The sequence below is a fragment of the Xenopus tropicalis genome, chromosome 1 (assembly GCF_000004195.4).
Source record: "Xenopus tropicalis strain Nigerian chromosome 1, UCB_Xtro_10.0, whole genome shotgun sequence".
Lineage (NCBI taxonomy): Eukaryota > Metazoa > Chordata > Amphibia > Anura > Pipidae > Xenopus > Xenopus tropicalis.
The window spans coordinates 43,964,011-44,030,942 of NC_030677.2; the positions used below are offsets into that span (position 1 = coordinate 43,964,011).

At 39.5% G+C, this 66,932-nt stretch overlaps 1 long non-coding RNA gene across 1 annotated transcript; it reads right to left on the reverse strand.

The window, feature by feature from the left end:
• Positions 1-11,588: 11,588 nt before the first annotated feature.
• Positions 11,589-49,188, reverse strand: LOC116408294. The gene is made up of 4 exons (XR_004220852.1): positions 49,089-49,188; positions 48,545-48,666; positions 47,013-47,114; positions 11,589-11,662 (listed from the first exon to the last, which is right to left on the reverse strand). It is a non-coding gene; the product is annotated as an uncharacterized LOC116408294 (long non-coding RNA).
• Between the last annotated feature and the right edge of the window lie 17,744 nt (positions 49,189-66,932).

Consider the following 66,932-nt stretch of genomic DNA (forward strand, 5'->3'; position numbering starts at 1 on the left):
TATATACCCCTTTTCACTGCATTGCCTTCACAAAGCTTGGGCTGAAATGCGCATCAGGCGCTTTTAGCTGTGGGTAAACAGGCAGGGTGTGAGGTATCATGAACTCCATCGTTGTTCATGGGAGACATGGGGGGTGGAAGTTTATGGGAGGGGTGGCTGTGGGTTGGATGTTCTGGATGGCGCCAAACTGATTGATATACTTGAAATAGTGGGCTTAGTATTAGAACAGATAGGATCCTTACTGTGCCCAGTTCTATTTCTCTGATGCCATATGTGGTAGCTGATATTAAGGGTGCCCTGAAAGCCACAATCATCATCATCCATTGCTTCCCCCCCTGAACTACCATAAAGAATTCATTGGTATAGGAACACCAGTACCAATGATCCTGCCCCTACCCTAGAATTGTAATCTTTTCTTTTCTTTCTTTTGACATACGTTATTTTAATTAAGTATTAAAAGTTATGTTTTATTTAGTCATACATCTGACGTGGCAGAAGTGAGTGGAGCAAGTTGTGGATCGCTTGGGGTTTTCCCCACTAGTATAATTTTCTTGTTCAAGAACTCATCCAAGCCCCTCTTAAAGGCATTAACAGAATCTGCCATCACAACATCACTAGGAAGGGCATTCCCCAACCTCACTGCCCTCACCGTGAAAAACCCCCTACGCTGCTTCAAATGGAAGCTCCGTTCCTCTAATCTAAAGGGGGGCCTCTAGTGCACTGATCATTTTTATAAAAAGAAAGATCCCCACACTATCTGTCTATAATACCTTTTAATATACATGTATTGAGCAATCATGTCCCCTCACAAGGATTTTTCCAGAGAAAACAACCCCAACTTTGACAATCTAATCTCATAATTTAAATCTTCCATCCCCTTTACCAGTTTAGTTGCACGTCTCTGCACTCTCTCCAGCTCATTAATATCCTTCTTCAGGACTGGAGCCCAAAACTGGCTGGGGCAAAATTATGTTTTTATTCCTTGAGTCAATGCCCTTCTTTATGCAAGACAGAACTGTATTTGCTTTAAAAGCCACTGAATGACACTGCCTGGATTAAGACAACTTGTTATCTACAAAAAACCCCAGATCCTTCTCAATTAAGGATCCTCCTAATACACTACCATTTAGTGTAACTTGGATTTATATTATTTCTACCAAACTGCATAATTTAGCACTTTTCAACATTGAACCTCATTTTCCATTTTGTTGGCCAGTTTTCATCAAAAAATAGAAACAGTACTGTCTATGCCCACCTCCAGGTCATTAATAAACAAGTTAAAAAGCAAAGGGCCAAGGACTGACCCCTGTGGTACTCATAGTAACATAGTAACATAGTAAGTTGGGTTGAAAAAAGACATACGTCCATCAAGTTCAACCATAATGCCTATATATAACCTGCCTAACTACTAGTTGATCCAGAGGAAGGCAAAAAACCCCATCTGAAGCCTCTCTAATTTGCCACAGAGGGGAAAAAATTCCTTCCTTACTCCAAGATGGCAATCGGACCAGTCCCTGGATCACTCCACTAATAACATTGGCCCAATTAGAAAATGTTCCATTTGCCACCATTCTTTGTAATCTATCCGTCAGCCAGTTTTCTATCCAAGTACAAATATTATGTTCCAGGACAATATTCCTTCATTTAGCCAGCTCCAGATTAGATGTTACTGGAAAGAGTGGCACATCATCTGCAGGAGTCAGCAAATGCAAAGAAAAGGTTATTTAGGGCAGCAGGCAAAAACAGTGATTAAGGTTCCTGCAGAAACCAATCAATGATTATATGTCGTTGGCTCAGCATAGCTTACTTTGTGCCCAGTTGTCAACTTGCACCAGCCATGCTGCTAGGCAACTGCCTCTGCTCCATGTATTTATTATACAGCATTACATAATATAACATAATGTGCATGTCTTTCCTTTTCTGCCTAAAGATGAGTTCATTTTTTAGCAAACTTGGCATTCATAATAACACATTGCAAATCTACCACAGTTCAATAACCCATAACAACCAATTAGCAATTAACTTTCATTAGCCCAGTTAGAATATTGAAGCAAATGTCTGGCTGATGGTCACGGGTTCCCAGCTCTGAGCAAATGTATTAGCACATTACAACTTGAGCCCATTAGTTGTTTATCATATGGCTTGTTAGGTGCTTAATTTGTACTAACTGAAATTGTTGCTTGGTTATCTTTAACTCTAGAAATCCTTTTCATTTATTAAACGAATCAAGTTTCAGTAGTTATGATTCTGATGCAATAGTGTCGGATTGCAGAACATATCTATTTTATTGTAACCAATTCATTTCTTTTTGCCCTATATAACCAATAAGGGTTTTAAAATATTCAAATAATAGAAAGCACATCCCCTTGACACCAATCTGGCAATGGAATTATTTCTAAATTGGTTTACAAAAGTGTTTTTGCTGCACGAGGGGTTTATGTTAAGAGCGTGCTCAATGCCTTATGAAAGGGAGACATCACTGTGATGCCTATGTCAGAATCAATAAAAGGAGAGGAAGCTATAGTTAATGTGCACTTTAATTTGATGTCCTTAGGAGCCAAAGCAAAGAATATGGATAGCTGCTATCCTGCAACTATATTATATATGATAGTTCAATTTCTCCTGGGATGCATGAGTCTCATTGATATACATTTATGCAAGAGGTAAGTGACATTGCCATTCAATGCGCAGGATGGGAAATCTTTTCCATGATTAATATAAAATACAGCTCAGTTCCAAACACTTTCCAAACTAAAAGAAGGTGAGGAAGACTTTAATCAAGAGGAAGAAAGGTAAAATAGCAAGCCATCTCATTCAAAGGAACGTTCAGGAAAGGTTTTGTCACAATGCCAGGAACGGTGGGTACATTTTTGGTTTAGCCACCAATATATGGCTTCCCACGAGAGAGCTTACGTATATTGTTGCAGCTGGTCTCTTTTTGGGGAGGTTATATCTTTATAAACCTTTATTATTCTCCACCTATGCACAATTCCGTCCTACTGGCAAGATGTGACCTTTTAAAATTTTAAGGTTCCCAGGCTACCCAAAGGCTCCATAGACTCCTTTGTAGGATATCAACATTTTATTATAACCTTTTTCATAAATCTGTAGCATTAAGATAATCACCTCTGCTCATGGAAAAGGCTTGACAGATCCTTTCATATGGTAATTAACTGCTTTACTTAAAAGTTGCAAAGAAAAGAGTGTTGTTAGGTTCTGCTTTGTGGGTGATGGGTGTGCATGGCACGTTTGCTCAGATATATTGATTTCTCCTATTCTCTAGTGGTCGCTGTTCCACAGTGTCGCCAAGCCAAAAACGAGTTATCAAAACCACAGATAAAGTCTCCTACACAAGGACCCTATAGGCTGTGCCTTCTACCTGTTTTGGGGGGAGTTGCCTCTTTAATCTCTTTAATGAATGAGCTCATAAAAGAGCTCAAATGAGGTAAGAATTAATACTGACTGGCAGAAACATATGCCATTGTATTGACACAACTAGTCCTCATTTAAGAAGCAAAAAAAAAAAAACAAAACACAGACACGAAGCCTGCCAGTTCAACATCAGGGAACAAAATACTCTCCCTAATATACCTTGAACGATGGGTACATTTTTTTTTTTTGCAGCTGGTCTCTTTTTGGGGAGGTTATATCTTCCTAAGCCTTTATTATTCTCCACCTATGCACAATTCCGTCCTGCTGGCAAGATGTGACCTTTTAAAATATTAAAGTTCCCAGGCTACCCAAAGGAGCAAGTCACAACTAGCAGCGTTCACAAGACTAAAGTTCCACACTGTGCTTTCATTGGCACCTTTATAAGTAGACCAAAAATGTTATGCCATAGTCTAGCAATGTTTACTGTTACAGTATGTGCATCTAGTTCCTGCTTCTTTCCCAAAAGTCAATTGAATTCTCACATTCTATTTTTATTTTGCACAGCCATTGTAATATATTCCTTTCTACTTTACAATGTAGATTGCATGGTTTGTGTTATGGAGTTTTCATTAGCCCTCTTTACAGTCAATAGGGGTCATTTACTCTGACAAGTGAAAGAAGCATAAGAGCACTAAGGGACACATAAGCACAAGAGACAAGAGCCTACATACCTCCCCAGCCGAAATGCAAATTTCCAAAACAGGAGCCAAGGTCTTGGAGGTTACCCCTTATCATTTGTGGCAGACTTACATATTCATAATTAATTTTCCATTCCTTAAGTTTTGTACATTTTATTTGGTTATTTATTACCTTTGATTATTGGGTTAATTACCTGTAATATAACGTAGTTGGTGACCTAGAATCCAAGTACAAAATGCCTACATCTTCAGTGACATTACTGAGCAAAAAGCAATCTTTGAATCCATTAGTTAAATGAGCGTCCAAGGGCTTCTCAACTAACATAACAGTGAGAAAAGTAACAGAGAAAAAGATGAATTAAACTTGAGCCTAGTTCTATCAAAGCGACGTTCCCAGCTATAGCGAGTGCATGAACCAAGAGGCTGTTACTATACAGAATGTATTATTAATGGGAATATAGCCAAGAAACAGAGCATGCATAAAATAAAGTGTTCATACAGGTAAATAAAGCACACTTTGATCCTAAAGCCTTAAATTGTTCAATGTGCCTCGTAATACACACAATACTTTTAATAATTTTTAGATGTTTATATGAGAGCTTGAAAAAAACAGCTCTAATGCCACAAACTAAAAATTCTACCAGTTTGCAGTGATGGATAAATAAGAAGCTTTATAAGACTCCCCTTCAAGTTAAATCCATGCTTTTCTCCAACAATATTATTTCAGAATTTTATCCATAAAAACATGAAACAGAGCCATAACCATTCTAAAAAATGCATCATTGTTTGTGTATTTCTTTCTAATGCCGGTGTAAATAATGCCTAATTATACTTTCTTCAGTTTATTTCAAATACCTTTTATCTACTGTATCAATGGTCAAGAACTTATTGCCGAGCAACACATTTTCAAGTGAAAATAAAAACACGTCAAAGTGTTCAGTTGTGTTTTTGATGTTTGAAAGTCTTCTTGCATGTAAAGAAATGGCATGGCTTCGCATAGTAGTGCTTGCCCTCCAGGGCTTTCTATAAACTCACAGCAGTGCTGCTCACTTCATCACGCTAGAATCACGCCTGTTCTATGAAATCTTCTCAGTCTACTGTAAGCTTCTCACTAGTTTAGGTGTTTCCAATAGATCCCATCAGGCCCACCTTTTCAATAAGCCAACTATATTATGCTCATTTTAGTTTTACCTTCCTATCATTTATACTCCTTCCCCGGCACAGTCTACACAGACACTTCTTATTCACCTTTAAACCAGAGCCACATACATATCCTGTTTAAACCCCCACATCTTATACCTTGGGGCAGTTCTCTAGATTGTAAAGTACCAAGATCTTCTGGATTCCCAAACGGTTTGTTGTTACTAAATATTGATATAATAAATTCTAATAATAATATAGTCTATCACTAATTGACTTCTCTGATCTGTGCCCTATACTGATTCCTCCACTAAAGCACACCAGAATGCATGATTGTTTGAATAAATTAAATATATATATATATAGTATCTTTTTTTGATTAAATTTTTCTGGTGTGCATCAGCATTTTTTACATATTGATATTGTCTTTCTGATTTGCACCCAGGTTGTAATCCCTATAAGTATGTGCCTCAGCCTTTTTCTACATGTGATGTAATTTCTACATGTAAGTGCAAGGTACAGTATTTTCTTTTTCTTTTGTCAGGGCTATTCAGATGGAAGTGCATATATTAAGCTGACACATATGTCTGCAGACATAGAAGTAAAAGTCATGACTATGAAATGTATCAAATTAAAATCAAGCAATGCCACAGAGGGGCATGCAAATAGAAATTAATGTTATTGTGTCACATTTCGTGTCCCATCTGTCTTTTTTTTGCAATTAGTCAAACATATAAAGTGGCAAAAAACACTATGTGCTTGCTCTTTTCAAGAATAACTGTTCTTTATAAGTTGCACCTGTAGTGGGCAGAGACTACAACACCTGGGCTGATACAGTGCATGTAAAGTTGTTCTTTCAACAAAAGGCCAATTCATATTTGTCATGCAAAAATGATGGTCAGCAACAAATCTATTAATAGGTACATATAGCTCTCCAGCCGATATCAGAGGGCTTATTTCCAAACACAGCCAATTATGTGCATCAAGCACCATTGCTCCTGCCCAGTCTATTTGGATGAATCGCAAACAAGTAGAACCCTGGATGCCCACAACGGGCTGCATCAAGAGAAGCAGCAGACATACAATTTTCAAATAGGGCACCGGAAATTACAAACTCCCCACTCCAACATTTTGAGCACTACTGCATTTGATTAATCAAAACGCAAAAGGGCAATTGTGAACATTTTTACGCATCTGATGCAATTGTGCAGAGTGCAAAATCCATGCACCGCTGTGATTACACTGGAATTGCATCCATAACTGCACTTAGTACACTGTACCTGAGTCCTTAGATGTCTAAAAAAATTGTCTAAGGCTAATGCCAGACAAGGCGTAGGGCGGATATTTTCGGCAAGCGGAAAAGCATTTGCTGAAAATACTGCCCTATGCCTCCTACATGTGCCTGCACCCGAATGAATGAGATACGCTCAGGTGCAGGCACTTGTAGCCACAATACACATAAAAACACGAGACTTTGCACTCTCTCACGTTTTTATGCGTATTTCGGCAACATGTGCCTGCACCCAAGCGTATCTCATTCATTCAGGTGCAGGCACATGTAGGAGGTGCAGGGCGGTATTTTCAGAAAGCGGTTTTCCGCTTGCCGAAAATATCCGCCCTACGCCTCATCTGACATCAGCCTAAGAAGAACTAGGTTCAGGTGAAAGAAAATTCCTTCCCCCACTTGCATGACGAGGGCAACTTTTTGTAGTATTAATTATATACTGGGTCATCTATGTCCTGAGGGGCTCATTCATAATACAACTATTTTGCAGCTGAATCAGCTAAGCCGAGTATTTGTTAAGCCTTCTTTTTGTGCTTTAATGTAGAAGGCTCTTTCAATATTAATTCCCACTACATCTTCAATAATTCAAAAATAAATATGAAAGACCAAAATGATTACGAAATTAGCATATTATGGTGTTATATGGAAACATGAATGGTCATGTATTCAAGTTATTAGTTGTTCTCATTGATTTGTTCTATTGGATTTGGAATGTTATTCAATTGAAATAATGCATGTGAGTAGGATATCTAAGGAGCAGCATTAATATTTCTCTATTAAGTATAGGCAATTTACAGTAAATTAAATTAAAAGAAAAAAGCTTATATAAAAGCTTATATAAAATCATTTTTGCCATTTGAAGGCTGCAAGACGATTACATCCTGGAAGTCATAATAATAACTATTGAACAGTTTAACTAGAACAAGTATTAACAAGACTCCTTGAAATCAATGGAGCTAATTAGCAAGACATAAAGCAAGGCATTTATAAAGCTTTAAATACAGCAATTTCATGCACTAACACATAACAAGCACTCAGCTCTTCAACCACTTTCACTCGGGTAGGAAACAGTACATTTGGTTTAAAAAGGAAAGATTCAATAAGGCAATATAAATAAAAGTTTAGCAAGAGTATAGCCCCAAATATGGGGAAAAAAATACATTGACAGTTTTAATGCTTTTATGCTTACCATGCATTCACTGTCATTGAGATCTACAATATATATATATATATATATATATATATACATATATATATTAAGGACACTTGTAATTCAGAGTACCTGGCGTATTAAGAACTTTTCCATCTGAACTGTGACCAATGGCCTCCAGATGATTTTTATGGAAATACGTTTTGGCTCAGTGTGATAACTGTAATGACTTTTTGACCAACTGTGTAGTGCACAGTGCTCATGTGGTGCATATAAAAAAGGAGTTCTCAGCATTTTCAAGAAGGAGAAGGGTGAAAAATGCTAGAAGGCATGGGGATATATGTAAGGTTCAAGCACATAACATGTAGATCAGATACAAGGTTTATTTACAGCTTCATTCTTCTTCATGTGTCTGTTGTACATCATACCATTCAGTCCTATAAAATACTTCAGACGCTATAACACTTCACACTGTTTTTTACATAATTGAATCCAAACTATGTATAATGGAGTCGCAACTTTAAGGGGCCCATTCATTAAAGTCCGAATTTCGGATTGTTCTAAGTACGATTGTAAAAAATTACTACTAACCACGATAATTTCTGATGTTCAAAAATGTTCCGAAAAATGTTTTCTTTGACATAAGAAAAATTGTGGTAGCGATCAGAAATTTTCGTATCTGAACAATTGTAGACGTTCTGACTTTGAAACTTTAATGCATGATTTCGGAAGCCTTCCATAGGACTCAATGGCACTCTGTAGCTCCAACCCGGCCCAAGGAAAGTCTCCCATAGGGCTCAATGGCACTCTGCAGCTCCAACCCGGCCCAAGGAAAGTCTCCCATAGGACTCAATGGCACTCTGCAGCTCCAACCCGGCCCAAGGAAAGTCTCCCATAGGGCTCAATGGCACTCTGCAGCTCCAACCTGGCCCAAGGAAAGCCTCCCATAGGGCTCAATGGCACTCTGCCGCTCCAACCTGGCCCAAGGAAAGTCTCCCATAGGGCTCAATGGCACTCTGCAGCTCCAACCCGGCCCAAGGAAAGTCTCCCATAGGACTCAATGGCACTCTGCAGCTCCAACCCGGCCCAAGGAAAGTCTCCCATAGGGCTCAATGGCACTCTGCAGCTCCAACCCGGCCCAAGGAAAGTCTCCCATAGAACTCAATGGCACTCTGCAGCTTCAACCCGGCCCAAGGAAAGTCTCCCATAGGACTCAATGGCACTCTGCAGCTCCAACCCGGCCCAAGGAAAGTCACCCATAGGACTCAATGGCACTCTGCAGCTCCAACCTGGCCCAAGGAAAGTCTCCCATAGGACTCAATGGCACTCTGCAGCTCCAACCTGGCCCAAGGAAAGTCTCCTATAGGACTCAATGGCACTCTGCAGCTCCAACCTGGCCCAAGGAAAGTCTCCCATAGGACTCAATGGCACTCTGCAGCTCCAACCTGGCCCAAGGAAAGCCTCCCATAGGGCTCAATGGCACTCTGCAGCTCCAACCTGGCCCAAGGAAAGCCTCCCATAGGGCTCAATGGCACTCTGCAGCTCCAACCTGGCCCAAGGAAAGTCTCCCATAGGGCTCAATGGCACTCTGCAGCTCCAACCTGGCCCAAGGAAAGTCTCCCATAGGGCTCAATGGCACTCTGCAGCTCCAACCTGGCCCAAGGAAAGTCTCCCATAGGGCTCAATGGAACTCTGCAGCTCCAACCTGGCCCAAGGAAAGTCTCCCATAGGGCTCAATGGAACTCTGCAGCTCCAACCCGGCCCAAGGAAAGTCTCCCATAGGGCTTAATGGCACTCTGCAGCTCCAACCCGGCCCAAGGAAAGTCTCCCATAGGGCTCAATGGCACTCTGCAGCTCCAACCCGGCCCAAGGAAAGTCTCCCATAGGGCTTAATGGCACTCTGCAGCTCCAACCCGGCCCAAGGAAAGTCTCCCATAGGGCTCAATGGAACTCTGCAGCTCCAACCCGGCCCAAGGAAAGTCTCCCATAGGGCTCAATGGAACTCTGCAGCTCCAACCTGGCCCAAGGAAAGTCTCCCATAGGGCTCAATGGAACTCTGCAGCTCCAACCCGGCCCAAGGAAAGTCTCCCATAGGGCTCAATGGCACTCTGCAGCTCCAACCTAGCCCAAGGAAAGTCTCCCATAGGGCTCAATGGCACTCTGCAGTTCCAACCCGGCCCAAGGAAAGTCTCCCATAGGGCTCAATGGCACTCTGCAGCTCCAACCCGGCCCAAGGAAAGTCTCCCATAGGGCTCAATGGCACTCTGCAGCTCCAACCTGGCCCAAGGAAAGTCTCCCATAGGGCTCAATGGCACTCTGCAGCTCCAACCTGGCTACAATACCAAAGCTTGAATGAATTCCGAAACTTTCGTTATCATAACGCAAAGTATGAAAAGTACTTCTCCACTTTTTCGTGGAATAATGGGTGTAACACAAAAAAGTTTAATTTTTTTTTAACGATATTATCATTAACAGTGAAAACAGTTCTAAAGTTTAGAAAATATGTGAATTTTTTGTAATTATGCCCCCCAAGTGTAACAGCCATAAACTTAAGTAGAATGTTCTGCCAAAAAGAGGAAAAGCTGTTTCAGTGGGGACTGGACTGGTTAGAGATTAATATCTCTAGTCCAGTCCCCAGTGCAGATGCGGCTAGCAGGCGGCATGCTGCCCCCAGATCTTCACCGCCCTTGGCCCGGGCTTTTGTGGCCTGCCCATAAATCCAGGCCTGCGCATTAATACTAATTATTAGTACTTGTGTATAAAATGTATTAGTATTACATATTAATTAATATTTTTTTTTGGTAGTGTTGAATTTCACCCCATTGGCATTTACACCAGTCTGCTTCTTGCTTACTGCGTTTGTGGAATGTGTATGCTGCATATATATATAGAACTACTGAATGCAATGTGAGTGCAGAATACAGTAATATAGTGTTGTATTACAGTAGAGATGTACTGAATCAAAATATATTGGGTCTGGCCTAATACCAAGTAATCCAGCAAAAATTCTGTGAATCAATTAGGATTCAGCTAACAATAAAATGGAGGGGCCCATTTATTACATTCTGATTTAAGGGATTTTAGAGTTTTTTTAAATTAATATTATACAAAAATAATCTATATAAACTAGGCATATTTGCACACTTTTATTGTTTGAATGTATTAATCTTTAAATGGTTGCATTTATTATATTGCCAGTGGATAGGGGCACATTGGGTCTAATAGGACTTGTGTACTGGTGTGTTTGATTGTTTGATTTGTCTTGATAAAGGCTGGTTATCCAACCAAAATATTGATGACTCTTTAAATCCAGTGAGTGTGAATCGTTTGTTGGATATATACGTTAGCCACATACCCCTGACTCAAACTAAAGCACAATTGCTGGAGGTGAATTATATTCAAAGTAAGAAGTGATGAATATGACGGTGCCCATCCAAAGTCCATTCTAACTAATACAACCCAGAGCTAAATGTGCCCATGGTGGAACTTCAGTAGAGTGGCCTGTCTTTGGCATAGGACTCAAAAGGTCATGCGCCTATGAGCAAATTATCTGGAAGTAAGGTAAAAGGGTCGTAATACTGATAAATTATGGGTTAAGAGTCTATTTATCTCATTGTACACATGTTCACATGTGTAACATACTCTGTACCAAAGAGCAACACAGTGATATTTGCTGCTCCTAGCTATGTACATGTTTAATCTTTTAGCTGATCAGCTGTTCATGAGCACTGCAAACTGTTCTTATCTCTAGCTACAGGCACAGCAGTATGCATACACTGTGGTGCAGGCAGGCGTTTATATTTAATATGAACCATAAATATATTATAACTCATATATGGAAAAATGTAGGATCTGTAATTTCAAAATAATTATGACAGTTTCAGCAATTTTCTTCATGGTGCAGATAAGGATTGAGTGGAATGTAAACATTACCTTATATGTAAGCGAAATGTGGAAGGAGATGCAGAGGCACAGCGAATGGGGTGGTAAAGTAACACGGGAATATGCAGAGGAACCCTATAAAATGAGAGAGGCAGGGATATTGCATAAAAAATGGGTTTGGTATAAAAAGGTGAGTTTCCTTTTATAACTAATCCTATATGCATAGCTTTAGTAACTTTAGGGAAACAGTTGCTTTCTCCATGTTTTAAATACATTGTGCCTGCTTCCAACTTCTGGACTGCCCTTCACCTACCAAGCTTAGTTTGTTGGGAATCTCACGTTGCATGCCATTAATGGAACAGTAACATCAAAAAATGAAATTGTTTGAAAGTAAAATATAATGTAGTGTTGCCTTGCACTGGTAAAACTGATCTGTTTGCTCCAGAAAGACTGCAATACTGTGTAAAGTAAACAATCTACTGTGTGTCTGTGAGAAAAGCCATTCAAATGAGAAAAGGCTCAGGTTACATAACAGATAAGCTCTGTAGAATATAATGGTGTTTTACAGTGTTATCTACTATTTAACCTGTGCCATTTATCCCTATTTCAATTGCCTCAATTGCTACACAGCAGTGTTGTTTATATAAGCCAGGGGTCCTCAACCTTTTTTTACCCATGAGCAACATTTAAATATAAAAACAATTGGGGAGCAACACAAGTATGAAAAAAGTTTAGGAGGAGACCACTAAGAGCCTTAATTGTTTTTTTGGTAGCCCAGTTTAAACTGGCAGATTACAGAAGTCTCTGTTTGGCAGTACACATGGTCTTTATGCTTCCAAAACTTGTCTTTTTTTAAGAAATTAAAAAATAGGCACCTGCTCTGAGGCCACTGGGGGCAACATCAAAGAGGGTGGTGAGCAACATGTTGCTTATGAGCCACTGGTTGGGGATCACCGATATAATAATCTGTTGGTGTTACTGTATGTTCCTTTAATCACTATGGGCAATTTCAGCAGCAGAGTAAAGCAGTTTAATTGAAACAAATTACAGCCACAAAAATCAAAAAGGAAGATTACCCAGTCATTGAAGGAATGAATGGGCAAAGTTTTTTACAAGAGGAGCAGTAATGCCCAAGAGACACATTTATGTAAGATATGCAGTTGGCTTGAGTTAATGAAATTTCATTGGTAAATGATTTTACTAGGGGTTTATCTTAGAATGAGGAGTATTGCTGGTTTCCCCTTGCATCACTCTAACTACAGCCATAGCATTAGTAGGAATCACTAATTTAACTTGAAAACTCACTCAGCATTTAAGTGGGAGACTTTGATGTCTTTAAGGGTCAGTAGTGGTTGGAATTGAATTGATAATTTAAATGTCAATGAATGTAAGAAAAACAGTAATAAATTGTGACAATGTGAATGTAGAAACCAATATGAAACAACTGCAGCTGCTACTATTTCCTTTGGCTTCGCTAACCTGCTGAGAAATACAGGTATAGGACCCATTATCCAGAATGCTCGGGACCAAGGGTATTCCGGATAAGGGGTCTTTCTGTAATTTGGATCTCCATACCTTAAGTCTACTAAAAAAACAATAAAACATGAATTAAACCCAATAGGATTGTTTTGCATCCAATAAGGATTAGTTATATCTTAGTTTGGATCAAGTACAAGGTACTGTTTTATTACTAAAGAGAAAAAGGAAATCCGTTTTAAAATTCTAAATTATTTTATTAAAATGGAGTCTATGGGAGATGGACTTTCCGTAATTCGGAGCTTTCTGGATAACGGGTTTCCGGATAAGGGATCCTATACCTGTATATATTTAATATAAGCCTCTAATTAAACCATGAAATATAAGCCCTTAAACAGATAAAATGTCTAAAGTCTATACAAATAATAATTACAATTACTGAACTAAAGTTAGTAGCAATACACTGATATTAATAACAATTTATACATATATCAAAATTGCGCTTTAGTAAATGGGGGCTGCACCCATACAACCACAACTTTGATGTTATATTAGTGTAACTTTCAACGTCCTCTGTCCTGCACCCTGGACTAGGGCAACACTGCAGCTTAAGGGTGAAAACACACTGGGCTACTAGAAGCAGCCACTTTTCAAGGCTACTAAACTCCGGAAAAATACCCTGCCATAGACTATACTGAGAACTGTCTCTGCTATAACACACATAGAGACAGTCATCAGTAAATGATCAGCATTGGGTTTTTTTGTAGCCACGACAAGTAGCTGCTACTAGTAGCTCTGTGTTTCTTCACCCTAAAACAGTACTAAAGAGAATGGGTTTCCCTTGGTTCCCAAGTATGTGCAGCGGATACAATGCAGAGCACATATAGCTGTTGTTTATACAGTGGTGTGAAAAACTATTTGCCCCCTTCCTGATTTCTTATTCTTTTGCATGTTTGTCACACTTAAATGTTTCTGCTCATCAAACACATTTAACTATTAGTCAAAGATAACACAAGTAAACACAAAATTCAGTTTTTAAATGAGGGTTTTTATTATTTAGGGAGAAAAAAAATCCAAACCTACATGGCCCTGTGTGAAAAAGTAATTGCCCCCTGAACCTAATAACTGGTTGGGCCACCCTTAGCAGCAATAACTGCAATCAAGCGTTTGCGATAACTTGCAACGAGTCTTTTACAGCGCTCTGGAGGAATTTTGGCCCACTCATCTTTGCAGAATTGTTGTAATTCAGCTTTATTTGAGGGTTTTCTAGCATGAACCGCCTTTTTAAGGTCATGCCACAACATCTCAATAGGATTCAGGTCAGGACTTTGACTAGGCCACTCCAAAGTCTTCATTTTGTTTTTCTTCAGCCATTCAGAGGTGGATTTGCTGGTGTGTTTTGGGTCATTGTCCTGCTGCAGCACCCAAGATCGCTTCAGCTTGAGTTGACGAACAGATGGCCGGACATTCTCCTTCAGGATTTTTTGGTAGACAGTAGAATTCACGGTTCCATCTATCACAGCAAGCCTTCCAGGTCCTGAAGCAGCAAAACAACCCCAGACCATCACACTACCACCACCATATTTTACTGTTGGTATGATGTTCTTTTTCTGAAATGCTGTGTTACTTTTACGCCAGATGTAACGGGACACGCACCTTCCAAAAAGTTCAACTTTTGTCTCGTCGGTCCACAAGGTATTTTCTCAAAAGTCTTGGCAATCATTGAGATGTTTTTTAGCAAAATTGAGATGAGCCATAATGTTCTTTTTGCTTAAAAGTGGTTTGCGCCTTGGAAATCTGCCATGCAGGCCGTTTTTGCCCAGTCTCTTTCTTATGGTGGAGTCGTGAACACTGACCTTAATTGAGGCAAGTGAGGCCTGCAGTTCTTTAGATGTTGTCCTGGGGTCTTTTGTGGCCTCTCGGATGAGTTGTCTCTGCGCTCTTGGGGTAATTTTGGTCGGCCGGCCACTCCTGGGAAGGTTCACCACTGTTCCATGTTTTTGCCATTTGTGGATAATGGCTCTCACTGTGGTTCGCTGGAGTCCCAAAGCTTTAGAAATGGCTTTATAACCTTTACCAGACTGATAGATCTCAATTACTTTTGTTCTCATTTGTTCCTGAATTTCTTTGGATCTTGGCATGATGTCTAGCTTTTGAGGTGCTTTTGGTCTACTTCTCTGTGTCAGGTAGCTCCTATTTAAGTGATTTCTTGATTGAAACAGGTGTGGCAGTAATCAGGCCTGGGGGTGACTACAGAAATTGATATTGAAATTGAAAATTGAAATTGATAAACCACAGTTAAGTTATTTTTTAACAAGGGGGGGCAATCACTTTTTCACACAGGGCCATGTAGATTTGGAGTTTTTTTTCTCCCTTAATAACATAAACCTTCATTTTAAAACTGCATTTTGTGTTCAATTATGTTATCTTTGACTAATAGTTAACGGTTTTTGATGAGCAGAAACATTTAAGTGTGACAAACATGCAAAAGAATAAGAAATCAGGAAGGGGGCAAATAGTTTTTCACACCACTGTATGTCCACATGCGCAGATTTCACTGGATTATTCTAAGTAGCCTCTTTTTAAATAATGGTATTGAGCCATTTGCAATTGTTTTTTCTTCTCTTCTCTCTCCCTTAGATGTCTGTGATTTTACTCCAATTGTTTGGCTTTTATCCCTAGTTGGTCTAGTGAGTCATTAGATTTAATCCTCCATATATAATAAAAGGCACTACATTTGCCCAGAAGCTGTAACCTATAGCAACCAATAAGGTGTTTGCTTTCAAACAAGTGACCAGTAAATTCTACTTGCTGATTGGTTGCTATGGGTTACTGATGACATAACCCCAAATGTCTGACGAGTTTGGCCCTATATGGAAGTGTTTCTTCACATGATTTTTTTTGAGCAATGTACACACACTATATTATCCGTTTATATTATCTTCCTTGCTTTGGTTTTCTAGAAGCCCAATCGAAGGGGAAAAGTTGAAGGGAGCTGCAATCAATTTGATCAGTTCCCAATCAACTGGGAGGGCCACGTTACAAACACTGATCACTCTATGGGGGTTACATAATAAAAGCCACTAAGTTTGCCCAGGAGCTGTAACTTATAGCAATCAATCAACAGGTAGCAATCAACAGGTTCATATGCTTACAAAAGATTGTTATAATCTGCCTAGGACAGCTTCCATTGGCTTTTACATGACCTCACTAGCTTTAGATGGTATAGCTTTGTATTACAAAAAATTTGTGGTTTTGCGTAATTAGTAAAATATTTGAAGCGCTAAAAAGTACAATTCATGAAAACAACACAAAAAAAAAATATGAACATTAGTAAATCTGGCCATAAGTCTCCTTGCAGGTACTGTACATTCACTGAACCAAATCAGTGAGCTGCACTCCATATACCAGACCATTGTGCTACACTCCCTGACCCAGACCATTAAGCTACACTCATTATGTCCATTATCATTAGTCCATTATGTTACACTTGCTAAGCAAGTCCATTATGTTACACTCGTTGACCAAGATCATCGAGATAAACTAACTGGCCTAAACTATTGGGCGAAATTCATCTGAACCAGAACATTGAGCCAAATTCTTCTTTCCAAGACCATTTATCTACACTCGCTAATCCAGACCAGTGATCTACACACATTGAACAAGACAACATAGCTCTACTTACTGAACCAAACCACTGAGCTGCACTCCATGAACACAAAAAATAAGTTGCACTCCATGAACCAGAATAAGGAGCTACACTCGCTGATCAAAAACAATGAGCTGCACTCGCTGACACAGACCATTGTGCTGCACTCACTGACAGAGACCACTGAGCTACACTCGCTGACCCAGACCATTGAGATACACTCAGTGAACAAGACCCCTGAGTTATTTGTCATAAAGTAGACCATTAAGATGCATTCCATCCAACACACTATTCAGCATCACTTACTGACCCAGAAAGTTTAAATGATTTTAAGCAGACGTAAGTTAGGGATATCAAAATTACGGATAGATCCCTTATCCTGAAAACCCCAGGTCCCAAGAATTCTAGATAGCAGGTCCCATTTCTGTAAATGGTGTGTATGAACTAATGTATTGCACATTAGAGAAGAGAAGAAGAGGCACAGAATTACAGACTGGGGAAGAGAAGATGTACTGAATTAGAAATTAAGGAGACAACTAGTAAATGGGACAGAGCACAGAATGCTAAGCTGTTAACACCCGTTGCATGATGGTAGGAGCACCCTGTATTGTAAAGCCTGACTTTACCACTCAGGAGAGACAGGGATATCAACTCCCATCCATGAGTTTTTTTGCGGAAACCTGTGTAGCCCTGGATCAGCCAAAGCTTCTCCTGGCAACCCATGGTGGGAGAAGTACCCTGTGTGGCAAGGCCAACTTTACCCCTCACATTGCAGCAAGCCTGACTTTACCCCTCAATAGAGCAGTGACACTCCTCAACCCTCATGCTCCGAGTGATCTGGCACTACCGTCTGTCCTCCGTAAAGGGGTATGCCTTCTTCCCCACGTTACAGTCGAGCTGGGCTGCAGACGGGACAAGTAGCGAAAAGCTTAGCTTCTGGCTTGTGGGTGTTAAACAGTAATGAAAGGAATCAGTGTGTATGATGTAGTACAGGTAGGGGATCCCTTATCCGGAAACCCATTATCCAGAAAGTTCAGAATTACGGAATGGCCATCTCACAATAACTCCATTAGAAGCAAATACAAGTATAGGATCCATTATCCAGAATGCTCAGGTCCAAGGGTATTCCGGATAAGGGGTCTTTCCGTAATTTGGATCTCCATACCTTAAGTCTACTAAATAATTGATAAAACATTTATAAAACCCAATAGGATTGTTTTGCATCCAATAAGGATTATTTATATCTTAGTTGGGATCAATTACAAGGTACTGTTTTATTATTACAGAGAAAAAATAAATCAGTTTTTAGATTCTGAAGTATGTGATTAAAATGGAGTCTATGGGAGACCGGCTTTCTGTTATTCGGTGGTTTCTGGATAACGGGTTTCCAGATAAGGGATCCCATACCTCTAATTCTATTTTTTTAAACTGTTTCCCTTTTTCTCTGTAATAATAAAACAGTACCTTGTACTTGATCCCAACTAAGATATAAATAATCTATATTGGAGGCAGAACAGTCCTATTGGGTTTATGTCATATTTAAATGATTTTTAGCAGACTTACATTACGGAGATCTAAATTACGGAAAGATCCCTTATCCGGAAAACCCCAGGTCCCGAGAATTCTGGATAACAGGTCCCATTTCTGTAAATGGTGTGTATGAACTAATGTATTGCACTTTAGAGAAGAGAAGAAGAGGCACAGAATGACAGACTGGGGAAGAGAAGATGTACTGAATTAGAAATCAGGGAGACAACTAGTAAATGGGATGTTAAATAGTAATCAAATGAATCAGTGTGTATGATGTAGTACAGGTAAGGGATCCCTTATCCAGAAAGTTCCGAATTACGGAAAGGCCATCTCACATAGACTCAATTATAAGCAAATAATTGTAATTTTTAAAATTGATTCCTTTTTTTCTCTGTAATAATAAAACAGTACCTTGTACTTGATCCCAACTAAGAAATAGTTAATCTATATTGGAGGCAGAACAGTCCTATTGGGTTTATTTCATATTTAAATGACTTTTAGCAGACTTAAGTTAGGGAGATCTAAATTACGGAAAGATCCCTTATCCGGAAAACCCCAGGTCCCGGGAATTCTGGATAACAGGTCCCATTTCTGTAAATGGTGTGTATGAACTAATGTATTGCACATTAGAGAAGAGAAGAAGAGGCACAGAATTACAGACTGGGGAAGAGAAGATGTACTGAATTAGAAATAAGGGAGACAAATAATAAATGGGATGTTAAAAAGTAATGAAATGAATCAGTGTGTATGATGTAGTACAGGTAAGGAATCCCTTATCCAGAAAGTTCAGAATTACGGAATGGCCATCTCACAATAACTCCATTAGAAGCAAATACAAGTATAGGATCCATTATCCAGAATGCTCGGGTCCAAGGGTATTCCGGATAAGGGGTCTTTCCGTAATTTGGATCTCCATACCTTAAGTCTACTAAATAATTGATAAAACATTTATAAAACTTAATAGGATTGTTTTGCACCCAATAAGGATTATTTATATCTTAGTTGGGATCAATTACAAGGTACTGTTTTATTATTACAGAGAAAAAATAAATCAGTTTTTAGATTCTGAAGTATGTGATTAAAACAGAGTCTATGGGAGACCGGCTTTCTGTTATTCGGTGGTTTCTGGATAACGGGTTTCCAGATAAGGGATCCCATACCTGTAATTCTATTTATTTTTAACTGTTAACTGTTTTTCTCTTTAATAATAAAACAGTACCTTGTACTTGATACCAACTAAGATATAAATAATCTATATTGGAGGCAGAACAGTCCTATTGGGTTTATGTCATATTTAAATGATTTTTAGCAGACTTACATTACGGAGATCTAAATTACGGAAAGATCCCTTATCCGGAAAACCCCAGGTCCCGAGAATTCTGGATAACAGGTCCCATTTCTGTAAATGGTGTGTATGAACTAATGTATTGCACTTTAGAGAAGAAGAGGCACAGAATGACAGACTGGGGAAGAGAAGATGTACTGAATTAGAAATTAGGGAGACAACTAGTAAATGGGATGTTAAATAGTAATCAAATGAATCAGTGTGTATGATGTAGTACAGGTAAGGGATATCTTATCCAGAAAGTTCCAAATTACGGAAAGGCCATCTCACATAGACTCCATTATAAGCAAATAATTGTAATTTTTAAAATTGATTCCTTTTTTCTCTGTAATAATAAAACAGGACCTTGTACTTGATCCCAACTAAGAAATAGTTAATCTATATTGGAGGCAGAACAGTCCTATTGGGTTTATTTCATATTTAAATGACTTTTAGCAGACTTAAGTTAGGGAGATCTAAATTACGGAAAGATCCCTTATCCGGAAAACCCCAGGTCCCGGGAATTCTGGATAACAGGTCCCATTTCTGTAAATGGTGTGTATGAACTAATGTATTGCACATTAGAGAAGAGAAGAAGAGGCACAGAATTACAGACTGGGGAAGAGAAGATGTACTGAATTAGAAATAAGGGAGACAAATAATAAATGGGATGTTAAAAAGTAATGAAATGAATCAGTGTGTATGATGTAGTACAGGTAAGGAATCCCTTATCCAGAAAGTTCCGAATTACGGAAAGGCCATCTCACATAGACTCCATTATAAGCAAATAATTGTAATTTTTAAAATTGATTCCTATTTTTCTCTGTAATAATAAAACAGTACCTTGTACTTGACCCCAACTAAGAAATAGTTTATCTATTTTGGAGGCAGAACAGTCCTATTGGGTTTATTTCATATTTAAATGATTTTTAGCAGACTTACATTAGGGAGATCTAAATTACGGAAAGATCCCTTATCCGGAAAACCCCAGGTCTGAGAATTCTGGATAGCAGGTCCCATTTCTTTAAATGGTGTGTATGAACTAATGTATTGCACATTAGAGAAGAGAAGAAGAGGCACAGAATTACAGACTGGGGAAGAGAAGATGTACTGAATTAGAAATGAGGGAGACAACTAGTAAATGGGAAAGAGCACAGAATGCTAAGCTGTTAACACCCGTTGCATGATGGTAGGAGCACCCTGTATTGTAAAGCCTGACTTTACCACTCTGGAGAGACAGGGATATCCACTCCCAGCCATGAGTTTTTTCGCGGAAACCTGTGCAGCCCTGGATCAGCCAAAGCTTCTCCTGGCAACCCATGGTGGGAGAAGTACCCTGTGTGGCAAGGCCAACTTTACCCCTCACATTGCAGCAAGCCTGACTTTACCCCTCAATAGAGCAGTGACACTCCTCAACCCTCATGCTCCGAGTGATCTGGCACTACCGTCTGTCCTCCGTAAAGGGGTATGCCTTCTTCCCCACGTTACAGTCGAGCTGGGCTGCAGACGGGACAAGTAGCGAAAAGCTTAGCTTCTGGCTTGTGGGTGTTAAACAGTAATGAAAGGAATCAGTGTGTATGATGTAGTACAGGTAGGGGATCCCTTATCCGGAAACCCATTATCCAGAAAGTTCAGAATTACGGAATGGCCATCTCACAATAACTCCATTAGAAGCAAATACAAGTATAGGATCCATTATCCAGAATGCTCGGGTCCAAGGGTATTCCGGATAAGGGGTCTTTCCGTAATTTGGATCTCCATACCTTAAGTCTACTAAAAAATTTATAAAACATTTATAAAACTTAATAGGATTGTTTTGCACCCAATAAGGATTATTTATATCTTAGTTGGGATCAATTACAAGGTACTGTTTTATTATTACAGAGAAAAAATAAATCAGTTTTTAGATTCTGAAGTATGTGATTAAAATGGAGTCTATGGGAGACCGGCTTTCTGTTATTCGGTGGTTTCTGGATAACGGGTTTCCAGATAAGGGATCCCATACCTGTAATTCTATTTATTTTTTAACTGTTAACTGCTTTTCTCTTTAATAATAAAACAGTACCTTGTACTTGATACCAACTAAGATATAAATAATCTATATTGGAGGCAGAACAGTCCTATTGGGTTTTTGTCATATTTAAATGATTTTTAGCAGACTTACATTACGGAGATCTAAATTACGGAAAGATCCCTTATCCGGAAAACCCCAGGTCCCGAGAATTCTGGATAACAGGTCCCATTTCTGTAAATGGTGTGTATGAACTAATGTATTGCACTTTAGAGAAGAGAAGAAGAGGCACAGAATGACAGACTGGGGAAGAGAAGATGTACTGAATTAGAAATAAGGGAGACAAATAGTAAATGGGATGTTAAAAAGTAATGAAATGAATCAGTGTGTATGATGTAGTACAGGTAAGGAATCCCTTATCCAGAAAGTTCCGAATTACGGAAAGGCCATCTCACATAGACTCCATTATAAGCAAATAATTGTAATTTTTAAAATTGATCCCTATTTTTCTCTGTAATAATAAAACAGTACCTTGTACTTGACCCCAACTAAGAAATAGTTTATCTATTTTGGAGGCAGAACAGTCCTATTGGGTTTATTTCATATTTAAATGATTTTTAGCAGACTTACATTAGGGAGATCTAAATTACGGAAAGATCCCTTATCCGGAAAACCCCAGGTCTGAGAATTCTGGATAGCAGGTCCCATTTCTTTAAATGGTGTGTATGAACTAATGTATTGCACATTAGAGAAGAGACGAAGAGGCACAGAATTACAGACTGGGGAAGAGAAGATGTACTGAATTAGAAATGAGGGAGACAACTAGTAAATGGGAAAGAGCACAGAATGCTAAGCTGTTAACACCCGTTGCATGATGGTAGGAGCACCCTGTATTGTAAAGCCTGACTTTACCACTCTGGAGAGACAGGGATATCCACTCCCAGCCATGAGTTTTTTCGCGGAAACCTGTGCAGCCCTGGATCAGCCAAAGCTTCTCCTGGCAACCCATGGTGGGAGAAGTACCCTGTGTGGCAAGGCCAACTTTACCCCTCACATTGCAGCAAGCCTGACTTTACCCCTCAATAGAGCAGTGACACTCCTCAACCCTCATGCTCCGAGTGATCTGGCACTACCGTCTGTCCTCCGTAAAGGGGTATGCCTTCTTCCCCACGTTACAGTCGAGCTGGGCTGCAGACGGGACAAGTAGCGAAAAGCTTAGCTTCTGGCTTGTGGGTGTTAAACAGTAATGAAAGGAATCAGTGTGTATGATGTAGTACAGGTAGGGGATCCCTTATCCGGAAACCCATTATCCAGAAAGTTCAGAATTACGGAATGGCCATCTCACAATAACTCCATTAGAAGCAAATACAAGTATAGGATCCATTATCCAGAATGCTCGGGTCCAAGGGTATTCCGGATAAGGGGTCTTTCCGTAATTTGGATCTCCATACCTTAAGTCTACTAAATAATTGATAAAACATTTATAAAACCCAATAGGATTGTTTTGCATCCAATAAGGATTATTTATATCTTAGTTGGGATCAATTACAAGGTACTGTTTTATTATTACAGAGAAAAAATAAATCAGTTTTTAGATTCTGAAGTATGTGATTAAAATGGAGTCTATGGGAGACCGGCTTTCTGTTATTCGGTGGTTTCTGGATAACGGGTTTCCAGATAAGGGATCCCATACCTCTAATTCTATTTTTTTAAACTGTTTCCCTTTTTCTCTGTAATAATAAAACAGTACCTTGTACTTGATCCCAACTAAGATATAAATAATCTATATTGGAGGCAGAACAGTCCTATTGGGTTTATGTCATATTTAAATGATTTTTAGCAGACTTACATTACGGAGATCTAAATTACGGAAAGATCCCTTATCCGGAAAACCCCAGGTCCCGAGAATTCTGGATAACAGGTCCCGTTTCTGTAAATGGTGTGTATGAACTAATGTATTGCACTTTAGAGAAGAGAAGAAGAGGCACAGAATGACAGACTGGGGAAGAGAAGATGTACTGAATTAGAAATCAGGGAGACAACTAGTAAATGGGATGTTAAATAGTAATCAAATGAATCAGTGTGTATGATGTAGTACAGGTAAGGGATCCCTTATCCAGAAAGTTCCGAATTACGGAAAGGCCATCTCACATAGACTCCATTATAAGCAAATAATTGTAATTTTTAAAATTGATTCCTTTTTTTCTCTGTAATAATAAAACAGTACCTTGTACTTGATCCCAACTAAGAAATAGTTAATCTATATTGGAGGCAGAACAGTCCTATTGGGTTTATTTCATATTTAAATGACTTTTAGCAGACTTAAGTTAGGGAGATCTAAATTACGGAAAGATCCCTTATCCGGAAAACCCCAGGTCCCGGGAATTCTGGATAACAGGTCCCATTTCTGTAAATGGTGTGTATGAACTAATGTATTGCACATTAGAGAAGAGAAGAAGAGGCACAGAATTACAGACTGGGGAAGAGAAGATGTACTGAATTAGAAATAAGGGAGACAAATAGTAAATGGGATGTTAAAAAGTAATGAAATGAATCAGTGTGTATGATGTAGTACAGGTAAGGAATCCCTTATCCAGAAAGTTCCGAATTACGGAAAGGCCATCTCACATAGACTCCATTATAAGCAAATAATTGTAATTTTTAAAATTGATTCCTATTTTTCTCTGTAATAATAAAACAGTACCTTGTACTTGACCCCAACTAAGAAATAGTTTATCTATTTTGGAGGCAGAACAGTCCTATTGGGTTTATTTCATATTTAAATGATTTTTAGCAGACTTACATTAGGGAGATCTAAATTACGGAAAGATCCCTTATCCGGAAAACCCCAGGTCTGAGAATTCTGGATAGCAGGTCCCATTTCTTTAAATGGTGTGTATGAACTAATGTATTGCACATTAGAGAAGAGAAGAAGAGGCACAGAATTACAGACTGGGGAAGAGAAGATGTACTGAATTAGAAATGAGGGAGACAACTAGTAAATGGGAAAGAGCACAGAATGCTAAGCTGTTAACACCCGTTGCATGATGGTAGGAGCACCCTGTATTGTAAAGCCTGACTTTACCACTCTGGAGAGACAGGGATATCCACTCCCAGCCATGAGTTTTTTCGCGGAAACCTGTGCAGCCCTGGATCAGCCAAAGCTTCTCCTGGCAACCCATGGTGGGAGAAGTACCCTGTGTGGCAAGGCCAACTTTACCCCTCACATTGCAGCAAGCCTGACTTTACCCCTCAATAGAGCAGTGACACTCCTCAACCCTCATGCTCCGAGTGATCTGGCACTACCGTCTGTCCTCCGTAAAGGGGTATGCCTTCTTCCCCACGTTACAGTCGAGCTGGGCTGCAGACGGGACAAGTAGCGAAAAGCTTAGCTTCTGGCTTGTGGGTGTTAAACAGTAATGAAAGGAATCAGTGTGTATGATGTAGTACAGGTAGGGGATCCCTTATCCGGAAACCCATTATCCAGAAAGTTCAGAATTACGGAATGGCCATCTCACAATAACTCCATTAGAAGCAAATACAAGTATAGGATCCATTATCCAGAATGCTCGGGTCCAAGGGTATTCCGGATAAGGGGTCTTTCCGTAATTTGGATCTCCATACCTTAAGTCTACTAAATAATTGATAAAACATTTATAAAACCCAATAGGATTGTTTTGCATCCAATAAGGATTATTTATATCTTAGTTGGGATCAATTACAAGGTACTGTTTTATTATTACAGAGAAAAAATAAATCAGTTTTTAGATTCTGAAGTATGTGATTAAAATGGAGTCTATGGGAGACCGGCTTTCTGTTATTCGGTGGTTTCTGGATAACGGGTTTCCAGATAAGGGATCCCATACCTGTAATTCTATTTTTTTAAACTGTTTCCCTTTTTCTCTGTAATAATAAAACAGTACCTTGTACTTGATACCAACTAAGATATAAATAATCTATATTGGAGGCAGAACAGTCCTATTGGGTTTATGTCATATTTAAATGATTTTTAGCAGACTTACATTACGGAAATCTAAATTACGGAAAGATCCCTTATCCGGAAAACCCCAGGTCCCGAGAATTCTGGATAACAGGTCCCATTTCTGTAAATGGTGTGTATGAACTAATGTATTGCACTTTAGAGAAGAGAAGAAGAGGCACAGAATGACAGACTGGGGAAGAGAAGATGTACTGAATTAGAAATGAGGGAGACAACTAGTAAATGGGATGTTAAATAGTAATCAAATGAATCAGTATATATGATGTAGTACAGGTAAGGGATCCCTTATCCAGAAAGTTCCGAATTACGGAAAGGCCATCTCACATAGACTCCATTATAAGCAAATAATTGTAATTTTTAAAATTGATTCCTTTTTTTCTCTGTAATAATAAAACAGTACCTTGTACTTGATCCCAACTAAGAAATAGTTAATCTATATTGGAGGCAGAACAGTCCTATTGGGTTTATTTCATTTTTAAATGACTTTTAGCAGACTTAAGTTAGGGAGATCTAAATTACGGAAAGGTCCCTTATCCGGAAAACCCCAGGTCTGAGAATTCTGGATAGCAGGTCCCATTTCTTTAAATGGTGTGTATGAACTAATGTATTGCACATTAGAGAAGAGACGAAGAGGCACAGAATTACAGACTGGGGAAGAGAAGATGTACTGAATTAGAAATGAGGGAGACAACTAGTAAATGGGAAAGAGCACAGAATGCTAAGCTGTTAACACCCGTTGCATGATGGTAGGAGCACCCTGTATTGTAAAGCCTGACTTTACCACTCTGGAGAGACAGGGATATCCACTCCCAGCCATGAGTTTTTTTCGCGGAAACCTGTGCAGCCCTGGATCAGCCAAAGCTTCTCCTGGCAACCCATGGTGGGAGAAGTACCCTGTGTGGCAAGGCCAACTTTACCCCTCACATTGCAGCAAGCCTGACTTTACCCCTCAATAGAGCAGTGACACTCCTCAACCCTCATGCTCCGAGTGATCTGGCACTACCGTCTGTCCTCCGTAAAGGGGTATGCCTTCTTCCCCACGTTACAGTCGAGCTGGGCTGCAGACGGGACAAGTAGCGAAAAGCTTAGCTTCTGGCTTGTGGGTGTTAAACAGTAATGAAAGGAATCAGTGTGTATGATGTAGTACAGGTAGGGGATCCCTTATCCGGAAACCCATTATCCAGAAAGTTCAGAATTACGGAATGGCCATCTCACAATAACTCCATTAGAAGCAAATACAAGTATAGGATCCATTATCCAGAATGCTCGGGTCCAAGGGTATTCCGGATAAGGGGTCTTTCCGTAATTTGGATCTCCATACCTTAAGTCTACTAAATAATTGATAAAACATTTATAAAACCCAATAGGATTGTTTTGCATCCAATAAGGATTATTTATATCTTAGTTGGGATCAATTACAAGGTACTGTTTTATTATTACAGAGAAAAAATAAATCAGTTTTTAGATTCTGAAGTATGTGATTAAAATGGAGTCTATGGGAGACCGGCTTTCTGTTATTCGGTGGTTTCTGGATAACGGGTTTCCAGATAAGGGATCCCATACCTCTAATTCTATTTTTTTAAACTGTTTCCCTTTTTCTCTGTAATAATAAAACAGTACCTTGTACTTGATCCCAACTAAGATATAAATAATCTATATTGGAGGCAGAACAGTCCTATTGGGTTTATGTCATATTTAAATGATTTTTAGCAGACTTACATTACGGAGATCTAAATTACGGAAAGATCCCTTATCCGGAAAACCCCAGGTCCCGAGAATTCTGGATAACAGGTCCCGTTTCTGTAAATGGTGTGTATGAACTAATGTATTGCACTTTAGAGAAGAGAAGAAGAGGCACAGAATGACAGACTGGGGAAGAGAAGATGTACTGAATTAGAAATCAGGGAGACAACTAGTAAATGGGATGTTAAATAGTAATCAAATGAATCAGTGTGTATGATGTAGTACAGGTAAGGGATCCCTTATCCAGAAAGTTCCGAATTACGGAAAGGCCATCTCACATAGACTCCATTATAAGCAAATAATTGTAATTTTAAAATTGATTCCTTTTTTTCTCTGTAATAATAAAACAGTACCTTGTACTTGATCCCAACTAAGAAATAGTTAATCTATATTGGAGGCAGAACAGTCCTATTGGGTTTATTTCATATTTAAATGACTTTTAGCAGACTTAAGTTAGGGAGATCTAAATTACGGAAAGATCCCTTATCCGGAAAACCCCAGGTCCCGGGAATTCTGGATAACAGGTCCCATTTCTGTAAATGGTGTGTATGAACTAATGTATTGCACATTAGAGAAGAGAAGAAGAGGCACAGAATTACAGACTGGGGAAGAGAAGATGTACTGAATTAGAAATAAGGGAGACAAATAGTAAATGGGATGTTAAAAAGTAATGAAATGAATCAGTGTGTATGATGTAGTACAGGTAAGGAATCCCTTATCCAGAAAGTTCCGAATTACGGAAAGGCCATCTCACATAGACTCCATTATAAGCAAATAATTGTAATTTTTAAAATTGATTCCTATTTTTCTCTGTAATAATAAAACAGTACCTTGTACTTGACCCCAACTAAGAAATAGTTTATCTATTTTGGAGGCAGAACAGTCCTATTGGGTTTATTTCATATTTAAATGATTTTTAGCAGACTTACATTAGGGAGATCTAAATTACGGAAAGATCCCTTATCCGGAAAACCCCAGGTCTGAGAATTCTGGATAGCAGGTCCCATTTCTTTAAATGGTGTGTATGAACTAATGTATTGCACATTAGAGAAGAGAAGAAGAGGCACAGAATTACAGACTGGGGAAGAGAAGATGTACTGAATTAGAAATGAGGGAGACAACTAGTAAATGGGAAAGAGCACAGAATGCTAAGCTGTTAACACCCGTTGCATGATGGTAGGAGCACCCTGTATTGTAAAGCCTGACTTTACCACTCTGGAGAGACAGTGATATCCACTCCCAGCCATGAGTTTTTTCGCGGAAACCTGTGCAGCCCTGGATCAGCCAAAGCTTCTCCTGGCAACCCATGGTGGGAGAAGTACCCTGTGTGGCAAGGCCAACTTTACCCCTCACATTGCAGCAAGCCTGACTTTACCCCTCAATAGAGCAGTGACACTCCTCAACCCTCATGCTCCGAGTGATCTGGCACTACCGTCTGTCCTCCGTAAAGGGGTATGCCTTCTTCCCCACGTTACAGTCGAGCTGGGCTGCAGACGGGACAAGTAGCGAAAAGCTTAGCTTCTGGCTTGTGGGTGTTAAACAGTAATGAAAGGAATCAGTGTGTATGATGTAGTACAGGTAGGGGATCCCTTATCCGGAAACCCATTATCCAGAAAGTTCAGAATTACGGAATGGCCATCTCACAATAACTCCATTAGAAGCAAATACAAGTATAGGATCCATTATCCAGAATGCTCGGGTCCAAGGGTATTCCGGATAAGGGGTCTTTCCGTAATTTGGATCTCCATACCTTAAGTCTACTAAATAATTGATAAAACATTTATAAAACTTAATAGGATTGTTTTGCACCCAATAAGGATTATTTATATCTTAGTTGGGATCAATTACAAGGTACTGTTTTATTATTACAGAGAAAAAATAAATCAGTTTTTAGATTCTGAAGTATGTGATTAAAACAGAGTCTATGGGAGACCGGCTTTCTGTTATTCGGTGGTTTCTGGATAACGGGTTTCCAGATAAGGGATCCCATACCTGTAATTCTATTTATTTTTTAACTGTTAACTGTTTTTCTCTTTAATAATAAAACAGTACCTTGTACTTGATACCAACTAAGATATAAATAATCTATATTGGAGGCAGAACAGTCCTATTGGGTTTATGTCATATTTAAATGATTTTTAGCAGACTTACATTACGGAGATCTAAATTACGGAAAGATCCCTTATCCGGAAAACCCCAGGTCCCGAGAATTCTGGATAACAGGTCCCATTTCTGTAAATGGTGTGTATGAACTAATGTATTGCACTTTAGAGAAGAAGAGGCACAGAATGACAGACTGGGGAAGAGAAGATGTACTGAATTAGAAATTAGGGAGACAACTAGTAAATGGGATGTTAAATAGTAATCAAATGAATCAGTGTGTATGATGTAGTACAGGTAAGGGATATCTTATCCAGAAAGTTCCAAATTACGGAAAGGCCATCTCACATAGACTCCATTATAAGCAAATAATTGTAATTTTTAAAATTGATTCCTTTTTTTCTCTGTAATAATAAAACAGGACCTTGTACTTGATCCCAACTAAGAAATAGTTAATCTATATTGGAGGCAGAACAGTCCTATTGGGTTTATTTCATATTTAAATGACTTTTAGCAGACTTAAGTTAGGGAGATCTAAATTACGGAAAGATCCCTTATCCGGAAAACCCCAGGTCCCGGGAATTCTGGATAACAGGTCCCATTTCTGTAAATGGTGTGTATGAACTAATGTATTGCACATTAGAGAAGAGAAGAAGAGGCACAGAATTACAGACTGGGGAAGAGAAGATGTACTGAATTAGAAATAAGGGAGACAAATAATAAATGGGATGTTAAAAAGTAATGAAATGAATCAGTGTGTATGATGTAGTACAGGTAAGGAATCCCTTATCCAGAAAGTTCCGAATTACGGAAAGGCCATCTCACATAGACTCCATTATAAGCAAATAATTGTAATTTTTAAAATTGATTCCTTTTTTTCTCTGTAATAATAAAACAGGACCTTGTACTTGATCCCAACTAAGAAATAGTTAATCTATATTGGAGGCAGAACAGTCCTATTGGGTTTATTTCATATTTAAATGACTTTTAGCAGACTTAAGTTAGGTAGATCTAAATTACGGAAAGATCCCTTATCCGGAAAACCCCAGGTCCCGGGAATTCTGGATAACAGGTCCCATTTCTGTAAATGGTGTGTATGAACTAATGTATTGCACTTTAGAGAAGAGAAGAAGAGGCACAGAATTACAGACTGGGGAAGAGAAGATGTACTGAATTAGAAATAAGGGAGACAAATAGTAAATGGGATGTTAAAAAGTAATGAAATGAATCAGTGTGTATGATGTAGTACAGGTAGGGGATCCCTTATCCGGAAACCCATTATCCAGAAAGTTCAGAATTACGGAATGGCCATCTCACAATAACTCCATTAGAAGCAAATACAAGTATAGGATCCATTATCCAGAATGCTCGGGTCCAAGGGTATTCCGGATAAGGGGTCTTTCCGTAATTTGGATCTCCATACCTTAAGTCTACTAAAAAATTTATAAAACATTTATAAAACTTAATAGGATTGTTTTGCACCCAATAAGGATTATTTATATCTTAGTTGGGATCAATTACAAGGTACTGTTTTATTATTACAGAGAAAAAATAAATCAGTTTTTAGATTCTGAAGTATGTGATTAAAATGGAGTCTATGGGAGACCGGCTTTCTGTTATTCGGTGGTTTCTGGATAACGGGTTTACAGATAAGGGATCCCATACCTGTAATTCTATTTATTTTTTAACTGTTAACTGTTTTTCTCTTTAATAATAAAACAGTACCTTGTACTTGATACCAACTAAGATATAAATAATCTATATTGGAGGCAGAACAGTCCTATTGGGTTTTTGTCATATTTAAATGATTTTTAGCAGACTTACATTACGGAGATCTAAATTACGGAAAGATCCCTTATCCGGAAAACCACAGGTCCCGAGAATTCTGGATAACAGGTCCCATTTCTGTAAATGGTGTGTATGAACTAATGTATTGCACTTTAGAGAAGAGAAGAAGAGGCACAGAATGACAGACTGGGGAAGAGAAGATGTACTGAATTAGAAATCAGGGAGACAAATAGTAAATGGGATGTTAAAAAGTAATGAAATGAATCAGTGTGTATGATGTAGTACATGTAAGGGATCCCTTATCCAGAAAGTTCCGAATTACGGAAAGGCCATCTCACATAGACTCCATTATAAGCAAATAATTGTAATTTTTAAAATTGATTCCTATTTTTCTCTGTAATAATAAAACAGTACCTTGTACTTGACCCCAACTAAGAAATAGTTTATCTATTTTGGAGGCAGAACAGTCCTATTGGGTTTATTTCATATTTAAATGATTTTTAGCAGACTTACATTAGGGAGATCTAAATTACGGAAAGATCCCTTATCCGGAAAACCCCAGGTCTGAGAATTCTGGATAGCAGGTCCCATTTCTTTAAATGGTGTGTATGAACTAATGTATTGCACATTAGAGAAGAGAAGAAGAGGCACAGAATTACAGACTGGGGAAGAGAAGATGTACTGAATTAGAAATGAGGGAGACAACTAGTAAATGGGAAAGAGCACAGAATGCTAAGCTGTTAACACCCGTTGCATGATGGTAGGAGCACCCTGTATTGTAAAGCCTGACTTTACCACTCTGGAGAGACAGGGATATCCACTCCCAGCCATGAGTTTTTTCGCGGAAACCTGTGCAGCCCTGGATCAGCCAAAGCTTCTCCTGGCAACCCATGGTGGGAGAAGTACCCTGTGTGGCAAGGCCAACTTTACCCCTCACATTGCAGCAAGCCTGACTTTACCCCTCAATAGAGCAGTGACACTCCTCAACCCTCATGCTCCGAGTGATCTGGCACTACCGTCTGTCCTCCGTAAAGGGGTATGCCTTCTTCCCCACGTTACAGTCGAGCTGGGCTGCAGACGGGACAAGTAGCGAAAAGCTTAGCTTCTGGCTTGTGGGTGTTAAACAGTAATGAAAGGAATCAGTGTGTATGATGTAGTACAGGTAGGGGATCCCTTATCCGGAAACCCATTATCCAGAAAGTTCAGAATTACGGAATGGCCATCTCACAATAACTCCATTAGAAGCAAATACAAGTATAGGATCCATTATCCAGAATGCTCGGGTCCAAGGGTATTCCGGATAAGGGGTCTTTCCGTAATTTGGATCTCCATACCTTAAGTCTACTAAATAATTGATAAAACATTTATAAAACCCAATAGGATTGTTTTGCATCCAATAAGGATTATTTATATCTTAGTTGGGATCAATTACAAGGTACTGTTTTTTTATTACAGAGAAAAAATAAATCAGTTTTTAGATTCTGAAGTATGTGATTAAAATGGAGTCTATGGGAGACCGGCTTTCTGTTATTCGGTGGTTTCTGGATAACGGGTTTCCAGATAAGGGATCCCATACCTCTAATTCTATTTTTTTTAAACTGTTTCCCTTTTTCTCTGTAATAATAAAACAGTACCTTGTACTTGATCCCAACTAAGATATAAATAATCTATATTGGAGGCAGAACAGTCCTATTGGGTTTATGTCATATTTAAATGATTTTTAGCAGACTTACATTACGGAGATCTAAATTACGGAAAGATCCCTTATCCGGAAAACCCCAGGTCCCGAGAATTCTGGATAACAGGTCCCATTTCTGTAAATGGTGTGTATGAACTAATGTATTGCACTTTAGAGAAGAGAAGAAGAGGCACAGAATGACAGACTGGGGAAGAGAAGATGTACTGAATTAGAAATGAGGGAGACAACTAGTAAATGGGATGTTAAATAGTAATCAAATGAATCAGTGTGTATGATGTAGTACAGGTAAGGGATCCCTTATCCAGAAAGTTCCGAATTACGGAAAGGCCATCTCACATAGACTCCATTATAAGCAAATAATTGTAATTTTTAAAATTGATTCCTTTTTTTCTCTGTAATAATAAAACAGTACCTTGTACTTGATCCCAACTAAGAAATAGTTAATCTATATTGGAGGCAGAACAGTCCTATTGGGTTTATTTCATATTTAAATGACTTTTAGCAGACTTAAGTTAGGGAGATCTAAATTACGGAAAGATCCCTTATCCGGAAAACCCCAGGTCCCGGGAATTCTGGATAACAGGTCCCATTTCTGTAAATGGTGTGTATGAACTAATGTATTGCACATTAGAGAAGAGAAGAAGAGGCACAGAATTACAGACTGGGGAAGAGAAGATGTACTGAATTAGAAATAAGGGAGACAAATAGTAAATGGGATGTTAAAAAGTAATGAAATGAATCAGTGTGTATGATGTAGTACAGGTAAGGAATCCCTTATCCAGAAAGTTCCGAATTACGGAAAGGCCATCTCACATAGACTCCATTATAAGCAAATAATTGTAATTTTTAAAATTGATTCCTATTTTTCTCTGTAATAATAAAACAGTACCTTGTACTTGACCCCAACTAAGAAATAGTTTATCTATTTTGGAGGCAGAACAGTCCTATTGGGTTTATTTCATATTTAAATGATTTTTAGCAGACTTACATTAGGGAGATCTAAATTATGGAAAGATCCCTTATCCGGAAAACCCCAGGTCTGAGAATTCTGGATAGCAGGTCCCATTTCTTTAAATGGTGTGTATGAACTAATGTATTGCACATTAGAGAAGAGAAGAAGAGGCACAGAATTACAGACTGGGGAAGAGAAGATGTACTGAATTAGAAATGAGGGAGACAACTAGTAAATGGGAAAGAGCACAGAATGCTAAGCTGTTAACACCCTTTGCATGATGGTAGGAGCACCCTGTATTGTAAAGCCTGACTTTACCACTCTGGAGAGACAGGGATATCCACTCCCAGCCATGAGTTTTTTCGCGGAAACCTGTGTAGCCCTGGATCAGCCAAAGCTTCTCCTGGCAACCCATGGTGGGAGAAGTACCCTGTGTGGCAAGGCCAACTTTACCCCTCACATTGCAGCAAGCCTGACTTTACCCCTCAATAGAGCAGTGACACTCCTCAACCCTCATGCTCCGAGTGATCTGGCACTACCGTCTGTCCTCCGTAAAGGGGTATGCCTTCTTCCCCACGTTACAGTCGAGCTGGGCTGCAGACGGGACAAGTAGCGAAAAGCTTAGCTTCTGGCTTGTGGGTGTTAAACAGTAATGAAAGGAATCAGTGTGTATGATGTAGTACAGGTAGGGGATCCCTTATCCGGAAACCCATTATCCAGAAAGTTCAGAATTACGGAATGGCCATCTCACAATAACTCCATTAGAAGCAAATACAAGTATAGGATCCATGATCCAGAATGCTCGGGTCCAAGGGTATTCCGGATAAGGGGTCTTTCCGTAATTTGGATCTCCATACCTTAAGTCTACTAAATAATTGATAAAACATTTATAAAACCCAATAGGATTGTTTTGCCTCCAATAAGGATTATTTATATCTTAGTTGGGATCAATTACAAGGTACTGTTTTATTATTACAGAGAAAAAATAAATCAGTTTTTAGATTCTGAAGTATGTGATTAAAATGGAGTCTATGGGAGACCGGCTTTCTGTTATTCGGTGGTTTCTGGATAACGGGTTTCAAGATAAGGGATCCCATACCTGTAATTCTATTTTTTTAAACTGTTTCCCTTTTTCTCTGTAATAATAAAACAGTACCTTGTACTTGATACCAACTAAGATATAAATAATCTATATTGGAGGCAGAACAGTCCTATTGGGTTTATGTCATATTTAAATGATTTTTAGCAGACTTACATTACGGAGATCTAAATTACGGAAAGATCCCTTATCCGGAAAACCCCAGGTCCCGAGAATTCTGGATAACAGGTCCCATTTCTGTAAATGGTGTGTATGAACTAATGTATTGCACTTTAGAGAAGAGAAGAAGAGGCACAGAATGACAGACTGGGGAAGAGAAGATGTACTGAATTAGAAATGAGGGAGACAACTAGTAAATGGGATGTTAAATAGTAATCAAATGAATCAGTATATATGATGTAGTACAGGTAAGGGATCCCTTATCCAGAAAGTTCCGAATTACGGAAAGGCCATCTCACATAGACTCCATTATAAGCAAATAATTGTAATTTTTAAAATTGATTCCTTTTTTTCTCTGTAATAATAAAACAGTACCTTGTACTTGATCCCAACTAAGAAATAGTTAATCTATATTGGAGGCAGAACAGTCCTATTGGGTTTATTTCATATTTAAATGACTTTTAGCAGACTTAAGTTAGGGAGATCTAAATTACGGAAAGGTCCCTTATCCGGAAAACCCCAGGTCTAAGAATTCTGGATAGCAGGTCCCATTTCTTTAAATGGTGTGTATGAACTAATGTATTGCACATTAGAGAAGAGACGAAGAGGCACAGAATTACAGACTGGGGAAGAGAAGATGTACTGAATTAGAAATGAGGGAGACAACTAGTAAATGGGAAAGAGCACAGAATGCTAAGCTGTTAACACCCGTTGCATGATGGTAGGAGCACCCTGTATTGTAAAGCCTGACTTTACCACTCTGGAGAGACAGGGATATCCACTCCCAGCCATGAGTTTTTTTCGCGGAAACCTGTGCAGCCCTTGATCAGCCAAAGCTTCTCCTGGCAACCCATGGTGGGAGAAGTACCCTGTGTGGCAAGGCCAACTTTACCCCTCACATTGCAGCAAGCCTGACTTTACCCCTCAATAGAGCAGTGACACTCCTCAACCCTCATGCTCCGAGTGATCTGGCACTACCGTCTGTCCTCCGTAAAGGGGTATGCCTTCTTCCCCACGTTACAGTCGAGCTGGGCTGCAGACGGGACAAGTAGCGAAAAGCTTAGCTTCTGGCTTGTGGGTGTTAAACAGTAATGATTAGTGTGTATGATGTAGTACAGGTAGGGGATCCCTTATCCGGAAACCCATTATCCAGAAAGTTCAGAATTACGGAATGGCCATCTCACAATAACTCCATTAGAAGCAAATACAAGTATAGGATCCATTATCAAGAATGCTCGGGTCCAAGGGTATTCCGGATAAGGGGTCTTTCCGTAATTTGGATCTCCATACCTTAAGTCTACTAAATAATTGATAAAACATTTATAAAACTTAATAGGATTGTTTTGCACCCAATAAGGATTATTTATATCTTAGTTGGGATCAATTACAAGGTACTGTTTTATTATTACAGAGAAAAAATAAATCAGTTTTTAGATTCTGAAGTATGTGATTAAAACGGAGTCTATGGGAGACCGGCTTTCTGTTATTCGGTGGTTTCTGGATAACGGGTTTCCAGATAAGGGATCCCATACCTGTAATTCTATTTATTTTATAACTGTTAACTGTTTTTCTCTTTAATAATAAAACAGTACCTTGTACTTGATACCAACTAAGATATAAATAATCTATATTGGAGGCAGAACAGTCCTATTGGGTTTATGTCATATTTAAATGATTTTTAGCAGACTTACATTACGGAGATCTAAATTACGGAAAGATCCCTTATCCGGAAAACCCCAGGTCCCGAGAATTCTGGATAACAGGTCACATTTCTTTAAATGGTGTGTATGAACTAATGTATTGCACTTTAGAGAAGAGAAGAAGAGGCACAGAATGACAGACTGGGGAAGAGAAGATGTACTGAATTAGAAATGAGGGAGACAACTAGTAAATGGGATGTTAAATAGTAATGAAATGAATCAGTGTGTATGATGTAGTACAGGTAAGGGATCCCTTATCCAGAAAGTTCCGAATTACGGAAAGGCCATCTCACATAGACTCCATTATAAGCAAATAATTGTAATTTTTAAAATTGATTCCCTTTTTCTCTGTAATAATAAAACAGTACCTTGTACTTGATCCCAACTAAGAAATAGTTCATCTATTTTGGAGGCAGAACAGTCCCGTTGGGTTTATTTCATATTTAAATGATTTTTAGCAGACTTACATTAGGGAGATCTAAATTACGGAAAGATCCCTTATCCGGAAAACCCCAGGTCTGAGAATTCTGGATAGCAGGTCCCATTTCTTTAAATGGTGTGTATGAACTAATGTATTGCACATTAGAGAAGAGAAGAAGAGGCACAGAATTACAGACTGGGGAAGAGAAGATGTACTGAATTAGAAATGAGGGAGACAACTAGTAAATGGGAAAGAGCACAGAATGCTAAGCTGTTAACACCCGTTGCATGATGGTAGGAGCACCCTGTATTGTAAAGCCTGACTTTACCACTCTGGAGAGACAGGGATATCCACTCCCAGCCATGAGTTTTTTCGCGGAAACCTGTGCAGCCCTGGATCAGCCAAAGCTTCTCCTGGCAACCCATGGTGGGAGAAGTACCCTGTGTGGCAAGGCCAACTTTACCCCTCACATTGCAGCAAGCCTGACTTTACCCCTCAATAGAGCAGTGACACTCCTCAACCCTCATGCTCCGAGTGATCTGGCACTACCGTCTGTCCTCCGTAAAGGGGTATGCCTTCTTCCCCACGTTACAGTCGAGCTGGGCTGCAGACGGGACAAGTAGCGAAAAGCTTAGCTTCTGGCTTGTGGGTGTTAAACAGTAATGAAAGGAATCAGTGTGTATGATGTAGTACAGGTAGGGGATCCCTTATCCGGAAACCCATTATCCAGAAAGTTCAGAATTACGGAATGGCCATCTCACAATAACTCCATTAGAAGCAAATACAAGTATAGGATCCATTATCCAGAATGCTCGGGTCCAAGGGTATTCCGGATAAGGGGTCTTTCCGTAATTTGGATCTCCATACCTTAAGTCTACTAAATAATTGATAAAACATTTATAAAACCCAATAGGATTGTTTTGCATCCAATAAGGATTATTTATATCTTAGTTGGGATCAATTACAAGGTACTGTTTTATTATTACAGAGAAAAAATAAATCAGTTTTTAGATTCTGAAGTATGTGATTAAAATGGAGTCTATGGGACACCGGCTTTCTGTTATTCGGTGGTTTCTGGATAACGGGTTTCCAGATAAGGGATCCCATACCTGTAATTCTATTTTTTTAAACTGTTTCCCTTTTTCTCTGTAATAATAAAACAGTACCTTGTACTTGATACCAACTAAGATATAAATAATCTATATTGGAGGCAGAACAGTCCTATTGGGTTTATGTCATATTTAAATGATTTTTAGCAGACTTACATTACGGAGATCTAAATTACGGAAAGATCCCTTATCCGGAAAACCCCAGGTCCCGAGAATTCTGGATAACAGGTCCCATTTCTGTAAATGGTGTGTATGAACTAATGTATTGCACTTTAGAGAAGAGAAGAAGAGGCACAGAATGACAGACTGGGGAAGAGAAGATGTACTGAATTAGAAATCAGGGAGACAACTAGTAAATGGGATGTTAAATAGTAATCAAATGAATCAGTATATATGATGTAGTACAGGTAAGGGATCCCTTATCCAGAAAGTTCCGAATTACGGAAAGGCCATCTCACATAGACTCCATTATAAGCAAATAATTGTAATTTTTAAAATTGATTCCTTTTTTTCTCTGTAATAATAAAACAGTACCTTGTACTTGATCCCAACTAAGAAATAGTTCATCTATATTGGAGGCAGAACAGTCCTATTGGGTTTATTTCATATTTAAATGACTTTTAGCAGACTTAAGTTAGGGAGATCTAAATTACGGAAAGGTCCCTTATCCGGAAAACCCCAGGTCTGAGAATTCTGGATAGCAGGTCCCATTTCTTTAAATGGTGTGTATGAACTAATGTATTGCACATTAGAGAAGAGACGAAGAGGCACAGAATTACAGACTGGGGAAGAGAAGATGTACTGAATTAGAAATGAGGGAGACAACTAGTAAATGGGAAAGAGCACAGAATGCTAAGCTGTTAACACCCGTTGCATGATGGTAGGAGCACCCTGTATTGTAAAGCCTGACTTTACCACTCTAGAGAGACAGGGATATCCACTCCCAGCCATGAGTTTTTTCGCGGAAACCTGTGCAGCCCTGGATCAGCCAAAGCTTCTCCTGGCAACCCATGGTGGGAGAAGTACCCTGTGTGGCAAGGCCAACTTTACCCCTCACATTGCAGCAAGCCTGACTTTACCCCTCAATAGAGCAGTGACACTCCTCGAACCTCATGCTCCGAGTGATCTGGCACTACCGTCTGTCCTCCGTAAAGGGGTATGCCTTCTTCCCCACGTTACAGTCGAGCTGGGCTGCAGACGGGACAAGTAGCGAAAAGCTTAGCTTCTGGCTTGTGGGTGTTAAACAGTAATGAAAGGAATCAGTGTGTATGATGTAGTACAGGTAGGGGATCCCTTATCCGGAAACCCATTATCCAGAAAGTTCAGAATTACGGAATGGCCATCTCACAATAACTCCATTAGAAGCAAATACAAGTATAGGATCCATTATCCAGAATGCTCGGGTCCAAGGGTATTCCGGATAAGGGGTCTTTCCGTAATTTGGATCTCCATACCTTAAGTCTACTAAATAATTGATAAAACATTTATAAAACTTAATAGGATTGTTTTGCACCCAATAAGGATTATTTATATCTTAGTTGGGATCAATTACAAGGTACTGTTTTATTATTACAGAGAAAAAATAAATCAGTTTTTAGATTCTGAAGTATGTGATTAAAACAGAGTCTATGGGAGACCGGCTTTCTGTTATTCGGTGGTTTCTGGATAACGGGTTTCCAGATAAGGGATCCCATACCTGTAATTCTATTTATTTTTTAACTGTTAACTATTTTTCTCTTTAATAATAAAACAGTACCTTGTACTTGATACCAACTAAGATATAAATAATCTATATTGGAGGCAGAACAGTCCTATTGGGTTTATGTCATATTTAAATGATTTTTAGCAGACTTACATTACGGAGATCTAAATTACGGAAAGATCCCTTATCCGGAAAACCCCAGGTCCCGAGAATTCTGGATAACAGGTCCCATTTCTGTAAATGGTGTGTATGAACTAATGTATTGCACTTTAGAGAAGAGAAGAAGAGGCACAGAATGACAGACTGGGGAAGAGAAGATGTACTGAATTAGAAATTAGGGAGACAACTAGTAAATGGGATGTTAAATAGTAATCAAATGAATCAGTGTGTATGATGTAGTACAGGTAAGGGATATCTTATCCAGAAAGTTCCAAATTACGGAAAGGCCATCTCACATAGACTCCATTATAAGCAAATAATTGTAATTTTTAAAATTGATTCCTTTTTTTCTCTGTAATAATAAAACAGTACCTTGTACTTGATCCCAACTAAGAAATAGTTAATCTATATTGGAGGCAGAACAGTCCTATTGGGTTTATTTCATATTTAAATGACTTTTAGCAGACTTACATTAGGGAGATCTAAATAACAGAAAGATCCCTTATCCGGAAAACCCCAGGTCCCAAGAATTCTGTATAACAGGTCACATTTCTTTAAATGGTGTGTATGAACTAATGTATTGCACTTTAGAGAAGAGAAGAAGAGGCACAGAATGACAGACTGGGGAAGAGAAGATGTACTGAATTAGAAATGAGGGAGACAACTAGTAAATGGGATGTTAAATAGTAATGAAATGAATCAGTGTGTATGATGTAGTACAGGTAAGGGATCCCTTATCCAGAAAGTTCCGAATTACGGAAAGGCCATCTCACATAGACTCCATTATAAGCAAATAATTGTAATTTTTAAAATTGATTCCCTTTTTCTCTGTAATAATAAAACAGTACCTTGTACTTGATCCCAACTAAGAAATAGTTCATCTATTTTGGAGGCAGAACAGTCCCGTTGGGTTTATTTCATATTTAAATGATTTTTAGCAGACTTACATTAGGGAGATCTAAATTACGGAAAGATCCCTTATCCGGAAAACCCCAGGTCTGAGAATTCTGGATAGCAGGTCCCATTTCTTTAAATGGTGTGTATGAACTAATGTATTGCACATTAGAGAAGAGAAGAAGAGGCACAGAATTACAGACTGGGGAAGAGAAGATGTACTGAATTAGAAATGAGGGAGACAACTAGTAAATGGGAAAGAGCACAGAATGCTAAGCTGTTAACACCCGTTGCATGATGGTAGGAGCACCCTGTATTGTAAAGCCTGACTTTACCACTCTGGAGAGACAGGGATATCCACTCCCAGCCATGAGTTTTTTCGCGGAAACCTGTGCAGCCCTGGATCAGCCAAAGCTTCTCCTGGCAACCCATGGTGGGAGAAGTACCCTGTGTGGCAAGGCCAACTTTACCCCTCACATTGCAGCAAGCCTGACTTTACCCCTCAATAGAGCAGTGACACTCCTCAACCCTCATGCTCCGAGTGATCTGGCACTACCGTCTGTCCTCCGTAAAGGGGTATGCCTTCTTCCCCACGTTACAGTCGAGCTGGGCTGCAGACGGGACAAGTAGCGAAAAGCTTAGCTTCTGGCTTGTGGGTGTTAAACAGTAATGAAAGGAATCAGTGTGTATGATGTAGTACAGGTAGGGGATCCCTTATCCGGAAACCCATTATCCAGAAAGTTCAGAATTACGGAATGGCCATCTCACAATAACTCCATTAGAAGCAAATACAAGTATAGGATCCATTATCCAGAATGCTCGGGTCCAAGGGTATTCCGGATAAGGGGTCTTTCCGTAATTTGGATCTCCATACCTTAAGTCTACTAAATAATTGATAAAACATTTATAAAACCCAATAGGATTCTTTTGCACCCAATAAGGATTATTTATATCTTAGTTGGGATCAATTACAAGGTACTGTTTTATTATTACAGAGAAAAAATAAATCAGTTTTTAGATTCTGAAGTATGTGATTAAAACGGAGTCTATGGGAGACCGGCTTTCTGTTATTCGGTGGTTTCTGGATAACGGGTTTCCAGATAAGGGATCCCATACCTCTAATTCTATTTATTTTTTAACTGTTAACTGTTTTTCTCTTTAATAATAAAACAGTACCTTGTACTTGATACCAACTAAGATATAAATAATCTATATTGGAGGCAGAACAGTCCTATTGGGTTTTTGTCATATTTAAATGATTTTTAGCAGACTTACATTACGGAGATCTAAATTACGGAAAGATCCCTTATCCGGAAAACCCCAGGTCCCGAGAATTCTGGATAACAGGTCCCATTTCTGTAAATGGTGTGTATGAACTAATGTATTGCACTTTAGAGAAGAGAAGAAGAGGCACAGAATGACAGACTGGGGAAGAGAAGATGTACTGAATTAGAAATGAGGGAGACAACTAGTAAATGGGATGTTAAATAGTAATCAAATGAATCAGTGTGTATGATGTAGTACAGGTAAGGGATCCCTTATCCAGAAAGTTCCGAATTACGGAAAGGCCATCTCACATAGACTCCATTATAAGCAAATAATTGTAATTTTTAAAATTGATTCCTTTTTTTCTCTGTAATAATAAAACAGTACCTTGTACTTGATCCCAACTAAGAAATAGTTAATCTATATTGGAGGCAGAACAGTCCTATTGGGTTTATTTCATATTTAAATGACTTTTAGCAGACTTAAGTTAGGGAGATCTAAATTACGGAAAGATCCCTTATCCGGAAAACCCCAGGTCCCGGGAATTCTGGATAACAGGTCCCATTTCTGTAAATGGTGTGTATGAACTAATGTATTGCACATTAGAGAAGAGAAGAAGAGGCACAGAATTACAGACTGGGGAAGAGAAGATGTACTGAATTAGAAATAAGGGAGACAAATAGTAAATGGGATGTTAAAAAGTAATGAAATGAATCAGTGTGTATGATGTAGTACAGGTAAGGAATCCCTTATCCAGAAAGTTCCGAATTACGGAAAGGCCATCTCACATAGACTCCATTATAAGCAAATAATTGTAATTTTTAAAATTGATTCCTATTTTTCTCTGTAATAATAAAACAGTACCTTGTACTTGACCCCAACTAAGAAATAGTTTATCTATTTTGGAGGCAGAACAGTCCTATTGGGTTTATTTCATATTTAAATGATTTTTAGCAGACTTACATTAGGGAGATCTAAATTACGGAAAGATCCCTTATCCGGAAAACCCCAGGTCTGAGAATTCTGGATAGCAGGTCCCATTTCTTTAAATGGTGTGTATGAACTAATGTATTGCACATTAGAGAAGAGAAGAAGAGGCACAGAATTACAGACTAGGGAAGAGAAGATGTACTGAATTAGAAATGAGGGAGACAACTAGTAAATGGGAAAGAGCACAGAATGCTAAGCTGTTAACACCCGTTGCATGATGGTAGGAGCACCCTGTATTGTAAAGCCTGACTTTACCACTCTGGAGAGACAGGGATATCCACTCCCAGCCATGAGTTTTTTCGCGGAAACCTGCGCAGCCCTGGATCAGCCAAAGCTTCTCCTGGCAACCCATGGTGGGAGAAGTACCCTGTGTGGCAAGGCCAACTTTACCCCTCACATTGCAGCAAGCCTGACTTTACCCCTCAATAGAGCAGTGACACTCCTCAACCCTCATGCTCCGAGTGATCTGGCACTACCGTCTGTCCTCCGTAAAGGGGTATGCCTTCTTCCCCACGTTACAGTCGAGCTGGGCTGCAGACGGGACAAGTAGCGAAAAGCTTAGCTTCTGGCTTGTGGGTGTTAAACAGTAATGAAAGGAATCAGTGTGTATGATGTAGTACAGGTAGGGGATCCCTTATCCGGAAACCCATTATCCAGAAAGTTCAGAATTACGGAATGGCCATCTCACAATAACTCCATTAGAAGCAAATACAAGTATAGGATCCATTATCCAGAATGCTCGGGTCCAAGGGTATTCCGGATAAGGGGTCTTTCCGTAATTTGGATCTCCATACCTTAAGTCTACTAAATAATTGATAAAACATTTATAAAACCCAATAGGATTGTTTTGCATCCAATAAGGATTATTTATATCTTAGTTGGGATCAATTACAAGGTACTGTTTTATTATTACAGAGAAAAAATAAATCAGTTTTTAGATTCTGAAGTATGTGATTAAAATGGAGTCTATGGGAGACCGGCTTTCTGTTATTCGGTGGTTTCTGGATAACGGGTTTCCAGATAAGGGATCCCATACCTCTAATTCTATTTTTTAAACTTGTTTCCCTTTTTCTCTGTAATAATAAATCAGTACCTTGTACTTGATCCCAACTAAGATATAAATAATCTATATTGGAGGCAGAACAGTCCTATTGGGTTTATGTCATATTTAAATGATTTTTAGCAGACTTACATTACGGAGATCTAAATTACGGAAAGATCCCTTATCCGGAAAACCCCAGGTCCCGAGAATTCTGGATAACAGGTCCCATTTCTGTAAATGGTGTGTATGAACTAATGTATTGCACTTTAGAGAAGAGAAGAAGAGGCACAGAATGACAGACTGGGGAAGAGAAGATGTACTGAATTAGAAATCAGGGAGACAACTAGTAAATGGGATGTTAAATGGTAATCAAATGAATCAGTGTGTATGATGTAGTACAGGTAAGGGATCCCTTATCCAGAAAGTTCCGAATTACGGAAAGGCCATCTCACATAGACTCCATTATAAGCAAATAATTGTAATTTTTAAAATTGATTCCTTTTTTTCTCTGTAATAATAAAACAGTACCTTGTACTTGATCCCAACTAAGAAATAGTTAATCTATATTGGAGGCAGAACAGTCCTATTGGGTTTATTTCATATTTAAATGACTTTTAGCAGACTTACATTAGGGAGATCTAAATTACAGAAAGATCCCTTATCCGGAAAACCCCAGGTCCCGGGAATTCAGGATAACAGGTCCCATTTCTGTAAATGGTGTGTATGAACTAATGTATTGCACATTAGAGAAGAGAAGAAGAGGCACAGAATTACAGACTGGGGAAGAGAAGATGTACTGAATTAGAAATAAGGGAGACAAATAGTAAATGGGATGTTAAAAAGTAATGAAATGAATCAGTGTGTATGATGTAGTACAGGTAAGGGATCCCTTATCCAGAAAGTTCCGAATTACGGAAAGGCCATCTCACATAGACTCCATTATAAGCAAATAATTGTAATTTTTAAAATTGATTCCTATTTTTCTCTGTAATAATAAAACAGTACCTTGTACTTGACCCCAACTAAGAAATAGTTCATCTATTTTGGAGGCAGAACAGTCCTATTGGGTTTATTTCATATTTAAATGATTTTTAGCAGACTTACATTAGGGAGATCTAAATTACGGAAAGGTCCCTTATCCGGAAAACCCCAGGTCTGAGAATTCTGGATAGCAGGTCCCATTTCTTTAAATGGTGTGTATGAACTAATGTATTGCACATTAGAGAAGAGAAGAAGAGGCACAGAATTACAGACTGGGGAAGAGAAGATGTACTGAATTAGAAATGAGGGAGACAACTAGTAAATGGGAAAGAGCACAGAATGCTAAGCTGTTAACACCCTTTGCATGATGGTAGGAGCACCCTGTATTGTAAAGCCTGACTTTACCACTCTGGAGAGACAGGGATATCCACTCCCAGCCATGAGTTTTTTCGCGGAATCAAAATCTTTTTTTAATTTAAACATAATGTCTACGCGTTTCGATCCATATAGGATCGTCATCAGGACAGTGAAAGGAAGTGAGGTGCATAGTTAAATACAAATATAATCCAATCAGTGCACACAGGTAATTAACCTATTTTAACCCATTGTGTATGGTATAGAATTCACATAGACGTGTCACTCTTATTTCAGTCTATACTTGCATGTCAATTATCTCAGGTGTACAATAGAAAAAATAAATATAAAAAGCCGCTTCATATATCTCAATAAAAGACCTATAGTAAATAAGTATTCATACGAAAAGTGACATAAACATAAAACTCCCCTATTATTATACTTACTCCCATATTAATATAATGCAAATATACCCCTCTGTACTCAAAATTAACCCAACCCATTGACCAGTACACAAAGTGTCAAAAAGATAAAATTAGTAACATGATAAAATGTGAAAAACTCCATAACATATAACAATTAAAACCTTATATCAAAAAGAGGAGAAGAAGGGGAAACCAGAGTTTGTGGGATCAAACACATCATATTGTACAACATAGGTATTGTAATCATTCTTATGCATAAGTCACCACTACCTTAAACAGCATTCTATTTAAATATATACCATAATTATCATCACTGTTATATAAACATAGCAATCCAATATCTGCCATTTGAAGCCACATTAATCCATATCTATACACTACTGTATAGATAATTTTGGATAATTAAAGATTGGAAAAATAATTAGTAGTGTGTATATATATATATATATATATATATATATATATACAGTCCTGATGGTGTCTGCACTCCAAGGCTTTAGTATTCTGTGGGGTGCACAGCCAAAATCTGAGTATTTAGCATGAAATAATCCATGGCCGGCACACCCTTAAAATTCAAAAAAATTTTTTTATTGAAAACTCATTGTTTAAAAACCAACGTTTCAGTCCTGATTAGGACCTTTATCAAGGATGCTTGATAAAGGTCCTAATGAGGACCGAAACGTTGGTTTTTAAACAACGAGTTTTCAATAAAAAATTTTTTTTGAATTTTAAGGGTGTGCTGGCCATGGATTATTTCATGATATATATATATACATATACACACTACTGTATAGATAATTTTGGATAATTAAAGATTGGAAAAATAATATGCAATACATTTTTTAATTATTATATAAATCATTTTTTATGATTACACAATTTTTCTATATAAAGAGAGTAGATTAACTTTACCTGTATTGCTCAACTGTCTGTTTTTTCTCCTTTTACAGCTTTCAATAAATCTCCCTTTTCTTTCTACCAAATATCCTCCTCTTTCTCCATCTTCAAATTTACCTAGGAAAATATGAAAGAATTGTTTACACCGTACACTAACCATCTCAATATGGTAGATCTGCGGCAGTTAAAAAACAGTATCTCATTGCTGCATATATGTAGTTCAATAAACATTCCTCCTAATCATTGAAAAATAGTTTATCCAAACTCTAAACTAAGTCAACAAAATGGTAAAAATAGCCCCAAAATGAGTGTACAAAGTGCTAGTAAATTTACAAGAAAAATGTAATGAATTTTCCCTATAAATAAAAATGAAAATCAACTTTTAAAAATTGCATCTTACTTACTTCACTCCCTGCCTGTCCCATTCCAATTGGTTTGTAACCAATCTTGCTCTCTTCTCTACCAAACATTCCCACCTTCTTCCCTTTTCCTTCATCTCCTGCTTCCCATCTTTTTTACCAATTTTTGAGGGCCTGGGCCCAAATTAGATTACAAAATCTGAATTTGTTGTTTGCCAGTCTCTCTGAACTGTCTACTCAGCTACTCAATATGGCAGCTCTGTGGAAGTTAAAAACCAGTACAGGTATCGGACCCCTTATCCGGAAACCCATTATCCAGAAAGCTCCGAATTACGGAAAGCCTGTCTCCCATAGATTCCATTATAATCAAATAATTAGGACTTTTAAAATTGATTTCCTTTTTCTCTGTAATAATAAAACTGTGCTTTGTATTTGATCCCAACTAAGATATAATTAATCCTTATTGGATGCAAAACAATCCTATTGGATTTAATTAATGTTTTATTGATTTTTTAGTAGACTTAAGGTATGAAGATCCGAATTACGGAAAGACCCCTTATCCGGAATACCCTTGGTCCCAAGCATTCTGGATAACAGGTCCTATACCTGTACCAACAGTCCCTGGTGCATGGACAATACAGCATCCCATAATAACAAATAAAGGACATATTTATCAACATTCAAACCTGGAAATGTGTCTGTTTACTGGATTTCCCAACCTTTAGGAAAAGTTCTGTGTAAAAATGAAACTGGGTAAAATAGATACAGTAGACTGTGCAAAATAGAGAGCTGTAAAGAAGGAAGTAGTGTTCTCGCTATTATGTTAGACATCTGCCCACTGCAGGATTACACTTTTGCCTAAATAATTATATTGAAAAATGTTTTTTATTTTGCGCAGTCTATCTATATTACCCAGCCAGAACACTGAACTGTTCCTTTAAACACCCCCCCTAGCAAATAAAATGGCTTTGCATTGCCCATGTGATGCAGCACCTTGTTTGAAAACACAACCTCCTATTTATTATAATTTTTCCTAACTGAAAATAATAGAAAATAATAGCCCCAAAATGACAAAAGTTGTCAAAACAAAAGCAGTTATAAAATCAGTGTACAAAATGCCATTAATTTTACAAGAAAAACTTGAAAAATGCAACCTATAAATAAACAGAAAATAATATTGCAACTTACTTGCTTCACTCCTTGCATGTTCTTCTTTGATTCTGCTTTTCAACAAATCTCACTCTGTTCTCTACCAGACTTTTTCCTCCTCTTCATTTCTATCTCCTCAGATTTTAGGATTTTTTGAAGACCTGTGCCCAAAATTAGTTAAAAAAGTTGCTGTGTGCCAGTCTCTCTCTCTCACTGTCCCTTTGCCTACTCAGCATGACAGCAGTGTGGCGGTCGAATACCAGTTGTCTGCTGACATTGCCCGCAGCATCCCATAATAACAGTGCAGGTATATATGCACCAGTTTGCTGAATTCTGCCATTTCAAAATACTTCCCCTGACAAATGAAATGTTTTTTTTCTTAGCAGCGGCTATCCTCTCCTCCAATAACAATAAGTGCTATCATCTGATATGCTTTATGCATGCAGTTTATCAAACCAACCCCCTATTCACTGACAAATGGTTTATCCCAACTGAAGATTTAGTCCAGAAAATGGAAAAACTTTTCCCAAAACATATATTGTCAAAACAAAAGCTGCCACAAAATCACAATCTTCACTCTCACCTTTCTCCTTTTCTTTCCTTGTTTTTCATCTCCTGGGACCTGTAGGCTATAAGCCGGCAGGGTCATGGGAAAGTGACAGACAACATTACAGTATAGTGTGGGTGAGCACAGTGTAAGGGACTCTATTTACAGTAAGCCTATTGGTTGTTAAGCAGGGTCAGGTGGTAGCAACGGGAAAAGAGCGGGAAAAGTATAAAAGGAGTATAAAAAGGAGAATTCCTGTGGGATACCTGCTATTTGGCGTGGGACAGCCTTGGGAAGAGCTGGAGAGGTGTCCAACCCGCCCACCCACCCTATCATTGTTAATTTTACTTACTGTAAATGTTTAATAAAGATTATATAAAAAAAAAAGGGTATTGTCGCAGCTAAGGTTATGGTATCTGAAGCTTGTGTTTGGAGGGAAATTTTTGCATGTGTTTCTTGGTTATCAGGGGCTGGCTGTTTCAATGGATGGTTTTATACAGTAACAATGGAATAGTTATATTCATTGTTGTGATACATTTAGATCAATAAAGCTGCTGCGGCCTTTTATCCCCACCATATAGTTTGTGTGGTCTCCATTTAATTGTGTTGTCTCCATTTATGGTTTATTATAAAGTGCTGTCCTTTATCCAATTTGCAAGGGCCCGGCTGCTGAAGAAATAGGCTGCTTGCCATTCTGCTCATCTACCTAAAATGACAGCTCAATGGCAGTTGAAACCACCAGACCGGACAGGGGGCATGTGATCATGGCAAAGCTGAAAGTCCATGCCTATAGATGTTACAATACATATTTCTCCATTTTTGGTGGGCATGTTGGGTCTCATATACTGTTTTAATCCAGAATATTTACTGTAGGACAGCAGCTCTGCCCCCCTGGCATCTCTATATGTAAAGAGGCAGGAAGTGCCTAAGCTACCCCCCCCCCATACTTTCCCCCTTCTTGCAGCTCACACAATATCTATTAATAATACACATACTGTCCCTTTGCCTACTAAGATTTAGTCCAGAAAATGGAAAAACTTTTGCCAAAACATATATTTTTTTTATATTTGCATCTTACGTCTTACATCTTATTGTCTTCACTCTCACCTTTCTCCTTTTCTTCCCTTGTTTTTCATCTCCTCTCCTTTATCCAATTTGCAAGGGCCCGGCTGCTGAAGAAATAGGCTGCTTGCCATTCTGCTCATCTACCTAAAGTGACAGCTCAATGGCGGTTGAAACCACCACATTTTTCAACCCAACATAAAATTTGTTGTCAAACTTCCCTTTTGTAAACGCTACTCCTCCTACAGTTTTAGGGGTACAACACCTAAACTCCCCACACTTCTTCATCCTATAGCGGAGCAGGTTGCTTGTGCTTTTCTAAGCGATCCCGCCCCCCGTCTTTTTGTGGCGCCGCTCTGAACCCCCCAATTTTCCCATTGACTTTGGCGGGGAAGATTTTCAAACTGCTGCCACACTTACAGCTTTTAAGCTACACCCCCCAAACTTGAATAACATAATAATGGGGTCACCCTGAATGAAAAAGCGACATTTGTTGGATGACCCCAAAGTGGGAGGGGCCAAATCAAATTTCACCCATTGACTTTTAGAGGGAAATTGAAACTGCTGCCAATCTTACAGCTTTGAGGCGACACTTCCCAAACTTGAATCACATAGTCATGGGCTCAGCCTGAATGAAAATATGATGATTGCTGGATGCCCAAAAGTGGGCTGAGCTGTGAACAGCCAATCAGATTTTACCTATTGATTTGGCGGAAATTCAACCTGCTGCTATTCTCACAGTAATAACAGACTTTTATTGGTTTCAATTTTAACTGCTGCTGTTCTTTAACTATTTATCCTAGGGTCCCTAAACTTTGCAGAGTTAGTCAGATGTCACTCGTTGACTTTCAGTGGGGAAATTTAAGTTGCTGCCATTCAGACACTATTAAAAGCAGGGTCCCCAAACTTTGCACAGTGGTTTTTACTATATTACTATGGTCCAAGGTTAGCGAAAGTGGGCAGAACCCATTCAGTGACTTCATGTTTTTCAACCCCACATGAAGTTTGTTCTCAAAATTCCCTTTCTAGTTGTATTTATTGTTTTGTGAATATTTACCCTATAAAGAGCATTATATGTTAAACATACTATTTGCTAAATATACCCTTCCCTATGGTTCAGCAATTCACTTACCTAGGCGTTGTAATTAAACTCCCCCTATCCGAATACTACAACCTAAATGTACTACCGGTTAAAAACTATATACAAAAGAAAATTAAAGCCTGGGAATCTCTCCTAATTGGCCCAATGGGCAGAATACATCTGATCAAAACGATACTCCTTCCTAAACTAACTTATGCCCTCCTCCAAGCCCCGTGTGTCATTAAAAAGGTTTTTTTTTACTACACTAGATACAATATTTAGACAACTAATATGGGCTGGTACTCGTCATTGCTAAATCCTGAATATTCTGATTAAAGGCAAATCCCAAGGGGGAGCAGCATTCCCAAATATATATCTATACTATATAGCAGCTCAACTAAGCCACATAGCAACTTGGGTTGAGGATGCAAGCCATCAGTCACTGTACCATCTATATAAAGCCTTGCTAGGGGCCTGCCATACCCCCTTTCAGTGGCTACTTATTAAAAGACCTCAACCAATAGCTTACCCCAACCAGGTTATTATGCATGTACATCAAATCTGGCAAAAAACGTTACATATTATGCAATTTAAGAACATACTATCCCAGACTCCCCTTTGGGAAAATCTATATTTTCCAAACATAGCCAAATTAGGGGGTAACCCCGTATGGGAAAGGTGTGGCATTTGCACTATAGGAGATGTCTGGCAAGGAGGCTCTGTAGCTTCTTTTGACACCCTCAAGCAACTATTTCACTTACCTGCACATCAATGGTGGAAATACTTCCAAGTTAAAAGATGTCTAAATTCATAAAACAATAAAAACACCATCCTCCTTGCCCAATATTCGATAACTGACCGCCTACAGCAAGGCTCAACTAGAGGCCTTATCTCTAATTTGTATAAAGAACTTCATACTAAACTGCATACTTAGCCTCTCGAAACCCTTAGAGATAAATGGGAAGGAGTTATAGGCCGATGTGATGATGACGAATGGGATCAGATGTTGGAATCCCCTTTATTGATATCCCTGAACTATAGAGACCGCATGATCCAATTATATTTCCTTAATAGAGCCTACTATTATCCTGCCAAACTACACAAACTGTTCCCAGGATCCCCCTCAGAACGCCCTAGGTGTGGTACACAACAAGCTACCTTTATACACATGGTTTGGGAATGTTTAGTATTAGCAACATATTGGAAAGAGGTCATACACACGGTCTCAAAACACCTTTATTAATGAAGCACTATTCACAGCAAAGAAGCTCATTACAAGGAAATGGAAACAGTCCACACCCCCCAATTCATCCCAATGGGTTTTAGAAGTTAAACGTATCTCCACCCTGGAGAATCTTATCTATCGAAAGAGGGGTAGCCCCAAAAAATATCACAGAATATGGCATAAATGGCTGGACTGGGCTACTTAAGCTGCAACCTGACTGTGTGATGCTGGGGCAAAATCAGTTTATGACTCAAATGTGTTAAACCATAACATATCGTTGCTACGCTATACTATGTGATAAATGTCTACAATACTATTATTGTGTAACTAATACTGCAATACTGTTACTCAAGTATATACTGATACTGTGAAAATTAAAATTCAATAAACGCCTGAAGTTAAAAAAAAAACCATACCATTTGCTGCCTCTTTGTGGTTAGTAAGTGTGCATTGAGTAATTGATTGATTTGTATTAATATTCTGTTTGCCCCTATGTGGGCTTGGGGAACAGATTCTCATTTACACCCATTACACTCACTAAGCCAGACTATTGAGCTATACTTCATACTACAGGTATATTGCATCATTTGTTAAACCAGATCACTGGGCTACACTCGTTAATCCAGACCAAGACCACTGAACTTAACTTGTTGAACCAGCCCATTGCGCAGAAATCCCTTAAATAGACTATTGAGTTATACTCTGTGAAACTACATTCCATAGAACAGAATATTGAGCTACACTCCATGAACCAGCCCATTAAGCTACACTCGTTGAGCAGGTCCATTAAGTTGCACTCACTGACAAGGACAATTGAGCTAAACACATAATGATATTATAAATATTATAAATAATAAACCAGCCACTGAACTGCACTCCATACCCCAGATCATTAACCTAGACTCACTGATCCAGAGAATTGATCTACATTCACTGACGCAGATCATTGATCTACACTAAATAATCCACACCATTGAGTTATACTCACTCAACCAGACAATTAAGCTATTCTCTATACACTAGATCATAGAGCTATGCTCCATTCACAGGACCACTGAATTATACTCATTAACCAGAACCATTGCGCTACACTTGCTAACCCGACCATTGCGCTACACTCGCTGACCCAACCATTGCGCTACACTCGCTGACCCAACCATTGCGCTACACTCGCTGACCCATCCATTGCGCTACACTCGCTGACCCAACCATTGAGCTACACTCACTGACCTGATCATTGAGCTAAATTCTCATAACCAAGACCACTGACCTCTATACAATGAAACAGACCACTGAACAACACTCCCACACTCCCTAAAACAGAACACTGAGATAAAATACATACAACAGACTTTTGAGCTACACTTCATGAAACACACCACTGATCAAAACTCCCTGAACCACACCAGTGAGATGCACTAACTGCCCCAGACCACTGAGCTACACTCGCTAACCCAGACCACTAAGCTACACTCGCTAACCCAGACCATTGAGCTACACTCACTGAAGGAGACCATTATCATTGAGCTAGACTTGCAACCAGGGCCGCCATCAGGGGGGCACAGGGGGTACAGTCGTCCCGGACGATTTTAACTTTAAAAGGGGGCCTGCTGTGCTACAGTTTTCTTAGTAGCTCGGGCCCCCTTAAATCAATTCCCAGCTCTGTCATTGGTGGTCAGCGGGTGATCCTATTGGTCGCGCCCTGTGCGTACATGCACGTCAGTACGCACGGGACGCAACCTTATAAAAGGGCCTGGCTTCTTTCGGCACTCAGAAGTGCAGAGGTGTCCTCAAGGAAGTACCTCGCCGGAGGAGCGCGAAGCCGCCTCTGAAGACGCCAAGACGCGGGGGGCTGTGCTGTGCTGGCTACCAATGTACTAGGGGGGCCTTGCTGGCTACCAATGTACTAGGGGGGCCCTGCTGGCTACCAATGTACTAGGTGGGGCGCTGCTGGCTACCAATGTACTGGGGGGGGCCCTGCTGGCTACCAATGTACTGGGGAGGGGCACAGCTGGCTACCAATGTACTAGGGGGGGCACTGCTGGCTACCAATGTACTATGGGGGCCCTGCTGGCTACCAGTGTACTGGGGGGGGCCCTGCTGGCTACCAATGTACTGGGGGGGGCACTGCTGGCTACCAATGTACTAGGGGGGGCACTGCTGGCTACCAATGTACTAGGGGGGGCCCTGCTGGCTACCAATGTACTAGGGGGGCCCTGCTGGCTACCAATGTACTGGGGGGGGCCCTGCTGGCTACCAATGTACTGGGGGGGCACTGCTGGCTACCAATGTACTAGGGGGGGCACTGCTGGTTACCAATGTACTAGGGGGGGCACTGCTGGATACCAATGTACTGGGGGGGGCCCTGCTGGCTACCAATGTACTAGGGGGGGCACTGCTGGCTACCAATGTACTAGGGGGGGCACTGCTGGCTACCAATGTCTCATGTCTGTGAGTCCTTTTACTGGAGGGAGGGGGGCCCAGAAAATTTTGTTGTGAGGGGCCCCGTTTCTGATGGCGGCCCTGCTCGCAACACTCAGCTACACTCGCTGATTGAGATAATTAAGATAAACTGACAGAACCAAATCTTTGGGCTAAAGTCTCTGACCAAGACTATTCAGATAAACTCGCTGACCCAGACCTTTGTGATACTATCACTAAACCAGACCACTGAGTTACACTCACTGAAGCAGACCATTCAGTTACACTCAGTAAACCAGACTACTGAACTATACTCACTAAAATAGACCACTGATCTAAACTCCATACACCAGACCACTAAGGTCAAATTCAAACACCAGACTATTGAGCTACAATCCATGAACCACACCACTGAGCACTTCATGAACTACACCAATGACCTACATTTGCAGACTAAGACCACTGAGCTACATCCACTGACCCATATCATTGAGCTAAATTCACTGAATAAGACCACTGAGCTACACTCACTGAACCAGACCATTGAGCTACACTCGCTAACACAGAACCATGAGCTACACTTCCTGACAAAGGCCACTGAGCTTAACTTGCATAACAAGACCATTGTGCAACAGTCCCTAAAACAGACCATTGAGCTACACTCTATACACTACAATCCAAAAAAAAGACCACTGAGCTATACTCCATAAACAAGACCATTTAGCTACACTCCATTATTCGTGGTTTCTGGATAACGGGTTTCCAGATAAGGGATCCCATACCTATAATTCTATTTTTTTTTTTTTAAATGTTTCCCTTTTTCTCTGTAATTATAAAACAGTACCTTGTACTTGATCCCAACTAAGTTATAATTATTCCTTACTGGAGGCAAAACAAGCCAAATCAGAGCTATACTCTATGATACAGAGCAGTGAGATCCACTTCATTAGCCAGACCATTGAGTTACACCCACTACCCCAGAAGAATGAGCTACACTGAACCAGACTATAGAAATAGACTTGTTACCCAAACTATTGAGATATACTCAATGACCTAGACCAGTGCTGTCCAACTTCTGTGGTACTGAGGGCTGAAATTTTTCCGGCCTCCGTGGTGGAGGGCTGATAATGCAGGGATTAAAAGGTGTGAACAACACAGTGGATTACATTTTTAAACAATACAGGGGGTTTACAGCCTGAATCTGAGGTGTAAACCATGCAGGGGGCCAGTACTGATACCATTTAGAGCTTACACAAAGGTAAGCCATCAAAGCAGCCAGACAGGTAGGGGGCCACACAGAGGGGGGCCCACCAGTTGGACAGCACTGACCTAGAGAATTGAGCTTAACTGTTCTGACCCAGACAATTGAGCTATATCACTTAACCAGACCATTGAGCTAAACTTGCTGACCCGGACCATTGAGCTACATCACTAAACCAGAACAGCAGCTTTACTTACTGAAAGTAAGCTACACTCACTGACCCAGACCACTGAACCACACTCACTGAACCAAACTCTTGAGGTGCACTCACTGAACCAGGCCATTTAGTTAAACTTACTGAACCATACTACAGAGCTGCACTCCATGCCCCAGACCATTAAAGTGCACACTATACACCAGAAAATTCAGCTACACTCAATGACCCAGACAATTCAGCTACACTCACGAAAACAAATCATCAAACTGTTCTTAATGAACCAGACCATTGAGCTGCACTCCATACATCAGACCATTGAGATAAACTCCAAAAACAAAACCATTTAGCTATACGCAATAAACCAACGAGACAAATGAGCTGTATTTTCTCTGTAATTATAAAACAGTACCTTGTACTTGATCCCAACTAAGTTATAATTATTCCTTATTGGAGGCAAAACAAGCCTGTTGGGTTTATTCAGTATTTAAATGATTTTTAGCAGACAAATTGTGGAGATCCAAATTACGGAAATATCCCAAATCGGAAACCCCCAGGTCCTGAGCATTCTGGATAACAGGTCCCATACCTGTACCCCAAAACAATGAGCACTCCATAAACCAAACCACTGAGCTACTGTAAGCTGTACAGTTTCCATAACATAGCAAACAAGGGGAAGTTATGCTCACCACTAAATTTCAAACCATTAGATGGGGGTGCAATGAGGCTGTGATCACAAAGCTCATACAGACAGCAACAAGAGCTCCTCTGCACTCACCCATTATCAATATACAGTATATATATACAGCAGTGAAGAGATCCGCACTCACAGGTCTTATAGAATTAATCTGGTGTTTATTGAGAAGACTAACGTTTCGGCTACTTCAGTAGCCTTTTTCAAAGTGACTCACACAGCTAAACCAGTGTCTAATTAACATTCAGGGGTGGGAAAAGTGGGGAATGACATCATCAACACAAGTCAATCATTGGGGGAAAACACCAAATGGATTGACTTGTGTTGATGATGTCATTCCCCACTTTTCCCGCCCCTGAATGTTAATTAGACACTGGTTTAGCTGTGTGAGTCACTTTGAAAAAAATTCTATAAGACCTGTGAGTGCGGATCTCTTCACTGCTGTATCTAATTCTTCACTTGGACCTGCACCCAGGCTATTGTGACCCGATTGACGTGAGTGCCGGCTCTCTCCTGATGCATATATATATATATATATATATATATATATATATATATATATATATATATATATATATATATATATATATATATATAGATATATATTGAGACATATTGAGATATATTAAAGGAGAAGGAAAGGCTAATAAAGAGTTAATCTCAAGCTGCAGGCATACCTTCAGTTGTCTCAATAGTGCCCTTAAGTCTCCCCATACTTCACCTGTTCAGAAGACCAGAAGCCAAACAGGAAAAAAAAACGCTGAGCAGTGTAGAGAACATTCCCATAATGCATCGCTCCTTCAACACTTGGCGACTTGTTACTGCAGGCGGCGCATGCGCACACAGCAGGAGCGTCCAGTTGCCATGGCGATGCTGAACTCTGTGACAAGCAGGTGGGGGGAGCGGGGGGGGCAGGTGTAGTGAGCGGCGGAGGGTTTGTGGCAGGAGCGGGGAGCTTGGGGGGGTTTGTGGAGCTTGGGGGGGTTTGTGGCAGGAGCAAGGAGCTTGGGGGGGTTTGTGGCAGGAGCGGGGAGCTTGGGGGGGTTTGTGGCAGGAGCGGGGAGCTTGGGGGGGTTTGTGGAGCTTGGGGGGGTTTGTGGCAGGAGCGGGGAGAGGCAGAGGCTTTGTGGCAGGAGGGGGGAGCGGAGGGGGGGCTGGCTTGTGCTTTTCAGCCCATACAGACACGCTGGAACAAGTATGTAGGTTCTAGTATGCGTATCTCTCTAAATCTTTCATTAGGCAAGCCAGGAATATAGCGTTTTTACACAGAAATAGTAGTACTATTTAATAGTGTGCTTAATAGATTTTGACTTTCCTTCTCCTTTAAGACATTCTGTGCATTAAGCTACCAAGATTGTTTGTCCATATATTGCAATATACTTCAAGCTGGCCAGTTACGTCACAATCATCCCGGGTCTGGCTAGTCTTACACTCATTCAGTTTCCATAATAGGCATTGATGAATGAAGACTTCTGCAGTCCAGTGACGCAGGAATTGGTGCCAATAAGCAATTATATAGTCACTTGGAATTAATAACATTCAATTACCTACATGTTTCGGAACTATGTGTCCATGTGTAATAACTTTTTAAAAACCTGTTTTCTGGCAGGGTTTGTAGGGGCAGTTTATGAATATGGATTATCTAATGTTTTTTTGAATTTGTGGGCTATAAAAGATGGCTAAACACAGCTAATAGATCAAAGAAATCTTCTGTTTTATTGATGTAGCTGATATTCATTCATATGTTTATGGCCCCCATATTAATTATGGCATGGAATCTGCTTGCCAAGATAGCGTTCTCCCTGGCGCAGAGAAGTAGTGTATAGAAATAGTGGATACCCATTCCTAGATAAAAAAAGTTCCTACAGTGTAAATTTCAGGATAAAACCTACATGCTAGGATGGTGTTTCTCTGGGATAGAGTAGTGTGAGACAGACCTCTGATGTCAGGTGACTTTCTAGAACATATATGTCAAACACAAGGCCCGGGGGCTAAATTCAGGCCACCTGGCTGTTTTATGTGGCCCTTGGTGAGTGTGTCTGACCATCCAGCCTAATCAATTTCCATTTTCCTCACTTAGTAACTAAGACTAAGGGGTATATTTATCATGCTGTGTAAAAAGTGGAGTGAAGCATTACCAGTAATGTTGCCCAAGGCATCCAATCAGTAATCAGATTTCAACAGTAGCAAAGCATCTATTGGCTGCTATGAGCAACATCGCCGGTAATATCTTACTCCACTTTTTACACATTGTGATAAATATAGTATCTTACTAAGTATAATAACAAAAAATTTGGCCCACGACTTAGCCTGTGTTTTAGATTTCGGCCCCCTTATGTGACTGAGTTTGACACCCCTGTTCTAGAGTAAAAGGAAGGATTGGATCACTCATTTTTGTCTTGGAACCCCCAGTGAAGGATTGAGGATGTACTGTGAGAAGCTGTGGGTTCAGTGTATAGCATGAGTAAGTTAGAACCCTGGGTCAGCCATCTACTTGCTTAGGGACTGGAGCGCATAGACTTGGGCAGATGATTGATTCCCTAAAAGTCTGCTAAGGAAGAGCTGTTGTCGGAACCCAAGTGTGAGTAATTGTTTCTATTAATACTGAAGATGCATTTTACTGTGGCCAAGTATTGCCTGGTTTTGTGAATAAACCGTTAACAAGTATTTAGGCAACCACTGGAGCCCATCTGATTAATGATTTAAATCACTCTTGATAGTGAACATTATGCTTTCAGTAATAAGGGCTGTGGCACACAGGGCTCTTTGTCACCCATGGGAAATCACACAGCTGACAAAATAACTTCCTGTAGGCTAACAGTAAAGCCATGGTATCCTAACCATAATTGCAGGAGAATGCAGAAGGAAGCATTTTCACTCAACCGAGCAGCGAGTGTGAATTACTGCACAACCCATGAATGTTAGCCAGGACATTGAAATGCAACTAAACCTCATTCAAAAATGCAACTTAACTTCTTTAAATGAGCATGGGCATTCAATTAAAGGATTCTGTGTCCACGGAACGAAGCTACAAGCCCAGTGCCTTATAGACATCTGAGATGGTGATATAATAAATGGGGGTACATGTGAATAAAGTAAACAACGTTTTTATTTGTTACAATTATTGGTGTTTACAGATAGATAATAGCCTTACCTTTAACCTCATTACTTTATATAATGTTTTTTTGATGATCATGTTACCAAGGATTTTGGTGTTTGTTCATTTTTTATACATTTTAGGGGGCTGATTGTATGGAAGCCCATTATGCAGAAGCTGTATCCCATATAGTCCATTTTAAGCAATTTTAATGACTTGTAATTATAAAACAGTAGCTTGTACTTGATGGTAACTAGGTTACATAAATCCATAATGATGGCAAAACAAATTATTTGGTTTAATGTTTAAATGTCTTAACTTATGGCATAGTTATACAAACTATTGAAAGACCCCATTTCTGGAAAACCAGAAAGCATTCTGTATAATAGATCCTGTACCTTTATTTAATTTCAGTATTTATGCCCGATGATGCTGGAAGTTTTAGTTCAGAAACAGCTGTAGGACTACAGCATAGATGCACCTATAAGAATATAGAACTCTACTCTACTGGAGGATGAAGTTTAAAGGGGGAGAAGAAACAAACTAACATAACTTTGGAACAAAGACAGCCCTGAAGCAGGTAAACACGTAATGGGTAGCATAAGGCAAACCTTACAGGGATGCACTATACAATACATAATAATAATACCAACACTTAAAGCAGATACCAAGCCCTAATTTTCATATTTACAGTGGTGTGAAAAACTATTTGCCCCCTTCCTGATTTCTTATTCTTTTGCATGTTTGTCACACTTAAATGTTTCTGCTCATCAAAACCCGTTAACTATTAGTCAAAGATAACATAATTGAACACAAAATGCAGTTTTTAAATGAAGGTTTACGTTATTAAGGGAGAAAAAAATCTCCAAATCTACATGGCCCTGTGTGAAAAAATAACTTAACTGTGGTTTATCACACCTGAGTTCAATTTCTGTAGTCACCCCCAGGCCTGATTACTGCCACACCTGTTTCAATCAAGAAATCACTTAAATAGGAGCTACCTGACACAGAGAAGTAGACCAAAAGCACCTCAAAAGCTAGACATCATACCAAGATCCAAAGAAATTCAGGAACAAATGAGAACAAAAGTAATTGAGATCTATCAGTCTGGTAAAGGTTATAAAGCCATTTCTAAAGCTTTGGGACTCCAGCGAACCACAGTGAGAGCCATTATCCACAAATGGCAAAAACATGGAACAGTGGTGAACCTTCCCAGGAGTGGCTGGCCGACCAAAATTACCCCAAGAGCGCAGAGACAACTCATCCGAGAGGCCACAAAAGACCCCAGGACAACATCTAAAGAACTGCTGGCCTCACTTGCCTCAATTAAGGTCAGTGTTCACGACTCCACCATAAGAAAGAGACTGGGCAAAAACGGCCTGCATGGCAGATTTCCAAGGCGCAAACCACTTTTAAGCAAAAAGAACATTTAAGACTCGTCTCAATTTTGCTAAAAAACATCTCAATGATTGCCAAGACTTTTGGGAAAATACCTTGTGAACCGACGAGACAAAAGTTGAACTTTTTGGAAGGTGCGTGTCCCGTAACATCTGGCGTAAAAGTAACACAGCATTTCAGAAAAAGAACATCATACCAACAGTAAAATATGGTGGTGGTAGTGTGATGGTCTGGGGTTGTTTTGCTGCTTCAGGACCTGGAAGGCTTGCTGTGATAGATGGAACCATGAATTCTACTGTCTGCCAAAAAATCCTGAAGGAGAATGTCCGCCATCTGTTCGTCAACTCAAGCTGAAGCGATCTTGGGTGCTGCAGCAGGACAATGACCCAAAACACACCAGCAAATCCACCTCTGAATGGCTGAAGAAAAACAAAATGAAGACTTTGGAGTGGCCTAGTCAAAGTCCTGACCTGAATCCTATTGAGATATTGTGGCATGACCTTAAAAAGGCGGTTCATGCTAGAAAACCCTCAAATAAAGCTGAATTACAACAATTCTGCAAAGATGAGTGGGCCAAAATTCCTCCAGAGCGCTGTAAAGGACTCGTTGCAAGTTATCGCAAACGCTTGATTGCAGTTATTGCTGCTAAGGGTGGACCAACCAGTTATTAGGTTCAGGGGGCAATTACTTTTTCACACAGGGCCATGTAGGTTTGGATTTTTTTTCTCCCTAAATAATAAAAACCCTCATTTAAAAACTGCATTTTGTGTTTACTTGTGTTATCTTTGACTAATAGTTAAATGTGTTTGATGATCAGAAACATTTTGTGTGACAAACATGCAAAAGAATAAGAAATCAGGAAGGGGGCAAATAGTTTTTCACACCACTGTATACTTTAGCATTACCTAATGAAAAATAAAGTGGCATAATCTGTGAAAAAAAATGTGTAAGATTCATTTGTCCAGCGCTCTCATGTTATGTCCTATTCAGTTCTATTTAACACTAAAAAATATTTGGCCAAATCTGAATCCTGGCGAAAGTCCTGGGATATAAGCAAATCCCAAGCTGAATGCTGGATTTTGTACATTCCTGCTATAAAACCAGTTACTGTACTGAAAATGATCCAAATGGAAGACTATACAAACTCCTCTCTGGTTATATAACAGAGCCATCTAGTGGTCAGTACCAACATACGCAAATGTAATGATAATTTTATATAAAGAAAGCATTTATTATTTTATAGCATTGTTCTTTGAAAAATTTGATATTAAAAGTAAAGGGCTTCTACTGCATAGCAAATTATATTGTTTAAAGTGTATTGATGAAAATGTATATACCTATGATCAACCTGGGGGCCACCAGAGAACCTCACCCCAGGGGCTCACTAATCAAGTAAGTACACTTGCTGCTGTGACTGCCCCCTACGTACACAGATGGGCAGAGCTGTCTCATTTTAGGTGAAAGTGAGGCTTGAGAACCCAAAAATTACAGTGTTTTTACTGCAACCTTTTTAGCCTTAATTAACCAGACATGCCAGTAAGATCACAACAGAAAATTGATAACTAGCATATTAGCCCCAGACACACCAGTAAGTTTGGCACAGAATTTAACAATGAACATATTTAATCCAGACATTAAGATCACTGGGTTTGACTGGGCTAACCTTATAGTGTAAGTGCAGTTAACTAACCACCTAACTACTTTCAGGGGATGCTTTGAGAAAACCAGCAGGCAGGGCTGCAATGAATCGATTCCATTTACATGTAATAATTTTACATGTTCTGCTTTAAAATGATGCCTTACATTGGATTAGATGGGTACAAGTGCAAGCTTTAATGGTTATTTCTAGCTTTCATCAGGCACAGGTTGTTAAGGTATTCAGCAGTGCTGCAACTGAATGACACATTTATCATCTGCAGCATTTCAACAGCAGGCTTTAGTGAGGCCTTCAGTATTTGTTACCATACAATAAAAGCTTCATTATTTTTTAAATATACCACACCTATATAAAATTCGTAAAACAGCAATGACCCATGAAAGATACCCCTGTGGCAAGGGCAAGGGGGGATTTCCTATTCACTGTACACTGGTAGACTGCAAGTTCGTCGACGAATATTTCCTTCGAAGGAACATTGTACTAGAAACAAGACTTTGCAAAAAAGATTCAGTGCAAGTGCTAATAAGTTCTCAATATAATTCCCAAATTGTTCTAAAATAATGTATTGAATGATCTAGACACAAAAATAATTTTGTGATTCCTGCTTATATTTGTGAATTACATTACAATGAATTATAATAATAATAAAGCAGTTTTTCTTATCCACACATACAAACTGACCTACCTACCTTTCTCCCTGCTTGCCTTCTTTTCAGCCCTTCTACACTCTCCTGTTTTCTTATCTTCTTTATTTCTTCTCTTTCTTTCATCCCATATACCTAGCTTCTTTTTTTGTCTCCATTCCCTTTTCCCTGTTCCTACTTCCCTTCCACTCTGTCATATTCTTCCTCTGCTCTCTTCTTCTTCTTCACTTCTCGCCCCCCCCCCCCCCCCCCAGCACTTTCATCTTCTCACAGCTCTACGCTTTCCTTCTGCTCTCCTTATTTCCTCTTTGATTTTCATATATTAACCATTTCTTCTTATATTGGGGGGTATACATTGTTTCGGAGGGACAGGGGCAATAGAAAAGGAGGAGGAGTGTGTCTGTTCATTAAGCAGGAATTAAAAGCAAATATTAGGGAGGAAGTGATGGGGTTAACAGAGGGAGCTGAATCCTTATGGGTTGAACTTCTCACAGATAGTAAGGAATCTACCAAACAAATTGTAGGGGTATGCTATAGACCCCCTAATGTAAGCGAAGAGGAGGAGGCCCAGCTCCTGTTGCAAATAGAAAAGGCTGCTAGTTTGGGGCAAGTGATAATAATGGGGGATTTTAATTACCCTGATATTGACTGGGGCAATAGTACTGCCAGGACAGTAAATGGGAACAAGTTTATAAACTTGCTGCATGACAACTTTATGTCACAAGTTGTTGAGGAGCCAACCAGGAACCATGCTATACTAGATCTAGTGATCTCTAATGACCCAGAACGTATAGCAAATGTGCAAGTGGTTGAACCCCTGGGTAATAGTGACCATAATGTTATTTCATTTAATGTTTGGTGCAGGAAACAAATTTACACGGGGGCAACAAAGACAATGAATTTTAGGAAGGCAAATTTTAGCTCCTTAAGGGCAGCACTTCAGGGCATAGATTGGGGCATTATGTTTTCTGATAAAAACACAGAGCAGAAATGGTTGGCATTTAAAATGATATTAAATCATTACTGTTCTCAATTTATTCCATTAATAAGAAAAAGTAGAAGTGTTAAGAATCACCCTATGTGGCTTAACTCTGAGGTAAAGAAGTTAATAGGGAGAAAAAGGAAAGCTTTTAAGAAATATAAGTCAGAGGGGACAGTAGCTGCGTTTAATGATTATAAACACTATAACAAGTGTTGTAAAACAGCAATCCGAAAGGCAAAGATAGAAAATGAGGAGCGCATCGCGGCCGAGGCCAAGACTAACCCCAAAAAGTTTTTATATATATTATTATATATATTAATAGTAAAAAGATGCAGGTTGAGGGTGTGGCCCCATTGAGTTATAATAACAATATGGTTACAGCGGATACAGAAAAGGCAGATGTGCTTAACCAGTTCTTTTCTTCTGTGTATACAGTAGAGGAGCCAGTGGGCCAAGTCCCACCCAATAGCTGCACTGTTGCCTCAGCTCCAACTACACAGTGGTTGGCACAGGATATGGTGCTTAAAGGGTTACACACGATAAATGTAAACAAGGCACCTGGGCCAGATGGAATACACCCTCGGGTACTGAGAGAGCTAGGGGCAGAATTGCAGTGGCCCTTGTTTCTGATATTCTCAGACTCTCTTTCATCAGGTATGGTACCTAGGGATTGGAAGAAGGCGAATGTCATTCCCATATTTAAAAAGGGAGTAAGATCTCAGCCTGGCAATTATAGGCCTGTAAGTTTGACATCCGTGGTGGGCAAGTTATTTGAAGGCTTGTTAAGGGATCACATTCAAAATTATGTAGTGGAGAATGCCATTATGAGCAGTAATCAGCATGGCTTTATGAAGGACAGGTCATGTCAGACCAATTTAATTGCTTTTTATGATGAGGTAAGTAAGAAGCTGGACAGTGGGGATGCAGTAGATATAATCTATTTGGATTTTGCCAAAGCATTTGATACCGTTCCCCACAAACGACTGCTTTCTAAGTTAAGGTCTATTGGTCTTAGTGAAGTCGTTTGCACATGGATAGAAAACTGGCTACAGGATCGGGTACAGAGGGTGGTTGTTAATGGTACATTCTCTACTTGGAATAAGGTCCTCAGTGGGGTCCCTCAGGGTTCTGTACTGGGTCCACTTTTGTTTAATTTGTTCATAAATGACTTAGGGGAGGGTATTATGAGTAATGTATCAGTGTTTGCAGATGACACAAAACTCTGCAGACCAGTCAATTCTATCCAGGATGTGACATCCCTGCAGCAGGATCTTGACCAACTGGCAATCTGGGCAGCTAAGTGGCAGATGAGATTTAATGTGGATAAATGTAAGGTCATGCACCTGGGATGTAAAAATATGCAAGCCCCGTATACCCTTAATGGGACTGCACTAGGCAAATCCATAATGGAGAAGGACCTTGGAGTCCTTGTAGATAATAAACTTGGCTGTAGCAAGCAATGCCAGGCAGCAGCTGCAAGGGCAAACAAGATTTTGAGCTGTGTTAAAAGGGGTATAGATTCACGGGAGGAGGGGGTTATTCTTCCCCTTTACAGAGCGCTGGTAAGGCCCCATCTAGAATATACTGTTCAGTTTTGGTCTCCAGTGCTCAAACGGGACATTACTGAGTTAGAGAGGGTCCAGAGAAGGGCAACTAAGCTGGTAAAGGGTATGGAAAGTCTCAGTTATGAAGAAAGACTGGCCAAGTTGGGTCTGTTTACACTGGAGAAGAGGCGCTTAAGAGGTGACATGATAACTATGTATAAATATATAAAGGGATCATATAATAACCTTTCTAATGTTTTATTTACCAGTAGGTCCTTCCAACGGACACGAGGGCACCCACTCCGTTTAGAAGAAGGGAGGTTCCATTTAAACATTCGGAAAGGATTTTTTACAGTGAGAGCTGTGAAGTTCTGGAATTCCCTCCCCGAATCAGTCGTGCTGGCTGATACATTATATAACTTTAAGAAGGGGCTGGATGGATTCTTAGCAAGTGAGGGAATACAGGGTTATGGGAGATAGCTCTTAGTACAAGTTGATCCAGGGACTGGAGTCAGGAAGGAATTTTTTCCCCTCTGTGGCAAATTAGAGAAGCTTCAGATGGGGTTTTTTGCCTTCCTCTGGATCAACTAGTAGTTAGGCAGGTTATATATAGGCATTATGGTTGAACTTGATGGACGTATGTCTTTTTTCAACCCAACT